At 40.3% G+C, this 72,089-nt stretch overlaps 2 protein-coding genes across 3 annotated transcripts; both read right to left on the bottom strand.

Annotated features, from left to right (window-relative positions):
- Positions 1-4,965: 4,965 nt before the first annotated feature.
- Positions 4,966-17,645, bottom strand: LOC126060621 (interleukin-36 alpha-like). 2 transcript variants are annotated; one of them, XM_049856849.1, is made up of 6 exons: positions 17,479-17,645; positions 17,266-17,353; positions 17,057-17,170; positions 16,435-16,574; positions 15,036-15,249; positions 4,966-5,095 (listed from the first exon to the last, which is right to left on the bottom strand). In XM_049856849.1, exons 2-5 carry the CDS (start codon positions 17,285-17,287, stop codon positions 15,037-15,039), a joined length of 489 nt encoding a protein of 162 aa, XP_049712806.1. In that variant the 5' UTR covers positions 17,288-17,353; positions 17,479-17,645; the 3' UTR covers positions 4,966-5,095; position 15,036. The 2 variants fall into 2 exon arrangements, with proteins under 2 accessions (XP_049712806.1, XP_049712805.1); XM_049856848.1 differs by lacking the exon at positions 4,966-5,095 and adding an exon at positions 14,216-14,300.
- Positions 17,646-36,955: 19,310 nt separating this feature from the next.
- On the bottom strand, positions 36,956-50,267 carry LOC126060847 (interleukin-36 gamma-like). Its single transcript, XM_049857199.1, has 4 exons — positions 50,237-50,267; positions 42,149-42,256; positions 41,043-41,182; positions 36,956-37,547 (listed from the first exon to the last, which is right to left on the bottom strand). The coding sequence occupies exons 1-4, from the start codon at positions 50,265-50,267 to the stop codon at positions 37,338-37,340; spliced, it is 489 nt and encodes a 162-aa protein (XP_049713156.1). The 3' UTR covers positions 36,956-37,337.
- Between the last annotated feature and the right edge of the window lie 21,822 nt (positions 50,268-72,089).

The following is a 72,089-nucleotide window of genomic DNA, read 5'->3' as shown; positions in this document are numbered from 1 at the left end:
GGTTCCCGTTCTCAAGGGAAATGCTTTCAGGTTATCTCCATTTAGAGTGATGTTGACTGTTGGCTTTGTATAGATGCCCTTTATTATGTTGAGGAATTTTCCTTCAATTCCTATTTTGCTGAGAGTTTTTATCATAAATGGGTGTTGGACTTTGTCAAATGCCTTTTCCGCATCAATTGATAAGATCATGTGGTTTTTGTCTTTTGTTTTATTTATATGGTGGATTACCTTAATGGTTTTTCTAATAGTAAACCAGCCTTGCGTACCTGGTATAAATCCTACTTGGTCGTGGTGAATTATTTTTTTGATATGTTGTTGAATTCTATTGGCTAGAATTTTGTTGAGGATTTTTGCATCTATGTTCATGAGGGATATAGGTCTGTAATTTTCTTTTTCTGTGATGTCTTTACCTGGTTTTGGTATCAGGGGTATGGTGCCTTCATAGAATCAGTTAGGCAGTATTCCGTCATTTTCTATGCTTTGAAATACCTTTAGTAGTAGTGGTGTTAACTCTTCCCTGAAAGTTTGGTAGAACTCTGCAGTATTGCCATCCGGGCCAGGTCTTTTATTTGTTTGGAGTTTTTCAATTACTGTTTCAATCTCTTTTTTTGTTATGGGTCTATTTAGTTGTTCTACTTCTGATTGTGTTAGTTTAGGTAGGTAGGGTTTTTCTAGGAGTTCATCCATTTCTTCTAGGTTTGCAAATTTGTTAGAGTACAATTTTTTGTAATAATCTGGTATGATTCTTTTAATTTCAGTTGGGTCTGTTGTGATGTGGCCCATCTCGTTTCTTATTCAGGTTTTTTGTTTCCTTTCCTGTATTTCTTTAGTCAGTCTGGCCAATGGTTTATCAATTTTGTTAATTTTTTCAAAGAACCAGCTTTTGGCTTTGATAATTCTTTCAATTGTTTTTCTGTTCTCCTATTCATTTAGTTCAGCTCTAATTTTTATTATTTGTTTTCTTCTGGTGCCTGATGGATTCTTTTGTTGCTCACTTTCTATTTGTTCAAGCTGTAGGGACAGTTCTCTGATTTTGGCTCTTTCTTCTTTATGTATGTGTGCATTTATTGATATAAATTGACCTCTGAGCACGGCTTTTCCTGTGTCCCAGAGGTTTTGATAGGAAGTGCTTTCATTCTCGTTGCATTCTATGAATTTCTTTATTCGCTCCTTAATGTCTTCTATAACCCAGTCTTTTTCTCAGTTTCGAAGTATTTGATTTCTTTTTGCTAATTTTTCTGTTATTGATTTCCACTTTTATGGCCTTGTGGTCTGAGAAGATGCTTTGTAATATTTCAATGTTTTGGATTCTGCAAGTTTTTGTTTTATGACCTAATATGTGGGTTATTCTGGAGAATGTTCCATGTGCCCTAGAAAAAAAAGTATACTTTGCAACAGTTGGGTGGTGTGTTCTGTATAAGTCTATGAGGTCAAGTTGGTTGTTTGTAGCAATTAGGTCTTCTGTGTCTCTATTGAACTTCTTACTGGAAGTCCTGTCCTTCTCCAAAAGTGGTGTGTTGAAGTCTCCTACTATAATTGTGGAGGTGTCTATCTCACTTTTCAGTTCTGTTAAAGTTTGTTTTATGTATCTTGCAGCCCTGTCATTGGGTGCATAAATATTTAATATGGTTATATCTTCCTGGTCTATTGTCCCTTTAATCATTATGTAGTGTCCTTCTTTATCCTTTGTGGTGATTTAACTTTAAAGTCTATTTTGTTAGATATTAATATTGCTACGCCTGCTCTTTTTTGCTTGTTGTTTGCTTGATATATTTTTTTCCATCCTTTGAGTTTTAGTTTGTTTGTGTCTCTAAGTCTAAGGTGTGTCTCTTGTAGTCAGCATATAGACGGATCATGTTTCTTTATCCAGTCTGAGACTCTCTGTCTCTTTATTGGTGCATTTAGTCCATTTACTTTCAGCATAATTATAGATAAGTACGTGTTTAGTGCTGTCATTTTGATGCCTTTTTGTGTGTGTGGTTGACAATTTCATTTTTCCACTTCCTTTTTTGTGCTGAGACGTTTTTCTTTGTAAATTGTGTGTTCCTCATTTTCATAGTAGTTTACTTTATCTTTGGTGAGTCGTTATGTTTTTCTTGGTTTTTATTTTGAGTTATGGAGTTGTTATACCTCTTTGTGGTAACCTTAATATTTACCCCTATTTTTCTAAGTAAAAACCTAACTTGTATTGTCCTATATCGCCTTGTATCCCTCTCCATATGGCAGTTCTATGCCACCTGTATTTAGTCCCTCTTTTTGATGATTGTGATCTTTTACATAATGACTTCAATGATTCCCTGTTTTGAGCGTTTTTTCTTTTTAAAATTAATCTTAATTTGTTTTTGTGATTTCCCTATTTGAGTTGATATCAGGATGCTTTGTTCTGTGACCTTGTGTTGTGCTGGTATCTGATATTATTGGTTTTCTAACCAATTTCCTTTAGTATTTCTTGTAGCTTTGGTTTGGTTTTTGCAAATTCTCTAAGCTTGTGTTTATCTGTAAATGTCTTAATTTCACCTTCATATTTGAGAGAGAGTTTTGCTGGATATATGATCCTTGGCTGGCAGTTTTTCTCCTTCAGTGCTCTATATATGTCAGCCCATTGCCTTCTTGACTGCATGGCTTCTGCTGAGTAGTCTGAACTTATTCTTATTGATTCTCTTTTGTAGGAAAACTTTCTTTCATCCCTGGCTGCTTTTAAAATTTTCTCTTTATCTTTGGTTTTGGCAAGTTTGATGATAATATGTCTTGGTGATTTTCTTTTTGGATCAATCTTATATGGGGCTCAATGAACATCTTGGATACATATCCTTTCATCTTTCATGATGTCAAGGAAGTTTTCTGCCAACAGATCTTCAACTATTTTCTCTGTATTTTCTGTCATCCCTCCCTGTTCTGGGACTCCAATCACATGCAGGTTATTCTTCTTAATAGAGTCCCACATGATTCTTAGGGTTTCTTCATTGTTTTTTAATTCTTTTATCTGATTTTTTTTCAGCTATATTGGTGTCAATTCCCTTGTCCTCCAGATCCCCCATGCTGCATTCCAATTACTTCGAGTCTGCTCCTCTGACTTCCTATTGAGTTGTCTAATTCTGTAATTTTACCATTAATCTTTTGGATTTCTGCATGCTGTCTCTCTATGGATTCTTGCAACTTATTAATTTTTCCACTATGTTCTTGAATAATCTTTTTTATTTCTTCAACTGCTTTAACAGTGTGTTCCTTGGCTTTTTCTGTAGATTGCCTTATTTCATTTCTGAGGTCATCCCTGATGTCTTGAAGCATTCTGTAAATTAGTTTTTTATATTCTGCATCTGGCAATTCCAGGATCCTATCTTCATTTGGAAAAGATTTTGATTCTTTAATTTGGGGAGTTGTAGAAGCAATCATGGTCTGCTTCTTTATGTGGTTTGATATCGACTGCTGTCTCTGAGCCATCTCTAAGATATTGTTGTGATTTATTCTATATTTGCTCACTGAGTCTTATCTTGTTTTGTTTTCTTTCAATATATGTAGATGGGCTACTAGATTGTGCTGTCTTGATTGTTGTAGCCCTTGAATCATTTATGTCCTATTACCAGCTGTTTTGGGCTGTTACCAGATATATAAGCATAAGAGTCCATTCACTATTCTTGAGTAGAATCTGATTTTGGGTCATCAAGTGTGTGGTGCAGACTGTCACCTATCCACCTAGAGAGGTAGTGGTGATATTTGTGAGCACCAGATTCTAGTAGCAGCAAGGGTTCACACACCAGGGCGAGCAGGATGCTGACAGGTTTCCCCCAAGTGCCAGTGAGGTAGGTGTGTCTCTATTCCTAACACACTTTGGTGGGTGGGCTCTGCAGCTGTACCTTAGGTCCCCAATGCAAGTACCTCTACAGATTGGTAAGTGTCACCCTCCTTAGACCCCTGAGGCAGGAGGCTAGGTGGTCTGGGGGAAGCTTCAGCCCTCAGTTCCCTGTTGTGGGTCAGTGAGGGCTCTGTTGAATATGCAGAGATAACAGACCTGGGAAACTTGTCTTTCCAGTAATCTGCTAAAACAATTACAGTCAAATCCCTATCAGAATTGCTTTTGCATTATAATAGCCACCTTGTTCCCTATAGGGATGAAAGTCCAAGACTGAGGATCACATGTTTGGCTGGAGCTGGTTCTGTGTTTTTAGTCCAATTAGGGAAGGATTTTTGGTCCCTGGGTTTTTTGTATCTGCTTCTCTCAGGCCAGGAGAATGGATTAGAAAAAGACCAAAAAAGAAAGAAAAACTGCAGAGCACTTCACTCTCTGGCCCAGGAAATTCTGATGTTAATGAAGCTGCCTGGGAAGGGGAGGGGAGGGTTCAGATAAATAGGAGAGAGTAGCACCCCAGAATATAGACAAAGTTACTTATCTTGCTTGGGATGACTGTTTTATCTGAGATTCCTGAGGGGCGCGTCGACTGTGTGCGCTGGCTGGGTAGAGATTGCCCCCGAGGATCAGGCCCGCGTCCCATGCTTGTGCTGTCTCAGAAGCAGTGGTTAGTTCCTCTGCTCCCAGTCCAAAGCCCAGTGCCAAGGTTCCCCGGCTGGGACGCTTCACTCCCGGCTCCAAAACCAGTCGCTGCCTCCCAGTGAGTTCTCCTCCTGTCAGCCGCATCGCTGCACTGCCTGCGTGCACTGGGTGGGCTTCCCCCGAGGTCACTTCTGGAGGTAGGGCTGCGTCCCGTGTTTGCGCCGTCACAGGATGCCATGCTCAGCTCCCCTGCGTCCAGTCCAAAGCCCGGCGCCAAGTTTCCCTGACTGGGACCCTGGCTCCAGGCTCCAAAAACAGTCACTGCTTCCCCGTGGTTGTTTGTTCTCAGTCTCTGTCACTCAGGTCAACTCTTTAGATCTGTGTTTGATGGTCAGGGTTCGTAGATTGTCATGTATGTGATCGATTCACTTGTTTTTCCGAGTCTTTGTTGCAAGAGGGATCCGAGGTAGCTTCTACCTAGTCAGCCATCTTAGCCCCACCTCCAAAATGTTCTTTTTGATGATAAATGAAAAGCCATTCCTTTTAAAGTTGTCTTTCCTGGCGTAGTAGAAATGATAACCACAATACAGATCAGAGTGCTTAGAGCTGCCAAAGGAAAAAAGGCAGGTGAAATCCCCAAATAGTTGAAAATAAATAAATAAATGAAATGAAAGCAGCATATTGTGGTACTGCCCTGTCAGGTGCCTGAACACCTTTCTATCTTCTCTAAGGATTCAAGCCTGAGTTGCTACTGCTTTCTTACTCATTAAGAAACTTTTAAAGGCAAGAAGTAAGACTGGGCATACAATTGAGTAAAGTCTATTGTTGTTTTTAACAAATGACTAAAAAAAAAAAAATCCAATCACACAAACCATAAGTCAAAAATCAATGATTGATTTGATGGTAGAATTTCTTGATCAAGGCAACATGGTGGTGTAAGCAGCTAAATGCTGCCATCCTCCCACTCTTCTTCCCCCTGTCTCCACAGCAGTGACTAGCTGGTGCCAGGGCAGCTAGCAGGAACCTTCTCCTCCAAGGTTTTGGGGTTTCACTCTTTGTATAGATGGGTTGACCTGGTGTCATTCTGAAAGGTTCAAACAAGTCTGGAGATATCAGCCTTTTCTAAGTGCCGTGTCATTGCCAACAAATTCAAAGATCCAGAGTGCCCTCTAGTGGAATCTGTCAGGCCACTGACTGGTTGCAGGGATAACAGAACTGTAATGCGCACTTTACAAAAAGTAGCTTGGAAATGGCAGTAAACAAAAGGTCAACTACAGCCTACATTAAGTAAAAGCAACAATCCCTGAATAGGAGGATCAGGTATCTTCTGTATTCTGCTGTTTGTTTTTCTTCCTGAAGTACAAGAAAAATCTCCTTCAGAACAGGAAGAGGAATATACACAGGTGAGAACAGATAGAATTTCTCACTATTTTATATCTATAAAATAACCTAAAACCAAACCCATTGCTGTCAAGTCGATTCCAACTCATAGCAACCCTATAGGACAGAGTAGAACTGCTGCATAAGGTTTCCAAGGAGCAGCTGGTGGATTCGAACTGCCAACCCTTTGGATAGCGGCCAATCTCTTAACCACTGTGCCAGCAGGGCTCCACGCAGAAGTATCTATAAAAATACATGTAAATACATATATTAATTGAAGACAAAAACATAGATACTCCTCAGACATAACCAAACATTTTTCATGATTGGTTTTCTGGGTTTGAAGGCTTAAGACCATAGTCTAATGGGACAACTCAGTCAATTGGCATAAACATAGTTCACAAAAATCACCATCTGTATCCTTGTGAAGTGAGTAGCATCTGGGGTCTTAAAAGCTTGTGAGCACCCATCTAAGGCACAATTACAGGTCTCTGCTTGCCTGGAGCAAACCAGTAAGAAGGTAACCTAAAGCTCAGAGAAGAAACAAGTCTACATAAACCGCAACATCATCTACCCTGAGACCGGAAGAATTAGATGGTGCCTGGCTACCCCCACTGACCATTCTGACCAGGGTCACAATAGTTAGTCTTGGATAGAATGGGAGAAAAATATGGAGCAGAGGATACAGGCTTTGCATCAGGGTCTTTGAGATGCACACTTTTTGGAGGGCAGTCATTTCAACAATAGTTAGAGAAGATTGCTGAGCATATGGATTATTATAATCTTTGATGATTAGGAAAGCACACACACACATAATTGTAATCCTTGGGGAAGAAGAATCAGATTTCCGTAGTTACCACAGTATACTATTCAGTTTGTGAGCAAATACAAATGGAACTGTGGGACACCATTCAGTGAATCAGCATATGTATCATAGAAATCCCAGAAGGAGAAGAAAGAAAAAAAAGGGCAAAATATGTATACATATTTGAAGAAATAATGGCAGAAAAGTTTCCAGATTTGGTGAAGGGGTTGAATCCACAAATCCAAGAAGCTCATCCTATGCCAAGTAAAATAAACCCAAAGAGATCCATACCTAGACAAATTATAATCAACCTTTTGAAAACCAAAGATAAAGAGAGAATCCTGAAAGCTGCAAGAGAGAAGCTAAGTGTAACATATAAGGGATACTGAACAAGATGAAGTACTTCCTTATTGGTAAATATTTTAAATGCAAATGGATTAAATGCTTCAAGCAAAAGGCAGAAAGTGGCAGAATGGATTAAAAAAAAAAAACCAAGAAGACCCATCCATATGCTATCTGCAAGAGACATACATTAGGCCCAAAGACACAAACAAGCTGAAAGTAAAAGGACAGAAAAGAATAATCCATGATAACCAAGTGCTGTCGCCATAGTAATATCAGACAAAATAAATTTTGAATACAAACCTGTTATAAGAGAAAAATAAGGACATTATATAATGATAAAAGAGTAAATTAGTCAATAAATTCTGACAATTATAATATTAGAACCGTCAAAATACATGAAGCAAACACTGAAAGAAAGAACAATACACCATTTTCAATATTTAATAGAATATCTAGAAAGAAGATTGGTAAGGAAATAGAGGACTTGAACAACGCTATAAACCAATTAGACCTAACACACATATGTAGAACACTCCACCAAACAACAGAAAAATACACATCTTCTCCAGTGCACATGATTCATTCTCTAGGATAGACCATATACTAGGTCACAAAACAAGTCTCAGTAAATTTAAAAACACTGAAATCATACAAACTATGGAACTAGAAAATAATAACAAAAGGAATGAAACCAAAAAATAATAACAAAAATAAAACATACACAAATATGTGGAAATTAAATAACATAGTACTAAAAAACCAAGAGTAAAGAAAGAAATCAGAAAATACTTGGAGTCAAATGAAAACATAACATACCAAAACCTATAGGATGCAGCAAAGGCAGTGCTGAAAGGAAAATTTACAGCAATAAATGTCCACATTACAAAAGAAGAAAGACCCCAAATCAATAGCCTAACGATACAACTTAAAGAGCTAAAAACAGGGACAAACTAATTCTAAAGCTAACAGAAGGAAGAAAATAACAAAGATCAGAGCAGAAATAAATGAAAAAAAAATTTAAAAAACAACAGAATGTCAACAAAACCAAAAGTTGCTTCTTTGAAAAGATCAATTAAATTGACAATCTTTTAATGAGACTGACAAAGAAAAAGAGAGAAGATGAAAATAAATAAAATAAGAAATGAAACTGGAGACATTACAACCTATTCCACATAAATAAAAAGGATCATTACAGAATACTAGAAACAATTATTTGCCAAAAAACTAGATAATTTAGGTGAAATGGACAAATTCCTAGTCTACCTAAATTGACTCAAGAAGAAAGAGAAAATCTCAACAGACCCAAAACAAGTGAAGAGATTGAATCAGTAACCAAAAACTTCCCAACAATAACAAAAAGCCCTAGACCAGAGGGTATCACTGGGGAATTCTACCAAACATTTAAGGAAGAGTTGAAAACAATCCTTCTTAAACTCTTCTAAAAATTAGAACAGCAAGAAACAATTCCTAACTCATTCTATGAGACCAGCATTACCCTGATACCAAAGGCAGTCAAAGGCTCAAGGGAAAAAAAAAAAAAAGACAAACCAATATTCCTTATGAATATAAGTGCAAATTCTGAGCAAAGTTCTTGCAAACTGAATCCAACTCCGTGTTAAAAGCATGATTCTAGGAATTCAAGAGTGATTCAAAATCAGAAATTCAGTCAATATAATATACCACATTAATAGAATAAAGGAAAAGAACTACATGATCATCTCAATTGATGTTTAAAAGTCATTTGAAAAAATCCAACACCCATTCATGATATAGCCACTCAACACTCTAGGAAAAGAGAGAAATTCCTCAATCTGATAAAGGACACTTATTTAAAAAAAAAAAAAAAAAAACTCACAGCTAACATCTTATTCAATAGAGAAAGATGACGAGCTTTCCCCTTAAGATCAGAAATAAGATAAGAATGCCCGCTATCACTACTGTTATTCAATATTGTACTGGAAATCCTAGACAGAACAGTAAGACAAGAAAAATAAATAAAAGACATCCAAATTGGAAAGGAAGAAGTAAAACTATCTCTATTTACAGATATCATGATCCAGTATATTTAGAAATCCAAAATAATCCACAAGAAAGCTACTAGAGTCAATAAATGGATTCAACAAAGTAGTAGGATTAAAAATCATTTGGGTTTCTATACATTACCAATGAGAAACCTGAAAAGGAAATTAAGAAAATAATTATATTTTCAATAGCATCTGAGAGTAAAATACTTAATAAATTTAACCAAAGTAAACTGAAAATGATAAAACATTACTGGAAGAAATTAAAGACCTAACTAAATGAAAGACATCCCATATTAATGTATTGGAAGACTAAATATTAAGATGGCAATGCTACCAAAGCAATCCATAGATTCAACACAGTCCCTCTCAAAGTTTCAATACCCTTCTTTACAGAAATGGAAAAGCCGATCTTCAAATTTATATGGAATTACAAGAGACCCCAAGTAGCCAAAGCTATCCTGAAAAAGAACAAAATAGGTAGGTAACTCATACTTCTTAATTTCAAAACATACTATAAAGCTACAGTAATCAAAACAGTACGGGACGGGGCTAAGGGTAGGCATATATACCAATGAATAGATTTGAGGGACTAGAAATAAACTCATACATCTAAGTTCAATTGATTTTTTTAAAAGATGCTAAGTTCATTTCATAAGGAAAGCATGGTCTCTTCAAAAAATAGTGCTGGGGCTATTGGGTTTCCACATACAAAAAATGAAATTAGACCCATACCTCACACCACATACAAAAATTAACTCAAAATGAATCCACACCTAAGTGTAAGAAGAAAGCATAGAAGTAATGCTTGGGACCTAGTTTTTGACAATGGATTTTTAGATATGACACCAAAAGCACTAGAAACAAAAGACAAAATAGATTAATTGGACTTTATCAAAATAAAAACTTCTGTGCTTCAAAGTACTTTATCAACAAAGTGAAGAAACAAACTACAGACTGGGAAAAAATTGAGGGAAAACGTATATTTGATAAGGGTTTAATATCCAGAATCATAAAGAACTTCTGCAACTCAACAACAAAAAAGCAAACAACTCAATTAGAAAAATGGGCAAAGTACTTGAATAGACATTTCACCAAAGCAGATGTACCAAAGACTGACTAGCACGTGAAAAGATGCTCAACATCATTAGTCATTAGGGAAATGCAAATCAAAGCCACAAAGAGATACCGCTTATACCTACTAAAAAAAAACTAGGATGGCTATTATAATGAAAAGTCAAAATAAAAAGTGTAGGTGAGGGTGTGGAGAAATTGGAGCCCTTATTCATTGCTGGTGAGATTGTAAAATGGTGCAGCTGCTGTGGAAAACAGTATTGGCGGTTCCTCAAAAAGTTGAACATAGAATTATAACCAAGACCAAAGCCATTGGCATAGAGTTGATTCCAACTCAGAGTGACCTTATAGGACAGACTAGGACCGCCACATAGGGTTTCCAAGGAGCTCCCGGTGGATTCCAACTGCTGATCTTTTGGTTAGCAGCTGTAGCTCTTAACCACTATGCCACCAGGGTTTCCAGAATTATTATAGGTCCCAGCAACTCCTAGCTATATACTCAAAGGACTTGAAAATAGGGACTCAAATGGATACTTGTACACAAATGTTCATAGCAGCATTGTTCACAATAACCAAGAAAAACAGAAACAACTCAAGTGTATATCAACAGACTAATGGATAAACAAAATATGGTATATTCATCTGATGGAATATCATTCAATTATAAAAAGAAATCAAGTTCTGATACATGTATGAGCACTGATACATACAGGAACACTGAAAACATGTGAGTGAAATAAGTGAGACACAAAAAGACAAATATGGTATGATCTCCCATGTAAAATATCTAGAACAGGCAAATACATAGAGACCAGTTTATTAGGTGTTACCAAAGGCAGGTAAGCGAAGGAAATGGAGAGTTACTGCCTAAGGGTATTGTGTTTCTGTTAAGGGTAATGAAAAAAATTGGAAATGAATAGTGATGATGGTTGCATAACGTGGTGACATAATTAATGTCATTGAATTATACAGATAAAAATGGTTGAAATGGCAAATGTTTTGTTATATATAGTCTACCACATTAAATTTTTTTTAATCATTTCTTATTGAAGACATCACAGAAAAAAGTTAACAGATGGCAGATCAAAAGAAGATATACACAACATCTAAAACCAATAATAAATTAAGACTTAAAATATAAGGGCCTTCTACAATTCAACAAGAAAAAAGATAAATACAAAGGTAACAGGAAAAGAAAATGGGCAAATGAGGTTAACGGGCAACTCAAAAAGCAGAAACTCGAATGGCTGCCCCATCCTGCAAACCACGTTGGACAGCAAAATTGCAGATCGCAGATCATATGTTCCATTACATTAAATGGAGAAAATAATAATGCATTGCTAGCCCATAAAAAACTCAACCAACAGCCCAGATATCACCAAAACAGTCCTAAATATGTAATATGCCGATATTTCTGTATTAAAACACCAGTTAATCAATTACTTAATAAGAAACTAACTCATTAGTGAGTACGTTTGTGTGTGGTATGTAATACTGTAGAGTATAGCATATTCACATATCAGGAAAATAAAAAATGTTTGTATATAAATATAATTATTAATGTTATAGTGTTTATATAGAATATAGGTTTATATATAAACTGAAATTTGTTAATTATTTACTTTATATATTTTAAACTCCTATTTTTTTTGTTACTTGATCTATTACCGAGAGAGGAGTATTAAATTATCTCACTATGATTGTGGTTTTTATCAAATTATTTTGTTTTTATATTATTTGCTTAAATTACTTTGATGTTAAGTTTTTGGTACCTAATAGTTCTTAACTGTCATAGCTTCTTGTCAGTCCATACCTTTTATCCAAATAAGAAACTCATCTTTGACCCATTATTGGTGTTTTTCTTGAGCTCTTCATTAGACATACATACCAATATTTTTTCATTTTTAAAACATGTATTTTCACCTTTTAAGGTCTCTGAAATTGGGATGCATCTTATTACATTCGATAGCATCTTACAATCACTGCCAGCTAGGTGAGAGCCATGACATGTTTGTCATTGCCTTTGCAGTGCAAAGATGGTTGCTCTTCCTGACAACCGATGGGACAAACATCATCCCTTTGATGTTTCATTCAACAAATTATCAAAAAACCATTTAGGGAGGAAATATGAATCCTGGATTTTATTGACAAACCTTCCATTGACACAACCTATGTGTCAAAACCAACACAAAAGAAAATAGGCAGCAGCATCAAAACTGTGAAACGAAGGTCAGCAGGTTGGAATAACTTCCAGAAAACTTGTCTAAAACAATTCTGCTCACTAGCACTCTCGTTGGCACAGAAAGGGTGTCATGTGGAAACAGAAGCATGGATGGTTCTGAGTCATCAAATGATTAAGCAGAATCATATTCAAAATGTGAGGATGTTCTAGGAATACTGTAACCAACTCATCTCACTTACACTTGCCTTACTATGAATGAAAAAGACCACTGCATTACAAAATAAACCAAAAACCCACTGCCATGGTGTTGATTCTGACTGCTAGCAACCCTGTAGGACTGAGTAGAACTGTCCCATAGGGTTTCCAAGGCTGTAAATCTTTAAGGAAGCATACTGCCACATCTTTCTCCTACGGTATCACTGGTGGGTTTGAACCCCTGACCTTTTGATTAGCAGCCAAGCACTTGAACCACTGCGCCACCAAGGCTCCAAATTATAAAATGTATGTGTTTAAATAATTATAAAAGAGCTCTTCCAATAAGTCTAAGAAAGTATTGAGTCAATTTTATTCACGGTTATTTTGTTTTGTTTTTCTTTCTTTCTTAGCAGTTATATATATAAATAAATTTGTGTCTTACAATCCATGGCATCCTACAGTCCATGAAACAAGATGTTTTCAACTATTTTTTTTAGGGGGTAACATATGCCTGGCATATCTTCATCAGTTCCTACGTTTTCAACCTTTTTGGATTATTTTCCTTTGCATGTATCTCAACAATAGCATATAGCTAGGCTTGCTTGTGTGTGTGTGTGTGTGTGTGTGTGTGTGTGTGTGTGTGTGTGTGTGTGTGTGTGTGTGTGTGTGAGTGTGTGTGTGGTTTGACAAGTCATCTGATTGTCTTTCTCTTTAAATTTTGAACTTTAACCCATTCACATTTATTGTTATCATTGGTATGCTGAACTTAACATGCCATCTTTTGTATATTTTTCAGTTGAATCAGTTTTGTTTTATTTAGCTTTTGCTTTTATATTTTCCTTTTTTTGTACCACTCAGCCCAGTAGTAAGGCCTGGCGAAAGCTGAGTTTAGGAAGATACCACATTCCCCAACAATCCTACTGGTTTATCCTTAGAAATGAGAGACTTCATGTGAATCTGCTTTTGTTGTTGTTGTTGTTAGGTGCCGTCGAGTCAGTTCTGACTCATGGTGACCCTATATACAACAGAATGAAACGCTGCCTGGTCCTGCTCCATCCTCACAATCTTTGGAATACTTAGGCCCATTGTTGCAGCCACTGACTGTATCAATCCATATTGTTGAGGGTCTTCTTCTTTTTCAGTGACCCTCTACTTTACCAGGCATGATGTCCTTCTCTGGAGATTGGTCCTTCCTGATAACATGGCCAAAGTATGTGAGATGAAATCTCACCATCCTTGCTTCTAAGGAGCATTCTGGATGTACTTCTTCCAAGACAGATTTTGTTCATTCTTTTGACAGTCCATGGTATATTCAATATTCTTTGCCAACACCATAATTCAAAGGTGTTGGTTCTTCTTCGGTCTTCCTTATTCATTGTCCAGCTTTCACTTGCATATTAGGAGACTGAAAACACTATGGCTTGGGTCAGGCGCATCTTGAATCTGGTCTACTAACTGTAAAGCTCTATAAATGCAGTGAGTCAATCTCATGACCTTGATATTCCACTAAAGTCATTCCATTCAGAACAGAGCAACTGAGAGGACAAATGTTTTTTATTTCAAAAATTTAACTATTCATGAGATCTACTGATAACAGTTTAGTTCAAAGATTCATAAACAGCAGCAGTTCTTCGATCAAACCAGTGCCAGAATATGTAACTTCACTGAGACATAAGTCAAACCCAAGACAGATATAGCTTTCTTTCTGGTCACTTCTTTTTTGATTGAACTTCTGGGTCTGCTTCTTCCTCTCAGGATCCAAGCGGTCTTGTTATAACAGGAAGGGTGCAATACCACAGACCAGCATATCTGAAATCCAGAGACCAGGACTTAAAATGAAAGAGCCATCATCCTCATTTCTTATTTGAAATATTACTAGCAAGTATTTTAAGTAGAGCTTTCTTTATGTTTTCTTTTTTTTTTTAATTAGAAACATGGTCATGGCAAGTCCCAAAATTTCTGTGGAGTATTTTTCTACATGCACCCTAGGAGAGGACACAGAGCCTGGCCCAGCACTTAGGTCACTAGTACGGATACACTAGAAGTTCCTGGTTGGTTCAAACAGTTAACGCTCTCAGCTGCTAACCAAAAAGTAGGAGATTTGAGCTCACTCAGAGGTACCTTGTAAGAAAGGTCTGACAATCTACTTTAAAAAAAATCAGCCATTGAAAACCCTGTGGAGCACAGTTCTACTTTGACATACATGGGGTCACCATGAGTCAGAACTGACTCAATGGCAAGTGATCAGCAATATGTGTGTGTATATATATATATATATTGTTTATGGACATAATGCAGGGACAGCAAGATACCTTTGGGTAAAAAGCCCAGCAACAGATTCTCCTTTCCTATTCTGGGCCAAGGTTTGACTCCTTAAAATTCATCTAACCTAGTTTCTATTTGGATAATTGGAGGTCATTCAGATAATTCATCCCTTAGTGAAAGGGTCAATACAATAGTGTTCATCTCAGAAGCATCAACAGAATGGAGGAAACAAGGACAAGATTCTCTGCATCTAGCAGTAGCCGCCAAATCCACACTGACCTTAATAGAGTACAGACCAAACAAAATCAGTGATGTATGTTTTCCCCACGTCTTGGGTAACGATGACAGGGCAACCTCCTTGGGAACAGACAGCGATGAACCAGCCAGGGAAGGCCACGGACTCAAAGGTGGAGGTTCTGCCACTCTGGCTGTGGTAGAAGAGGAAGGGCTTCACAGGCTCATTTTCATGGTACAAATCCATTATGTTCTGTTCCTGAAGGGTGGAAAGGAGGCCCAGGGAGAAACATGACTGTTGAATTGTTCTATCATCTTCATACACTGCCATTTCGTGTCCAAGATAGCCTTACCTGGTCATTACAGTAAGCTGCACTGTGGAATTTAAAATAACAAGCCCCAAATAGTTTTATGTATGTTGACATCATGGTCGAAACCTTAGGCCACAAATTCCAATGTTTCTTAATAAAATCAGAAGTTGTTGGCATAAAAGGTTTGACAATATAAAACTTTGAGTCAGCCATTAGCTGTTCCTTAGAAATGGAGTAGCCCAGAGAATATTTATATAACAGAATAAAATTTGAATTAAAACTATAGTTGTTTTGTCAGATTTCTCCATTCTCGGCATGATTGACATTTGGGCCACATAAGTCAGAACTTTTTAAGTCAGAACTGACTCAACAGCAATGGGTTTGGTTTGATTTTTGGTTTATTTCTTTGCTGTGGGGATCCCTCCTGTGCATTATATGATATTTAGCAGTATCCCTGACCTGTATCCACTAGATGCCAGTACCACTCCTCACTGCACCCCATGTTATGCCAACCAAGACTGTCTCCAGACATTGCCAGGTGCCTGGGATGCAAAATCATCCCAGGTTAAGATGCACTGTTTTATGTCTTGTCATCAAATTGAGTTTCTGCCTAGGCTTGTTTACTGAAAAGGGCCAACAGGGTTCCTATAATGTACAGATGCCTGGTTTAACAGTTATCTTCACATAACTTATAAAATTTTTTAATAATAGACTGCAATTATTAAAATCTTTCTTACAAAGAATTTTTACTTAAAATTGCAAACTACTTTTGTCCAAAAAGTATTTTAATATGCTCATCACCTTATAATAATTAACTGCTAAAAAATGTCCTCACTGGTCTTACTATAAAAAATATATATATATATGTATATATATATTCCTCCTTGCCAAATTATTTTTGTAAATAAAATAAAAAAGGGTTTGAGCAGGTTGGTTTCAGAATACTCTCTGTAATTTTCTCTTATTTTTTCACAATACGTGCAACCCAAAAATAAATACACATGAGATTAATAAGTAAAATGTCTTTTAATAGATTCTAAAGTCTAGATTTCTATCAGATGTGCTCTTTGTAAATTGAACGGGCTCCTCTCTCCTAGTCAGACCTTGACAACATTCTTGTTTTCCACACTCACCTTAAGCTGCAGCGTGGGCTGGTCCTTGACTTTCTCGCAGAACAGGCAGAGCTCTGGCTCTTTCAGTCCCAGGTAAATGGGATTTCCTTTGTCTTTCTCAAGAGTCTCTGGACATTTACATGAGATTAAGGTAACAGTGACTGAGAACAGGAAGTGGAGAAAGGAGAATGGTGTCAGCAGCATCTTTGAATGAGGTAACTGAGGTTGAAATCAACTAATGGACACCCATAGAGCAGCCACTCACCACCTTTCCCAGATACACATTCCACCTTTGGACAACTCTTTTCATTAGCAAAATCAGTGTTTGATGGAGTCAAAACTGGCCTGCCTTGAGATTCTACTTTTTTGTCTTAGTCCTACCTCTCAAAGATCCACAGGAAACGTATTCCCCCATTTTCAACAGGCTACCTTTTTTTTTTTTTAACCCAGTCATGCCCCCTTGAGTATTCTCTGACTTTATGACCATAGTCACGGAACAACCATTGTTGCCTGTGAGGTGCTTTCCTCTTCAGGTGCTTGTAGATGCACCAGTGCTCTGATCTAGCAGTAGAAAAAAGCTCAGCACAAAACACACAACAGCACTGGCCAAAGGGGCTGCCTCCTATAGACCTTGGCCACTCACCCGGAACCATGCAGTTCTTCCTTGGGACTGCTGTGAGGGTCTGGTCTTGAAAGAACCACACCTGATGACTAATGTCCTGAATGTTCCCCAAGAGAGGTTCTGCCTTGGATAATACTATAGAGAAAATCAAAATGCAAATATGTGAGGACTAGAGCATAGAATATTCCTCCTTTTCAGTTTTTGCCTTTCCATGAGGAGTTTATAATTACCTGATGGTAAGCGGGTATCCATTACGGTGGTTGTGTTTCAGATTGGCACAGGAGAGAATCTGAGTCAGCCCTAAGCCACAGTTTGGCCCTAAGTCAGAGGAAGGGCTAATGACCAATGCAACAGTGACACCAGTCAGAATCTACACTCCCCAGAACTTACCTTGCTTCCTCAACTTCTTGGGCCAACCCAACTCCCAGCAGAAGCAAAGGTACCTATGAATCCTGTCCAGCCTAGACCCAAAGCCTGAAGAGAACAGGGAGCACCAAGGCTAGAGACCCAGAAGCAAGAGAAGATCAGTGGTCAGCCAACTTCCCAGCTACAGGCTATGCCATCAGTGTCTTTATAGAGAACTCCATGTCCCTGCAGTCCTAAACTAGGACTTCTACTGATCTCTTATGCTCTGACAGGTTCTAACAGTGCCAGACCTTTTAACCACATGAACAAGGAAGGAGGTTCTGCCTTACTAGAATTGGGACTGCCCAAAACTATGAGTATTCACTAGTTCCTGGTACAGAGGATCCAGCAAGCCTTTACATAAATAAAGATCAACTACAGCATAGTTGTGACTTGTCTACACACCCAGAGGAAGAGCATGCTCAGGCTTTAAGAGAAACAACCAGGAAATGGTCACAGATACTTAGCTTGATGAAAGAAACATTATGGAACTGTCCCAGGGTCAATGACTGGGCTCTGGTTCCTCAAAATGATACCCTGGAATATTCTTAAGAGTGGGATTCTCCAACAGGGAAAAGGTAGACTGAGAAGGGGACGAATCCCCTAAGATCTGTGTAGCTTCTGACTGCCCCTGATTCCGCAGTCACCATATTCTCTGCCAGTCTCAAGCCAGGCAAAATTTGACCCCTGTAGACCCTGCCTCAGCTTCTCAGAGCCACTGTATGTTCTGTTTCACCACTCAAGGGAACCTCATTGAAGCAAGGCAGGATCCTGGGCACCCTGACCCTCAGTGGACTCTAGATCACTAAGCTGATTCAGTGGGGAAGGCAGCCTGGCTCCCAGACCCACCAGTGCTCTGATCTTGCAGTGCCTGACTCTCATTACTTCTTCCACAAAGGGTAGTCAAGACAACGCTGTTGATGCTCCACCCCATCCCCTCAGAGTTCTCAGTACCTGTCAGCTTCACAGCTCAATGACTTGAATCTCAGAGGCCAACCTCAACCAAGGAAGGAAGAGACTGATGGATAAATGTCCCAGCTTCCTATACTCCAGTGGGACAATGCCAGGGCATGTTCCACAGGGTTTCTCAAAGGGTCCCCAGTGGGATGGAGCCGCAGTTACCCACAACAGTAACTGGCTCATTAACATTCCATTTACTGGCTTTCCTCCTTTCCCTGTCTCACTTCCCCACTTCTTACATGTGCTCCCTAAGATCACCTCTTAAACAAGCTCCTTGCACCCAGGGTCTGCCTTTGGGAGAATTCAAACTAAGATAGTAGTTATTATTACCTTAGTGTACAAAAGCATGAGACTTGTATTCAATGATGTGTGTTCAAAATTAGGCTTTATAACTTTCAGACTATGTGCCTTTGGATTCTTCAGAGGACTCTTCCATGAACTGGAATTGTATCTTGCTGGACTGTTCCATGAGTTAAAGAAGAGTATGCAAAGCCTCCAGTATGTGATAGATTCCTGGTGCAACTGACATAGTAAGAGCCTTATGTATGCAATCGGACCCCAGGTCTCCCTCTGTCCTCTCTCTCTGATTTATTTCCTGAAGGGCTTTAACTGCCAAGTTCCTCCTACTTGGAACAAATCACTCTGTTTATTTATGCCAGCCCTTTTTCTATGACTACCAACAAATCTGCCACTTCATCAGGCAGCTACATCATCAGCCTACCCGGCCACATGAGGATACCCTCCTGTTTGCACTCTATGCCCTTTTCAGAGATTCTCACTGTAAGCAGGACACAAAAGGCCTTTATAATCTTGTCCTGGGTAGCCATTCCCTTCAGGAATGTGGAATCGAAGTGCCAATACTTAAATGTGTAGCAGGTGTCCCTGAGCCAAAACTTGGATTCAAAATCAAGCTATGTCCTTGAGGAGGAGCTGTCCCACGAACCCATTAGCATGGATTTGTTTCCATGATCCAAGAAGAAAGTCCAAAAGCTATGAATCACTCCACCACCCTCCCTACAGAGGTCTAGACCCTTTAGGATATCTTAGAGGGGTCCAAGGTCCGGCCATAAGGTACAAAGAAGGAAACAGCCAGGACACATTGGTATGGATATTGCACATACTAATGTAAATTCATTCATGACCACAAGCAAAGAAGATGTGGGTCCTTTCAGATTCCTCATTTTATCCCTTAGATACTTGGAGTTCCATGTGTCCTAGGCACTTATTTCATAATGCCATTAAAGGAGGTGAGGGGCACTTTAGTGGTATCAGATAGCCTGCATTTATCTCTCTGTAGAGTGTAGGTTATATCCTTTACAGCCAAGGGGTGGTTGGCTGCTCCTGAGAATGGACAGTGAGCCAATTACAAGGGAGGAAACTTCTTTCTCTGTAAGACTGTCCCACAAGAACTTCACAGAGATAAAGTCTAGATATACTGCCTCCCCCCACTGTTTTCAGCTAGCTAGACTGGACTTCCCTTGGTATTTCATCTCTTTGACCATCCAAATATATAATTTACTACTCAGGCCAAGGTCTAATACCCTCACTTCCACAACTCCTATAGCACAAGTCATGCCATTCCCTTTGGCTGTTGTTCGCATGTGTCCAAGTCATTAGGCGGAGTTGTTCCTGTTGTGTACATCCTTAATACTCAAAGTGTGGCCCATGACAAGCAGCATCAGCATCATCCACCACTTGTCAGGAATGCAAAACCTCAGACCCCACCTCAGTCTTACAAAATCAGAACCTGAAATAAAGGAATTAAAGCCATGACACATCCTTATGTCTTGTGCTAATACAACACACACCCATGATCTGTACTATAGTCATACCAAAACAAAAAGAAAGAGATCAGGGCTCAGAGACTGACTGACACAAGCAAACCAGATCTAGACTCATCCTCTTCTCTTCTCAGTTTCTGGGGACCATGTAGTGGGCTGTGTTGGTACTGAACAAAGTGAGAGAGGGAAATATTTAAAGAAAATAATTCATGACTAGAAAGCTGTGGCCATTGACAAGTACTCACAAGGATTTGCACCTGCGAATATAGCTTGAATGAACCACGAACTCTCAAACTGTATTTGGCTTAATGTAGGCCAAAATAGTACTACCCCTAATATGCCTGGTAAAAGCAAAGAAGAGGGCACCACTCAAATCATTTTTCAAAGACAACAAGCCACAAGGAATCAAAGATTACAGATATACATTAAAGTCACATGAAACAGAACAAAACACAAGATAACTGCACAGACTTCAGATTTTGTAATTGTTATACACAGAGCTTAAAACTATTCTAACCATGTTCAAGAAACAAAAAGCAAACATGAAAATATTATCCTAGAACAGCAAACTATGAAAAGTGGTAGACTTGAAAAAGAGACAAACAGAACTTCAAGAAATGTGAAATACAATAAATAAAATAAACGAATAGGTGTATTTGACAGAAGACTGGACAGACAGAAGGGAGAATTAATGAATTAGAAGGTAAGTCAGTCACAAAAGAACAAATATTATATGATTCCCCTTATATGAAATACCTAGAATGGGAAAGTATGTACAGACCTAAGTGTATTAGTGGTTCCAGGGCAGGTAACTTTTCCAGGTGACCCATTGGTTAGGGACACTGGTTTTCTGCTAAGGGCGATGGAAATTTCTGGAAGTGGCTAATGGTGATGGCTGCACAACATGATGAACACAATGTCACTGAATTGTACATGTCAAGAATATTGAAACGGCAAATGTTTTGTTACATATACACACCACAATAAAAAAAAAAAAAAAAAAAAACAGAATGCAGCCCAGTCCCAGAAAAGATGGGAAATACAAAAAAGAATGTGAAAGATATGGAGAATAAAATGAGAAGGTCTAACTGGAAGAGAGAGAAATGGGGAGAAGCATTATTTGAAGACAGAGTCTCTGGAAATTTCTTCTAAACTAATAAAGACTCCATTTCACAGATTTAAGAAACAGAATAAAGCCCAAATAAGGTGAATAAAAAGTAATGCACATCTATGAAACTGCATAGAACCAAAAACAAAGATAAAATGGCAACAAATAGTAAAAAGAGTACAAGTAGTCCCCAATTTATGACAGGGGTCTTGTTCCAACTACTCTGTCATAAATCAGATCTGACTTTTTTTTTTTTAGTTTTCATTATTATTGCCTTTTATTATCAGTATCTTCATAAACTCAATCTTTGTCTTTGAACATCTGTGAGTGAACATCTGAGAATGATAATATCAGCAAATGATGCACCGCAACATTGTATGCAGTACATATTACTAATGATAAGATGTTAAAAAAAAAAAAAAAAACCCACAGATGGTCTTAAGCGCAGTTCATTATAACTCAAATACAGGCAACTACCTATACCTTCAAGGGAGCAAAAGACCGAAAAATGACCTCTCGACAACAACAATGGAAGCTAGGACACAGTAGAATGATATCTCAAAGCGTTGAAAGAAAAAACTTCCAATGGAGTTCCACACTCTGAAAAATTTCTTTCCAGACAAAGACAAAGAACATTCTCAGACAAAAACTGAGAGTTCACCATGAGCAGAGGCTCACTAAAAGGGAATAATAAAAGACATGCTTCAAGCAGAAAATCCTCTACAGCGGAGAATTATATGTTCTTTAAGACACAGCTCATGTCCTGTTACTGGGTTCTGGCGTGGACAGAATGCTTGATGATGAGGCGCCAAATCACCACCCATCCAGAAGAGTTTATTATGATCTGAGTTCTGTCAGATGGTCAAGTTATAATGTCAGACATGCCCAAACATCAGTCATTGTAATGTAGAAATGATACATTTAGAATTGACCCCAAGCAGGACCAGAGGGAACATCCATCACAGTTGCACCAGTATGCTTCTGTACAGAGGGTCCCATAAGACTTGATGAATGATGAGAAAAGTTCCAAGCTTGGTTTATACATATTGTTGTTAGTTGCCATTAAGCTGATTGTGTTTCATGGCTACTTCATGTGTGCAGAGTAGAACTGCTCCACAGGACTTTCAAGACTGTGATCATTTGGAAGCAGATTGCCAGTCCTGTCTTCCAAGGCACCTCTGGATGGGTTCAAACTGCCACCATTTCTGCTAGTGGCCTAGCACTTAACCATTTGTGCCACCCGGGGACTCCTGGTTTATGTATGTATCAGCTCAATATTTCACTGTAAGCCAAAAATGGATGGCAGCTGCATTTCACCACATGGAGGTGTCCTTGAAAGACGATGAAGAAGAAAATGTTCAATGAGGGGAGCTGTGAGTGGTGTAACTTGTCATTCTCTTTCTGTAGAAAGAAAAATGACACGAGGGGAGAATATCTATAGATTCTTGGGCAGTGGCCAACGGCATGCTTGGCTGGTCCAGTGCCAGAAAGATAAGAACACACGGCATAGAGGCATGTGGATGGACATGTGGGAGTGGGCACAAAGTGTGAAGATATTTGTATTATATCTTAATGCCGAACAGAATGCAGAATCACTGAACAAGCAAGCAAACAAAATGAACTCTGCTAGTTGATGTTAGTCAAACTTTGCCATCAGTTAGCCCAGAACTGACATGATAAGGACATGACCAGAGTGGCTATGGTGGCAGAAATGGGGGTTACATATGGGTCCAGTGGAATACATTCACAACTACCAAGGATGACATCACAACCAACTAGTTGAGCCCCTGATATGGACTATTCCTTAAGAAGACCAAATGGCCTCATGATAGCAAATTGATCATTTTGGAAGCGCAGCAGTTTACCCTCACAGGGGTAGATACATATTCTGGGTTTGGATTTTTCTTTCCTGACTACAGAGCCTCCAGTGGCTTTTGGAATGCCTAATCTACAGGCACAGAATTCCACATAACGTAGTGTCCAACCAGGGACCTAGCTTCACCGTGAAGGTGAGGCCAGATTCAATCCATGACCACTGAACCCACATTCCAGTGGTGTACTGGTGAATGTTTGACAGCTGGATCTCTAGAAAACAACCAAAACAAAAGCCTTGATTTGTAGCACTTGTGGATTTTCATGGTGTTTCTACCAATAAATCTCTTGCATGCCTAAAGAAATTTTAAGCTACCAGCTGGCTCACAAAATTCTTGAAAATATAACAATGGACTCTTGCAAACCAATATAAGCCAACTGCACTGCACCACTGGATCCACTGGTAGTATCACATACCATACCATCCAGAAGTAGCTGTCCTGAAGGTACAATTGAAATGTATCTAAGTGGCAATACTCTGGAGAGATGAAATGCCATCCTTTAGAATGCAGCATATGCAGGAAAAAGCAGAACTGTTTTTACACATAAAGGCAGATGGTACACTGGGAATCCTTTGATAATCCCTTGCCTAATTGTAACTGTGAAGGAAAGTATGCAGCAATTTCCATCTAAGAAAGATGTGATTACCAAGTGGTCAGACCCCTAAGGGATGAGGGGGTTGTACACATCACCAGAAAAGTCATTAAGATGAGCCAAGGTGATGCTGACAATAAGATGAATTTAGAATGAATGGTGGTAAGGTTGTAGTGTTGACATGGTTAGGCCATGGTTCTCAGTGGTTAGGCAGTTACGATGTAGTTTGGCATTTGTGTAATGATATGATCACCTCCATGATGAGATTTGATATAATGTGATCACCTCCATGATGGGATAGCCAATCACTTGAAGGGGAGTTTCCTTGAGGGTGTAGCCTCATCCAATATAGATGGACTTTCTGGCAAGGCTTGTGGGCTCTTGTTCACTCTGGGTCTTATAGCTACTTCCTGTTCATCTGACCTCCAGTTCTTGGGACAGGAGCTAACAGTTGCCTCCTGTCTTGTCTGCAGATCTTCAGTTTACCAGCCCCTGTGGCTACGTGAATTGGGACAAATTGCTAGCCTGACGGACGGACTTGGGATGTTCCAGCTTCTACAACTGCAAGAGCCATTTCCTTGATATAAATCTCTCTCTCTCTATATATATATATATATTTATATGATTTACTGGTTTTCTTCTCTAGAGATCTCAGCCTAAGACATTTGGTACCAAGAGCGGTTCTAGGGAAACAAAGTTGTAAAGATGAGTTTTCTAAATTTGTTGATAAGTCTGATTAGTCATAAAGACATTGATGACTCTGCTTTCAGTAGTAAAGAGGGCACTGCTAATCCATGGTGTGAGGTGGCAATAAAAATATGCAAAATATCACCACCAATAGGTCAGGTATTGGTGAAACGCAGGGTGATTGCATGTTTGATACCTTTCTACAATTTTGTCATAATGAGAAGTATAAGAAATCCGGTTGGTTGGTCTAGACAAAGTTGTGAAAGAAAGAGATGAGCTCAGGGCTTCAGAGTCAAAGGTCAAGCGCTGCATAAATGACATCAAAATTTCCACTTGTGCCTTGAAAGAAAGCATTATTTCTGGTAGTAACAGAGCTGATATTGCCAAAAACCAAACCCAGAATCTTATCATAACAGTGACTGAATTACAACACCAACTGAATTCCCAACCTCGAATGGTGTCTGGGTTAAAGTGAGGGCATTGATTGGGAAAAAATGGGATCCTGAAACTTGGGATGGGGACATATAGGCAGATAATCAGGAAGCTGGGGACACTGAGCTCCTAAATTTCCCTGACTCACTCCTGCTAACAGAACCAACCTTCTCACTCCCAACTGAAGAGATTACTCCATCTTTGTCTGCTAAGCCTCACTCTCCAGAAAAAACATTGGCCCATCCACACCAATCTGATGAGATTAACCCAGCTGTGTCTAAACAGCCTTTGTCTGAGTCATTTCCTGGGGCATCACCCGAGGTAGATGCCTTACAATGCTGAACATTGTCAGAGAACATCCCCACCACCCATTTTGGCTTCTAGACCTATAACCAAACTTAAGTTCCAGCGAGCCCCAAAAGATGAAGTACAAAGTATGACCCAGGAAGAGGGATGCTACACTCCAAAAGAACTACTTGACTTTTCTAATATGTACAAACAGAAACCTGGGGGAACATGTGTGGGAATGGCTCTTAAGGGAGTGGGATGATGGTGCAAGGAATATAAAGATGGGTCAGCCTGGGTTTATTGATATGGGCCCACTGAACAGATTCTTATTTCAATGTTTCAACTCAAGAGATTAGTAAAGGATCTAATAGTTCATTTGGTTGTGTTCCTGAACCATGTTACAGTGGCCTCCACTAAATCAAGTTGAAGTACAAGATCTGCCTTGGCATAGTGTAGAAAAAAATATCCAAAGGCTTAGGGAAATTGGCATGTTAGAGTGGATTTATCAGGTTAGACCCGCAGACCCACACTTGGAGTGATCAGAGGACACAGCCTTTACCACAACAGTGAGAAACAAATTTGTGATGGGAGCGCCAGCATCCTTGAAGGCTACCGTGATTGCTATTTTATGTAAGTCAGATTTGAAGTGGAAGCTGCCCTGACTGAATTAAAACACCTAACTACAATGGGGCTGATTAGACTCCATGGTGGCAGAAGCCAAGTGGCAGCCCTCAGTTGAAAAAGACAAAGTGGGCATGGTTACCATAATGAACAGCCGTAATCAGCATAATTTGACCTATGGTGTTGGCTACTTAGTCATGATGTTCATAGGAGTGAAAAAGACAGGAAATTTACTAAATATTTACCTGATCTGAATTTTAAATTGCCTAACAGTAAAAGCTTGGATTGCCTTGGAGAGATTTTTGGTGGAATTATGGACATCAAAGACAATTCTGGTGAGGACTCAAGCGGAAATTAGAACAGCTGTTACACTGGAGGACGGTGCAGACGGTGAGAAGCAGCAGCAGAGAAATGGCAGCAGCAGAGCCAGGAGACCAGAGCTAGACAGCACTGGAACCGACCCATGGAGAGACAGCTGAGTTCCTGCATGCAGGAGGCTTTCTGGCGCAGTGGGGTAAGCTTAATGGAGGAGTGAGGCTTACCGACCCATGGAGCAAGAGAGCTGAGTGCCTCCTTGCCAAAGTTTACTAGCAGAGTAGGTTGCCTCCAGGCACTTATTGGTGGAGCTACAGAGCTTTGCAACACTTGCCCCAGCAGGGCAGACACAGGAAGAGAGGCCATAAGGGCCAAGATGCTAAGAAACCAGGAAGCAGAATCTGAAGAAACAAGAAACACAGGAATTTGAGCTGCTTCAGTCTTAAAGTGTGGAGCCATGTCCTCTGGAGTTTTTAAGGGTGGAGTCGTCACTCAGATGGACTAGGAGAACAGTGTGCCTAAAGCTGAGGGAGAAGAGTTGCTGTTTCAGTGGGCCTGGAAGGCAGAGTCCAGGGCCAAGGGGCCTCCTCTAAGAATCCAGAGAGTATGACCAATACCTAGAGTCTGGAAGGCAGAACCACTGTGTAAATGATCTCAGAGAACAGAGGATTATTTTCAGAGCCTTGAGGGCTAATGTAATGTGTTCTGCTGACTTGCTTGGTGCCTATTATCCCTTCTTTCCCTCCAATCCCTTCCATTTGTAATGGAAATATCTAGCTTGTGCCTATTCAACCATTGTACTCTGGAAGCAGGTAACTTCTATTCCAAATTTCACAGATGAGGTAGAATTTTTGGATTTTGGACTTGGACTTGATTTAATGCTTTTGCTATAATATGATGGGCTGAATGAGTTTTACATGTGGCAAGGACATGAATTTTGGGGTGTCAAAGAGTAGAATTTCATGGATTGAATTGTGTCTCCCCAAAATATCTGTCAATGTGGCTGGGTCATTATTCCCAGTATTGTGTGATTGTCCACGATTTTGTTATCTGATGTGATTCTCCTATGTGTTGTAAATCCTATCTCTATGATGTTAACGGGAAACCCTGGTGGTGTAGTAGTTAAGTGCTACTGCTGCTAACCAAAGGGCAGCAGTTTGAATCCGCCAGGTGCTCCTTGGAAACTGTATGGGGCAGTTATACTCTGTCCTGTAGGGTCGCTATGAGTCCGAATCGACTCAACGACGACGATGACAGCATTGGGTTTGGTTTTTGGTTTTATGATGTTAACGAGTTTGGATTAGCAGCAGTTATGTTAACAGGGCAGGACTCAATCTATAAGATTGGATTGTGTTTTAAAATCAATCTCTTTTGAGATATAAAAGAGAGAAGTGAACAGAGAGACATGAGGACCTCAACCACCAAGAAACCAGCACTGGGAGCAGAGCACGTCCTTTGGACCTGAGGTTCCTGCACTGAGAAGCTTCTAGTCCAGAGGAAGGTTGATGACAGAGGACTCACTCCAGAGACAACAGAGAAAGAAAGTTTTCAGCTGGAGCCAATGCCCCAAATCTGAACTTCTAGCCTACTAGACTGTGAGAGAAAAACCTCTTTGTTAAAGCCATCCACTTGTGGTATTTCTGTTGTAACAGCACTAGATGACTAAGGCAATTATCAAAAACTTAACCAGGTGATGACTCCAATTGCAGCTGCTGTTCCAGATATGATTTAATTGCTTGAGCAAATTAATACTCTCCTAGTACTGGTATGCAACCCCTGATCTGGCTAATATCTTTTTCTCCATTCCTGCTTTGAAGAACTACCAGAAGCAGTTTGCCTTCAGTCTCCAACCTCAGAGCTACATCAACTCTCCAGCAGTATGTCATAATTTAGTCCACAGGGACCTTTTTCACCTTTTCCTTCCACAAGCCATTACACTGGTCCATTACTTTAATTACATTATGCATATTGGGCCTAGTAAGTAAGAAGTGTTAGTGACTCTGGACTTATTGGTAAAACATTTGTGTGCCAGAGGGTGGGAAATTAATCTGACAAAAATTCAGGTGCCTTCCACCTCGGTGAAATTTCTAGGGGTCCATGAGTCATGTCGAGATATTCCTCCCAAAGTGAAGGTTAATATTACATCTGGCCCCTCCCTCATCTAAAAAGAGGCACAATTGCTAGTGGGTCTCTTTGGATTTTGGATGCAACATATTCCTTAGTTGGGTGTGCTATTGTGGCCTATTCATTAAGTGACTCAAAAGGCTGCTAGTTTTGAGTGAGGCACAGAAAAAGAGAAGGCTCTGCAACAGGTTCAAGCTGCCATGCAAGTGGTTCTGCCACTTGGGTCATATGATCCAACTGATCCAATGATACCGAAGTGTCAGTGGCAGATAAAGAAGCTCTTCAGAGTCTTTGGCAGGCCTCTATTGGTGAATCACAGTGCAGACCCTTAGGATTTTGGAGAAAAGCCCTGCCATCCTCTGCAGATAATTGCTCTCCTTTTGAAACACAGCCTTTGGCTTGTTACTGGGTGGGCCTTAGTAGAGACTGAACACTTAATCATGTGCCAACAAGTCATCATGCAGCCTGAGCTGCCCATCATGAACTGAGTCTTGTCTGACCCACAAAGCCATAAAGTTGGGTGCTCACAGCAGCACTCCATCGCTAAATGGAAGTGGTGTATACAAAACCAGGCCCAATTAGGACCTGAAGGCACAAGTAAGTTGCATGAGAGAGTGGCCCAAATGTCCATGGTCTCCACTCCTGTCACGTTACCTTCCATCTCCCAGTCTGCATCTATGGCCTCATGGGGAGTTCCTTATGAGCAGTTGATGAGAAAGAGAAAACTCATGCCTGGTTTACAGATTCTTCTGTGTAATACGCAGGAACCACTCAAAAATGGACAGCAGCTTCAATTCAACCCCTTTCTGGGACCTCCCTGAAGGACAGTGGTGAAGGGAAATCCTACCAGTGGGCACAACTTCGAGCAGTGCACCTGGTTGTTCACTTTGCTTGGAAGGAGAAATGGCCAGATGTGTAATTGTATACTGACTCATGGGCTGTGGCCAATGGTTTGGCTTGATGGTCAGGGACTTGTAAGGAACGTGATTGGAAAATTGGAGACAAGGATGTGTGGGGAATAGGTATGTGACTAGACCTCTCTGAATGGACCAAAGAAGTGAAGATACTTGTGTCTCAAGTGACTAATCACCAACGGGTGACCCAGCAGAGGAGGATTTTAACAATCAAGAGGATAGGATGAATCTTTCTGTGGAAACTAGAAATCCTCTTTCCCTAGCCACTCCTATCATTACCCAATGGGCTCATGAACAAAGTGGACATGATAGCAGGAATGGAGACTATGCTTGGACCTAGCAACATGGACTTCCACTGACCAAAGCCCATTTGGCTACAGCCACTGCTGAGTGCCCAATCTGTAAGCAGCAGAGACCAACACTGAGTCACCGATATGGCACGAGTCCTTGAGGTTATCATCCAGCTACCTGGTGGCAGGCCGATTACACTGCACTACTTCCATCATGGAAAAAGTAGCATTTTGTTCTTAATGGAATAGACGTTTACTCTGGATATAGATTGGCCTTCCCTGCATGCAATGCTTCTGCCAAAACTATCATCTGTGGACTTCCAGAATGCCTTATCCACGAGACCATCATGTTATTCCACACAGCATTGCCTCAGATCAAGAGACTCACTTCACAGCAAATTAAGTGCAGCAATGGGCCCATGCTCGTGGAATTCAGTGGTCTCATCATGTTCCTCACCATCCTGAAGCATCTGGCTTGATAGAACTATGGAATGGCCTTCTAAAGACACAATTATAGTACCAGCCAGGTGGCAATACCTTGCAGGGCTGAGGCAACGACCTCCAAGAAACGATATATGCTCTAAAGCAGAGTTTAGTATATGGTGCTGTTTCTCCCATAGCCAAGATTCATGAGTCCAGGAACCAAGGAGTGAAAATAGGAGTGGCACCATTCACTATTACCCTTAGTGACCCACATAACCTAACCCTGTCTCATTAGCATAACAGATACCTTCCATTCACAAACGGGATTATGACCACAAGCAGAATTTAGGATTTACAGCATAATTTAAAAAGAAACAGTGTATTTTAGGGGGACACAATTCAATCCATTAACAACAGCATATTACAAAAAGAATGTCAGATAGCCTGCAGCTCCCACACCTTTGGATACACTGCGTTCTTCCTGCCTAGGCTGCTCTCTCCCTGGACTGCTGCCTGCCAATGAGACTGAACGTAGTAGGGTACTAGAGCCAGGCCTTTCTTCGTGATGTGAAACTCCTCTTTGTGCAAGCTTTGCTCTCGAGCTCCCCACTGGCCTGGAGGAGACTTTCTCAGAGATTCTCAGCTGTAGTGCAGTCCAAGACCCTTCCTACTCAGCCCTCCTTTCTTCCCTTCTTTCTATCATTAATGTCAGTCCTGATTTACAGTCCAAAGACTCTCCCTGCATTCTCTTGATCTGAGTCCTTCATAGGTGTTTCTCCCAATAAATCTCTTGCACGTCTAATTTCACCTTGGCATCTTCTCCTCAGAGCACCTGACCTTATATATCACAGTGAATGAATTCCAAGAACATAAAACAAGCTGTAAAAGCATACATACAGTGTGATTTAATTAACATAAAGATTAAAAATAGGCAAAACTAAACAATGTATATTTTAGGGATATATACATATGTGGTAAAACTATAACAAAATGCAAGGGAATAATAACTGTCAAATGTAGGGTGGCAGTTAGGTCTGAGGGAAGGGATAAACTGGAAGATGAGCATATGGGGGTCAAAAGGTCCTGGTTCTATTTCTTCAGCTTGACGATGAGTTCATGTGGGTCTCTTTTATTCTTTATGCTTCATACATTTCTAAATAAATATTTCTAAACAAATATTTCTTTATACCTACTCAATATTTATTTTGACTATAAAGAGAAAGTAGGTCCTGAAGAGATTCCCTGAATTTCACAGAAGTAAGAAAAACAACATAACAACAATGTCTATCATTTATTAGGGTTTACCATAATTTAATCCTGTTGTTAAATTCTGTAATTTAGAATAATTCTGTGACAACTTTTAAAAAAGTTGTAAACAAGATACAATAAACTAAAATATTAATTATTTAAAAGGTTGAAAAAATCAAACACATCAGTAATAAAGATGAAAAAAATAATTTCAGTCATATCTAAAAGCCAGAAAATCTTTTATCCAAATTTTACAGAGAGAAAAAAAAAATCCTTTAGGAATGTATTAAGTGTAAATACCCAGATATTAAAATCCATAGACATGGATGTGTAAAGAATGAAAACACTCCCTCTCCACAGCCTTGGGTCCGAACCCGAGGCAACCTCAAGGTGAAGTCCTGTACTCAGAGTGATGGCACATCCTTCCCAAGCAGAAAACGAAGGGCTGTTTCCTCAATTTATGGCCTCCAACCCACCGGATAAATAAATGGAAAAGGTACTACTGATAAAGAAAAATTATTTTAAATTCAAATGTTAAACATTAGACAACTGTTGGTGTATTTGAAACCACCATCTCTGCAGAAACCATGAACAGAGCCTGAGCTTTCTATATAAAATACTCCCCAATCCTCTTGGTTCTGATCTTTCCATTTCCAAGAGAAAATATTTCACCTAGTTGTGGCCCATGTTGGCCCAGACCTCACCAGCTCCTAGTGGTCCACTTCTGTAATAAGCTGGTTCATACCATGGTATGGAGGCAGAAGGATCGCCATTGTAACGCTCGCAAGACCTGGCCTCTTCTGTTTGCCCGCTGTGGATGGAATGTATCCACTCCCTTGAAGCCTGGGAACTGGATTTGGTTTCCAACTCAAAAGAAAGAGGAGGCTTTCAGTGTAGAAAGGAAAACAGCTATACATGGAATCTTTCTTCCTGGAAGCCGGTGTACTCAGCTAAATGCCATCTTGCCACTTAAAGTCACAGACTAACCAATATGGAACCATACACTTTTTTTGAAGTTTCATCAAAATTACTTCCACGTAATTTTAAAATCCAATGAGGAATACAAAGCTTGCTGTGAAACAGAATAGTCATTATTTCCTGCTACTTGAAGACAACCACTTTTAACTCTTTTAACTGCTTATTTTTGATATTTGCCTTCATATCTCTAAATACCATGAATATGTTGCTACATCTTGATTTTTTCACTTTTAGAATTATGAATGGACATCCTTCTACGAAAGACAAGTTTTGGATCTTTCATTCACACCCACCTGGCCCCTACCGCATGTGTGTGCATGCGCACATGTACACCCCCCAACACACACACACATCCATCCATCCACAAATCCTCATAAAATATTTACATCATAATTTCAGATAGGTCCCTATACAGAGTTTATATTATTATAACTATGCAAGCACTATTGACAGCTAGGGCATATAGTAAACTGAATAACTTCCTGAACAGCTTCGCTCTGCCTGACCTCTTGGAATCTGCATTTGCCACCATCTTGCAGGCTCACTTTGCCTCCCTTTGGGGTAATGTCCCCTGTTTCCAAGAGTCCACGTTTTCATCTTTCTTAGAGTAAGCCCTTGTTTTGGCAAAGCACACCTTTTAGTAGCTTCTTAAGTAAAAGTACATAAGAAATCATCAGTCTTGCTTTTACGAAAATGCATTTATTCTGTTCTTCACTTAACTGATTGGCTGTGGAATTCTAGGTTGGAAACCACTTTCCTTCAGAATTTGGAAACCACTTCTTCATTGATTTCTAACTCCTGTATTGCTACAGAGAAGTGCAAAGTCATTGTGGTTTTTTGATCCGTTGAGTGTGACAGTTTTAGTTCTCCACAGCTTTTAGGATCTTCTGTTCGTCCTCATTGCTGCCAAATAAACCTCTGTCCTAGTTTCTACCGCCACAGATTACTTGAATGTCAATCAATGAACACATACAATATGTACTCCTTTTCTGTTTGACTTCCTCTGATAATATTTTTGACATTCATCTAGTTGAATCTCTATTAGTAATTCATGTCTTTTTATTGATGATATTATTATTTTTATGAATATAACACAATTTGTTTATCCATTCTCTTGTCAGAGAAAATCTGGGTTCTTTCCAGCTTTGGGCTATTGTGAAATTATACTTGAGGGTTTAAACACTTTTATCTAAGGCATTTTGTTCAATTCACTGCTAAATCACCCAAGAGAGAACAATCCTAGAGAAGGAAACATCAACAAAATCAGTAAAAAGTATGTTATGTACCTATTTCTGTAGAAACACACAGGTCATCTCAAGCATGATTAGTCTGAGTCTTTTCACACACGAAACTCCATTGGGATGGTCCAGAAGAGTATTTCCCAAGCTTGAGTAATCATCAGCATTCCCTAAAGTCCTTGGTAAAAAATTGATTCAATCCCAACATTAAAGCTGATAATTTAGAATTTCAAGGGGGTGGGTTTTAATTTGTTAGATCAGGGTGGGCTCAATCACCTGCATTTTTAGCACACACCCCAGGTCATTCTGATGTTGCTTCCAGTTTGGGAAATATGGGTAACAATACATTTCAGCACTTGCATCGTTACAGAACAATGCTTGGGTGGCTTGGGGTGCCCCACCTTGGGTAAGTCACCCTGCCAGATAAGGACAGCCCTAATTTTAGGAGTGAGGTAGCTCATCTTTTGCTCTGTCATCTTGCTCTGGGTAATCGTTGCTGATCTCTTACACCGTGTTTCATCACATCCCAACTCCAGGAGTCAGGACTGAAAGACCAAAAAGCAAGAGTGCCATTATTTCTAGTCCTATTACAAAATGTTGGTGTCACCTTCAGCAAGTCACATCCACTTCAGGTACCTCCCTTTCCTCACCAATAAAATGAAAAAGCTGAAGGAGATCATGTCATTAAGAAAAATTACCCAAATACTGAAAAAGGCAAAAACATGATTGTATACCTTTTCAATGACAGCATTGTCTAACAGACCCACATTCTCTATGGAAATACAATTTCGTTTGACTTACTATTTGCTATTGACTGTTATTAGGAGTCTCTGCTTGGCACAAATGGTTAAGTTCTCAGCTGCTAACTGAAAGGTTGACAATTCAAACCCACCCAGAGGCACCTAGGTAAAAAAGCCTGGCAATCTGCCTTCTAAAGGTCACAGCCTTGAAAAACCATCTGGAACAGTTCTGCTCTGCAACATATGGGGTCACCATGAGTTGGAATTGGCACAATGGCAATTGGTTTGGTCTGGTGTATTTATCATTGACTTGCAGAAAACGAATGAAGAGCCTATAATTGTTGTCCAGTAGAGATGCAAATGACATCTGTCTGGTAGAAAAGATACTACATAAAATTGTAATTCAGGAAATAGAAGTAAAACATATACCTAGATATATGCAGAGAAAAAGCAGAAATAATAGCTAAAAAGAAGTTAGAAGTGATTGACTTGTAGAAATAGGACTGGGGCAAGAGAATGTTGTTTTTACCATAAGTATATATTACTTTGATAGGAATTAAAAAAAAAATTCAACAAGTCTAAGGAATAAAAAGTAACGTTTCATTGATATGAAGAATTACTAATTGTAACTGCTGTTAACGGGCCCTGGGGGCAAACATCCATTTGTCCGTGAGACACAGGGCAGCATCTTCAGGTCCACACTTCAGGAAGCTGTTGCTGTCCTTCAGTAGTCCCAGTGCCAGAAGAGATCAGCTCCAGAGCAGGTCCACAGAGCAACATCCCTCTCAGCATCTTAATCCTCAATTGGTGGTAGCTGGGGGAGGTGGGGTTCTAGGACTATTCTTCCCTCCAGAATCCAAAAAGCCCCACTGCTGGTGCATCTGGCCCTCTACAGCACCCAGGTGCTAAAGATCAAAAGGAACCAAATTCTCCAATGGCCTGGAGATCATGCTAGTCAAACTCAACAGCATTTGGTACAGCAAAAGTGTAGAAACTAGGTGTGGACCAGGCCAAAAAGCAAACAAACCTGTTGCCTTCGAGTTGATTCCAACTCACAGTGACCTTATAGGACAGAGTATTAACTGCCCCACAGGGTTCTCAAGGCTGTAAATCTTTATGGAAGCAGACTGCCACATCTTTCTTCCGCAGGGCAGCTGGTGGATTTGAACAGCCAAACTTTTGGTTAGTAGCTGAGCTTTTAAACCACTGCACCACCAGGCCTCCTTGTGGACCAGGACAACCAACTGAAAACAAGGGTAACACCACCCACAGAGGCCTTCTGTGGTTTCACAAGCCAGGGCATAGTGCACTATTTGTCAAATGTGATGTGTAAACCAGGGTCCGTGGAAGTCTGTGTCTCGGTTCCACAAGCTGCCTATGAGATTATTGTAACTTGGTGTTTTCATTTTGATTATACTCTAACCATGTAATAAGAGCCTACCCTGGATCATCAGAGCGACCACCTTATCCCCAAGGCCAGCCACATGAGCTCGTATTTGAGATTCTGTTTGAACTCACATCTGTGCCAAGTCACAGTCCAAGGTGTCCTAGTGTCCTGCATGAAAAAGGTTTTCAAAGCAGGCAAGGAGGAGGGAGAACTGAATCATCACAGCCAGTGGTGGGAGGCGGACGCTCTACAGCACTCAGGGCCACAATCCTGTCATAATAAATGTGTCACCAGATCCCAACTGTCTATGTAACTGCCTACTGCCATTTATTAGCAGTGAGTATAACAGTAAATATTCAATGACTAATTCTTCTATTTGATATTCCAGAACTAATTAGCTTAGATGCCCATTTTAATGTTGATCTTAATAAAACTGTAGTGCTAGAAGTACATTCAGCTGCAGAAGAAAACGTTAAAGAATCAAGAGACGCTGCATTAAATTGATGCTTGCAGACTGCTTACTGGTATTCCTAACAGTATGCAGTCTGATTTTCCTAAAGTAGGAAAAAAAAAAAACTTTTTTTTTAATAATGAGGGCTATTTTGTAGAACCTGTTGCAGTGGAGCCGATTAGGAAACCCTGGTAGCGTAGTAGTTAAGAGCTAGGGCTGCTAAGCAGGAGGTCGGCAATTTGAATCCACCAGGCACTCTTTGGAAGCCCTCTGGGGCAGTTCTACTCTGTCCTTTAGGGTCACTGTGAGTTGGAATCGACTTGATGGCACCAGGTTTGGTTTTTGGTTTTCTGGCTATTTTGTAGAATGTATTTAAGCAAACAAGCATTTTCTACATTAGTAGTTTTGAAGTCAACTGTAGAAAAACTTATTGTATACAGAATCAGATCCGAGCTACCTCTCTCTACAATTACACCCAAAATCACTTTCAAAATTTCATCAGAATACATCATCTGAAGCATAACTGGTGGGAAAGCAAGGCTCTCTGTTCCCTAAAAGGCAATTTACAGTGGTTTCTAAAAGGAATATGTGGATGGCAGGCATGCCTAAAATGAAAAGACTAGAGGCAGTGGGAGAAAACAAGGCTGCGAGACCATAAAGAGAGTTGTCGAACAGCAGTGTCATTTCAGGTGCTTAATTCCCTGCCTCCATCCTATCACCACTGACAAATCCCTTTACTCTCTAGCAAAGCCCCAGTCCCAGGCTTAACCACTGTGATGGCCTCATTCAATTACTGCTGCTAATTTTAGTTTATGTTTTGTTTTATTTTATTTCATTTTACATCGGTTTTGTCTTTGTTTTTATATAAACATATGAATATTTGGCTTTGTGTATACATTAAAATTGGGACAAAAATAATTTAATTTAACACAAGAATTATTTTCCTTTAAAAGGTCTTGATATATAACACACATTGAGAAACACTGGCAACTATATAAAGTATAAAGACTATAGAAGATATAATCTAAAAAGGAAAGAAAACAAAACAAAAACAAAGATCACCTTCATGCTAGTCTGCTAGTTACACAATCTTGGGTAAGATTCTTTTGAGCTTTGAAGTTTCTTCATATACACCTCAGGAGAAGGCCCCGTGGTCTTTCGGTCCTAAAGTCACTAGTATAGATGACTATGATCCAGACAACTTCAGCTTGAGAGGAGAACCAAATATCGTTCCATCCCTCCTGGTTCTGAGCCCACATTCTTTTCCTCAGTTACCACGAAGTCATTATTTCTTCTTCACCCACAAAAGGAGATGATAATGGCAGCCCTGTTCACCTCTTGGTATGGGTGTGAAAACAACCCTGAAATAATAAAGATGAAAACACACTGGCAATTAGAAGATTGAAGATAAAGATCTCTGGCGAAGCTGCCACCTCCAGGCTGAGTTCAAGCCTTTATAGATAAATCAAACTCAGTGTTGTATGCTTTCCCTAGTTCTGAAGTGAGGAAGATGGGTTGGCCTATTTCTGAGGAGGCGATGAACCAGCCAGGGAAGGCCACAGACTCGAAGGTGGAGGTCCTGCCTTTCTTGTCATGGTAGAAGAGGAAGGGCTTCACAGGTGCAGCTTGGTCGTACAAATCCAGTATCTTCTCCACCTGAAATGTGAGAGGGAATACACAAGAAGAGAATCAGAAGCTGTTGGAGTTGTTCCAACTTACTTGCACACAACCAGTAAATGTTCCAAAGCTGGAGAAAGCCTTCTCCATCTAGTAGTGCAAGCCTAGGAAAACATATTTCAAAAGAGCAGCAGAGAGAGCACATACAAAATCTCACCTTCCCAGCACACACTCTCAAATCCAGAGCCAACATAGGAGAAGATACGAGGGATAGGTGAATAAACAAGTGACACATTTGAACAACGAACTCTCCTTGCACAAGAGGCTAAAGGGATCTTTTAGAAAAGGAAGAAGATACAAGTTTGAAGAGGTACGCCAAGGTCCTTCCTTACCAAAACTTCAAGAACATGCATCCCCCTACAAGACCACTGCCATGGCAAAAGACAGCCAGGTGGACTCTCTGACCGAACATGGAAAGGTCAATGCCATGAAAAAGACACAACAGGGCTTAACAAATCAAGGGACTTGCACCAAAAGGAATATAGTAAATAAAGGATTCAAGAGATGACTTCTATATTGCATATACAAGAATATTTTTATAGTATATATTATATATTTAGGTAAAATAAGTGTAAATTATGTGTAAGCAAAATCTTCAGAGAGACACAGGGATGGTCCATAAATTGGCTCTCTTTCTCACTGGGTGAGAGGAGTTCTCCCATAGAATTCCTTTACTCAATTAATGACTTCCAGTTAATCCACTCAATTTTTGGGGGGCAGTCAAAAACCAAGACTCACCCTTGGCATCTCTTTCTTTGACCCCCCTCCTAACATCCAAGTCAGCAGCAAGTCCTGAGGACCATTTCCAAAATATTTGGGAATTTCTTGATGAATTGAGCCACTTCTTGCAACCCCCATTGCCAAACCCTAATCCAGGCCACTGCCTGGATGATTGTGATAGTGTTCTAATTGTTCTGCTTGACTCTACTCTATTTACCCACCATCTATTCTCCACAAAGCAGGTGAGCAACCTTTAAGTTGATAAAAAATAAGATCGTGTTACCTCCTGGTTTAAAACTCTTCCATGATTTTCTATTATAATTACAATAAAATCTAAACTTCTTAACAAAGTCTGCAGGGTCTAGAACATCCAGCTCTTGCCTACCTTGCTACCCTTACCTCCACCACTGTCCTGCATGCTCACTGTGCTACGGCCACACCTATCTTCTTTCTTTCCCTCCAAGAGATCAACGTGTTCCTGCCCCGAGGGTCCTGGTTTTTGCCCTCACTCCATCTGGACGTTGCCTCCACTTTTTCCCATGACAGCCTTTTTTCCCATTACTCAGGTCTGGCTCAAATGTCCCTTCCTCCAATAGAACATCACTGAACACCCTAGCCAAAGTAGACCTCTAAATACCACCACCAACAACCATCACTCTCTCCTTGCCAGGTTACTTTCTACAGTAGTACCAATCACCATCTGAACTTAGCATGTTTATCTACTGATTGTATAATTATTGTCAGAATGTTTATCACTATATTCCTCAACACATAGAAAAGTTCCTGGTTTTCTACACAATAGACATTTGTTTACTGTTTAATAAATGAAAGAACACTTTTCTTATTTCAAACACCAGTATCTCCTCTCTCATCCTCATTTTCAACTTTTTACTCACTGAGAATATTGAAACAATTAAAAGAGAACTTCTACAAACAGCACCATTACATGTGCCCCCAGCAGCATCTTCACCCTCACCCATGTCTCACTGCCCCACACAGAATTGCCATGCTCAGTCTCCACTGAAGCCAGTCCATCCACCTGGGTAACAAAACCCATCTGCACTCCCCTACCTAAGGGCATTCCTTCAGCCATTCTTTCTTTCCCGTACACCATTAATTTTGCTTCTTCTAGTCAATCATTCCCATCAGCATAACATTTGTTCTTATTTCTACCATCTTAAAAAAAAAATAACCATTTTGATTACTCACCACCAGTTCCTCTTTGCAGAAAACTCCTTGAAATAGCTGCCCGTATTTGCTAACTTCTCTAATTCCTCTCTTAAGCTAACTCTATCCAAGCTTTTGACCCCACCACTGCGCCAATGCTGCTTTCATCAAAATCACCAATGTCCTCTACACTGCCAAATGCAACGGTGAATTCTCACTCCTTGTCTAAGGACTAGAACACAACAGAAGGTTGACTTGGCAAACTGGACAGACCTGAAAATGTAATTCTCAGTCCTCATCTTATTGACCAGTCAGTCAGCAGCACTTGACACCTCATACACTTTCCTCCCTTGGCTTCCAGGATACCACACTCAACTACTTTTCCTCTTACCTTCCTTGCTGCTTCTTCTCATAGCACTTTGCTGGCCCCTCCTCTTCTCCCCAACCCCTAATGTTGAAATGCCAAGGCTCCGTCCTAAGATCTACGTTTACTACTACTTACTTTTTCTATCTACTCACTTTTACTGGCTTGGTGATTTTATCCAGCCTTGTGACTTTAAATACCATCTAAATAACTCGGAAATTCATATCTCAAACCTCAGACCACTTTTCTATCTGAGCTCCACATTTGTATATTTTAAAGCCTGACATTTCCCCACTTAGATATCTAACAGATCTCTCAGACTGAACATGTCCCAGCTGAACTCCTGATCTTCCCTAAAAAAGCTTGTTCCAACCTGTTGGAGATGATGGAGACTCCATCTTTAGAGCCATCCTTGACCCCTCTCTTACTTTCACATTCCACCTTCACTCTGTAAGCAAATCCTGTGGCATTAACTTCAAAGTATATCCAGGATCTGTTCCACATCTCCCCACCTCCACTGCTGCCCTCTAGTCCATGAAATCACACCTAGATATCCTCAAAAGCCTCCTTCACAACTTTTAACCTTGTCCCCCACAATCTATTCTCATCTAGTAGCCAGAGTGATAATTTTTAACCTCCTAATCTGTGAGAAAATAAATTTCTGTTCTTTAAAGCCACAGGCAGTTATATAACGAATCAACTAGAGAACTTGGAAATTAAAATAGTAAAAACTGAAATTTAAGAAAGTGCAGTAGAAAGATGATTTAGCAGACAGGACAAGGCTGAAAATGTTAATCATGAACTGAAAGATTGAACCAAGAAATTCTCCTAAAACATATCAAAAATAATAATATAAGGATGGAAAGTAGGAAAAAATAGTTGAATATTGGAGTGAGATCTAGCAGTGAGATTCAATGACTGATGAATAGGAATTCCAAAAGGAGAGATAAAGCAGAACGAAGAAAGTGAATATACTTGAGGAAACAATGCTTGGGAATGTTCCCGAAGTGAAGACAGGCAAGCAAGAGTTCTCAACTAGTGAGGGGCAGGATAAATAAAAGAAAAGCTATTGCAAACACATAACTTGAAAGGAGCTGGAAATAAAGATGCTGAGGAAAATGAGAGTACTTTTTTTTCTTAATTCTAAAATTAGGTTTTCTACAAAAGAAATTTCTTGTAAAAGGAATAGGCATTTTTTGCTTTTTTTTTTTTTAGTTACTTACCTTCAGTTTCAATGTGGGCTGCCCTCCAGCATCCTCACAAGACAGACACATCTCTGGATTCTTTATTCCCATATAAATTGGAGTCCCTTTGTCTTGCTCAAAAGACTCTGGATACTTGCACGGGATAAGAGTGACAGTGACTATAGGTTTAAAAGGAGAAGACATTATCAGTTTCCTTTTGAAGTCAAGGAAAGATCTTTTGATTTACCAGGGTAATATCTTCCAACCAAGGCTAGAAGACACCTTAAGAGTATAACCCCTGCTACCCTGGTCCTACCAAATGTCTAACCACCGTATTCAATCATTCTTCCATTTGCACCATGTGCTAATCACTGCACTAGGAAATGGAACAAACATAAAAAGTCCAACCATTGGCAGTCCATGCCCTAGAAATCATCACAGTTCTACTTGAGCATCTGAAGAGGGGAGCTCCCCAACCCAGGCAGGCTTTTTCGTCTTTGGAGAGTCCTGTCCATTAATTAACAAGTTTTGCCTAACATGGTGTTGAAAGTTGCCTACCTGTAGTATCCACCCATTTACAGGTAGTCCTTGACTTACGACAGGGTTCTGTTCCATCAGCTCTGTTGTAAGTCAATTCTGACGTAAGCTGAACACCTTTATTATTATTGTTGTTGTTTTTTACTATCAGTATCGTTATAAATTCAATCTTTATTTATCTTGGGGGGTTGGTATGAGAATGATAACATCAGCAAATTATGAGTTGTAACATTGTATGCAGTACATATTATTAATGATAAAATGTACAAAAAAAAAAATTGTAAGTGCAGTTTGTCCTAACTCAAATATGTTGTAAGCTGGGGACTACCTGTACACCTTTTAAGAGACCTTGAAGTCACATAGAACAAGCTGCTCCTCTTCCACAGGATAGACTTTCCAAACACTGAAAGCAGCTCTCTTATTCCCCAGGAGGCTCTTCTACCATCTCCAATTTCTTTAGTCTAAGACAAACCTCTCGTTCACTTCCATTTCCAGCTATAAAACCCTCCCTCCTCCAGGTGGGCCCCATTGTAAAGCCCCACTTTAACTAGAGGCTGGATACCAGCATTGCAGCTAGTTCTACGAGATGACATAGGATGACCACTTACCTGGAACCACACTGTCACTCCGTGGAACTGCCACAAGGGTCTGACTCTGAAGAACCCACACCTGGTGATTCAAATCTAAGATAGTCCCATTCTGAGGGTTAACCATCACTGTTTTAATGGAAAGGCATAATAAAGAGACATGGTCATTAAAGTTGCTTTACTGGATGCCAGGAAAAAGAAAATCTAATACAGGCCCTTCTTCAGTAAGGAAGGCCTGGGGTTTACACACCAAGACTGGTAGTGCTCACATGGCCCACCAGCCCAGCCTTTCTTTCCAGTAAAGCTGTGAGCTCTAGTGAGAAAGGCAAGGGCTATGAAGGGCAGTAACTGGTCTAACAAAAGGAACCTGTCAAGACAGAGGGTAATAAGCATCCCCACAGCACACTCGTGTTAAGGCCCAGCCACTTTTTTGATGAATACTCTGTGTCTGGCCCTGTGCTATAGACTGATACTAGAGCAGTGAATAAAGAATTGTCCCCACTCCCCAGAAGCCCAGTGGGAAATGGAGAGCACCAAGTTGTAAGGGTCATATACAGAGAAAAAAAAAAAAAAAAACCAAACCCATTGCCATCGAGTTGATTCCAACTCATAGCAACCCTATATGACAGAGTAGAACTGCCCCATAGGGTTTCCAAGGAGCGCCTGGTAGATTCGAACTGCTGACCTTTTGGTTAGCAGCTGTAGCTTTTAACCACTATGCTGCCAGGGTTTCCCATATACAGGGAGGGGTAGAAAATTCTGGGGTATCCAGAGAAGGCAGCTGTGAGTACATTACCCTGTTGACGGGGTTGTCCATGATCAGGGTTTTTTTGAATGTCTGTCATGGTGGGGTTGTCTCAGCACCTGTGAAGACAGAGATAGTAAGATGGGCCTCAGGAGACATTTCCAAGACCTTCCCAGAACACTTGTTCCTAAGGCCCTCATTCTAGACAGGGTAATGGAAAGCCTGGCCTGACGCAAATCTCTTGTCAGAAGATCTGAGTCACCCTCCTGGGACAAAACCTCAAGCAGCCTTAAGGAGAGGAGACCAGGTAGAATTTTTCTTCACCCAGGAATCCAACCAATAAGCTTATCTCCTTAGCACTTCCAAGGCTGCACCTGATTTTGACCTGAAATACCCCACAACCACCTGATGCCAGCGTCTCCTCTTCCCAGAGACCCTCCCTTTGTCAGCAGCTGCTTCCACCTGTGAGCAGGGAAGGGCCCCATGCCAGCGCAGCTCTGCCAGGATCCCACCAACTCCTCAAAAGAAGCAGCTAGTCCCTCACAGGACAAGGCACTGAGCCAGCCTGGTGTGGTTGAGTCCTGAAGCATAGCTAGAGAAAAAGGTCCAGATTCAGGGCACTTTCCAGCTATCTGTTGCACCTGACAAGGAAGGATCCGTATCAAAAGTCCAGGGGACTGAATTGCAGCTCCAGCAGCTTCCAAGAGCTCTGACAGGCTCTGACAGTGTGTGGGTCATTTATCTGGAGAGCACGGGGAGGCTCCAGTTTCTTTGGTGAGGTGTGACAACCATACAACGTGAAAGAAGGCCAGTTCCTCTTGCCAGAAGATCCTGTAAAGCTCAGGGGAAGAAATCACACCATTAGCACTAGTATGACCTGTCTGGGCTGCATGAGAAATAAGGGCGGGGTCAAACTGCACAAGATCAGCCACAAGGAAACAGAGATGATGACAGGTCCCAGTTTGTCAGAAAGGGGAGACTGAGGGACTTTCCCAGAGCTCAGTTCTCTTGCCACAACACTCTAGGATTATAACTGAGAATGCCAGGCCCCTTATGACAGACACTGTTATCTCCTGGGACTGGAAGCCTTACTTCTACAGTCTCGCTAAGGAGGTCCCGTGAAAACAAAATTAGTTGTGTGCTCCAGGTAAGAGCCACGTGATATATCCAGCCACTCAACTACTCCAAGTGGGGCCACTCCTGGATGGAGAGTTAGGCTGAAAAATACCCCTCCATAACACTCTTTCAGCCCCTCAAAGATGCATTTCCATCCCCTTGGAGAGCTACCTCTTGTGACTAAGCAACATATCCTTAACTGAGACAAGTCTGACCCCTGGTACCCCCCCAATTCAGTGGGCTCCAGAATTGCCTAAGTATTAACAAAGTGGGCAGTGAGTTCTCTAAAAACTAAGTCCCAGATTCCAGTATATCCCCACCCTCTGCTCTAGTAATGCAGGACACATGGTGGGCACTCCATAAATGGTAGAAGTTTTGTTTTGTTTTGTTTATTTGTATTGATTCTGTTATACCCCTATACTGTCTGCTTAACACTGTATAAAAATTTGCTAGAGGCACAAGTTAACTTTACTCAGGCGAGAGAAGGGAATTTCAAGAGGTAGACTAGAAGATCTTATAGCTTCATATTTACCTCTCTATCTAGAAAATAAAGTGCAAAGAACAAGACACATCTTCTAGGCACACCCATCCATGAGCTCGTCTTCCCAGTCCTGAAGAGTCTCCTTGTTCAACCTCTCATACTGTTCACCTCCATCTCCTGTTTGGCCTCTGAAGGAGTGTGGTTCTTTCCTGTTAGGGACCAAATCTAATCACTTTTGGCTTCTGGTTTTTCTGTTACCCTAGAGAGAGTGTGACAATGAATTCAGACACACTCTTATTCAAAACTAGGCTCAGCCAACGTCACCTCACTTGAGTCCCCTTTGCCCAGCTGTAGAGACCCTTCACTGTGTTTTAGTCAACATATCCCCTTTCTTGGGATGCTCACCACACAATTAAAAAAATAATAATAAAATTTTCAATAGCATCTAAAATTTCCCATCACCTGGCTCCCAAATCCCTTAGGTCTCTGCTTCAGTCAGGATCTGGTCTAGAAAGAAAAACCCACACTAGGAAGTGCAAACAGAGGTACCTGAATAGAGGTGATTGGTTACAAGTGAAACAGAATTGCTGAGGTACCCCAGATAGTAACAACTGCAAGAAGGGAACAAAAGAACCAAGGAGCTTGAAGCAGTATCTTATAGGACTGGTGTCCAGACCTAAAGAGGGGTCCTTTACATAACAGATGCTCAGATCTCTGAGAGGAGAGTGTAGTCTGGCAGGTGCTAGGACTGCTAAGGTTGATTAAGGGGAGGGTTCACTTCAGAGATGCTCAGAGGACCCAAAAGACATAACCCAGCTGTATTTTCATTAATTCAAAAACCATTGGCTATATCTTGAATTTTCTCTGCCCAAATGAAGATTGCAGAAACCTATGTATTATGGTGGCATTTGTCCTCCTTAGCCTCAGCCTATTATTTCACTTGGTCCTGACCATTCCTATTTAAAGAATCCAGTACTTCCCAGCACTTCCAGCACTCAGCATCCATTCTGATAACCCCACTTTTAAACTTTAGCGCAAATGAGCTTCAGAGAAATTGGAGGGAATAAGACTGATGGTGATAAAATGGGAGAACTGAACCATTGAGGCTGATAATCGATGGGCAGAGAGAGCCCATTTACTGAAGAAATGGACCCAGAACTTTTGTCTGGAGAGTGGAAGGGATGGATATTAGGATCACATGACACCCTAGGTGTACTTGAGAAAACTATCAATATCAATGCTGGTTATAAAAACTAAAGAATGTGGTTTTACTATGTAAACATAACCCAGATTATATTTAGTTTTGCCAGATTCTATTAATGTCTAACTGCCATGTAGAACAATAACAATATGCACACCTTAGGTGTGGCTTGAATTGAATTCAGGCAAGTACTCATAAGTCTAAAGATCTTAGATACGAAAGTAATTTTAAGAAATCATTTAGTCCAGATTCCAATTTTCAAGCTCTAAGATATTACCATCCACACTTGTTTGGTAACAAGTCCTCCTAGTTTTCTCACTTAACATGACCATGGCCTTAATAAGTCAGACAACACCAAATGGAAACCAGGGAGGAGGGGAGAGCTTAATCGCTTATCAACACTAGAACTCCAGAATCAGCTCATAGATGCATAATCTTCATAACATCATATTAATGTAATCAGGCTGACAATAACAACTAATAAAGCAGAGGGGGCCATAAAGCAGGAAAGATTTTCTGGCTGCATAATTGCCAAATACACAGAAACAAGTTAGTAGCAGAAGTAGGCCTAGAACCAGCAACTCCCAGCTCTCAATATAGGATTCTCTTCCAGGGTTCTCATTAGCTTCTCTGGAGTTCCAAAGAGGACCAAAGCCACTGTGTAGTGTAGATTAGTCTGCACCAAGGGCTACCTACAAACAGAACGGATAGTCTGGCCTGGGATTGCCAAAAGAAAAGAACTGGCACTCACCTGAGGGGAACTGATGGAACAACATGGTGTGTACCATGAACCACCAAGACCAGAATGTGTCCATTTGTACTCTAGTAGACTTGGACAAATGCCAAGGAAATTCCTGGGGCAGCTTCTGTGGTACAGCCTTTACCCAATGTGGGTGGCACGGTGTGGCTGGATTATGTCCAAAGGCCTCTGTTCCTCCAAAATTCCCAAGCTCATTATCCAAGGCCACTTTCCTTTGGATTGATCCATCACATCTTAAAGCTGGTCTCCACTAAACCCCAGACTTTTAGAATATGGAGCAACATGCTATTTAACAACGCCCTTTCCCCCATGTGAAATTAAGGACAAAAATGAACAAAATCACCACCAAATTACTCGCCAACATTCCAGAAATAAAACAAAGCATTAAAAAAAGTTAAGGTACAAGAACCTAACCATACAGGACGATCATAAAGTCCTATGTCTCTAAGTTTGAAGCAGCTATTGATCAATTGTAAACATACATGCAACACAAACAACAACAAAAGAGCTAAAGTAAAAAAAAAAAAAATCTTAATTGGGCTGTCCATGGTGCAATGCTTAAAGCAGTGTTATAGATTAAAATGTCCAAAGTTTAAAATTCCTGGACATGGAAGCAATGACAGAGAGCCTGTAGCCCAATGAGTCACATCATACAAAATGCAAAAGCCGTGGAAAGAAAAGATAGTAAATTGAATGCCATCAGAATTTTAGTTTGGGGCAAAATCAGAAAATACTAACCAAGAAAGAAAGCTAAAAGACAAGCTACCCGGGAGAAAACATTTGCAAAACATCTGACAAGTAAAAAATTGATAATACAAAATTTTTTAACTAGTTCTGATCAATAAAAAAAAAAAACACAAAATCCTACAGAAAGATGAGCAATGGATATAAAAAGCAGTACATACATAGGAAAATATAAATATCCAATAAATATAAGTAATTATAGTTAACCACACTAGTAATTAGCAAAATGTAAATCAATGCAATAGGAGATTCAGTTTCCACCCATAGATTAAAAGGAAGATAGGCAATGGTATGGGGAAACAGATTCACTCATTCTGTGGATGGATATGTGAATCTGTATAGCACTTTTGGAAAGCAATCTTGCAGGAACTATTATTAAAAATTTAAATGTGTATACGCTTTGATCCAGCAATTCTGCTTATAAGAATCTATCAGTTACTTTCAGCTTTAAAAATTGGAAAAACCTAATTCAAAGTGGCTGAAATAATACAAATATTTCCTGGATCAAGTAATTGGAAATCTAAAAGTAGTTATTACTCTGGTTCCTTCCCTGTGTAGTGTCAGATCAAGATTGCTGATTTGATAATTCTGTGATGTCAGAAAGGATTAGAATTCTTTTTATTCTTGACATTCACTACATAAGGCCAGGTTCCTTCAAGGCTATAAGACGATCAGAACTACATGCTCAGTCATTTCTGTCTTGTAGAAGAAAGAGAAAGTCTCTTCTACAGTTATTAAAGCCTTTCCCTTATGTCTGTTTGGGCGAACTCAGGAGTCATGCTGGGTCAGTTAGCATCCTAACAAGAAGCAGATGGCACATTTAAATTTGGCAGTGTGAGGTAAATGCAATAAAGGAATTATTTACAGAGATGTGGGCAAAGGATAGGGAAATCTCAAAGTATAGTGTAGAATCCCATGGCTAGTAATAGTGGGGTACAACCCTTGCCATCCATAAGCCTGAAGTGACAAGAGGAAGGAATGGGTACCAGAATCCAGGGTGAGAGAATTGTGTAGAGAGGGTCACTAGATTGGAGATGTGATCTTCCTCAAAAAAGAAAAAACAAAACAAAAATTCATCCGGTGGTGATCCCACAGGGAAGGAACCAGGGTAATAACTGCCCTTACCTCACTCTCTTCCCATTCAATTTTCTTCCAATTCTCCCCTTTGGCCCAACCCAGAAGCGAGATGGCAACCAGGACCCAAAAGCCCATGAATGCAAGTCAGCCTCCTATAGAAGGAAATTTGGTAGAAACGGGTAGAGAGTGGATCTTGAGGGGTAACTGGAATCTATTCAGTATACTCCACACCTTTTGCTCCTCAGGTGATGTTCATCCTCAAAGGGTGAGAAATTTGTGCTCTCCATCACAAGCAAAATATACACAGACATTAGCTTCTGATCATCACAAGTTACATCAATATGGTCACACTCCCATGCAAAATTTATTGTTTTATCCACTCCCAGTGTTATTCATATAAGGTGGATAGAGGAAAAGGCAGGGCTGAGGAGGAAACAGTTAACTGACACACTTCTTGATTTTATAGCTACCAACAAGTTCTAATTTGGTAATCATAGCTACCGTCTTCCACCACCCACTTCACGTCCATCCTCTGTGCCTGTCCCTCAGCTGGATGGTATTCTTTACCCTGAGGGCTAATGAAGCCTTTGTTTCAGTGGAATCTGAGTCCTTGATACTCTTCTTTATTGGATGTTGCAGTTTTTCATCAACCAGAACTACTAGGCAAGTAGTAGACGTGCTCCAGGGAACCTCCAATGAGTAGATTCCATGTATTCTAATCATCCCTCCTTAGCCACCGAGTACACCAACCCTATTTCTGCCTGAGTAATCAGGATCAATCACCTCAGGCAGTAACAATCCCTCTCTGCCTGTTTATTCAGTGGCAAGAGGGGACAAAATGGCCAGGGGTAATCTCATCTTCCAGTTCCTCAGATCCATGACTGTGTTTGCTGATTGGAGCATTTCTCCTTTGAGTATTAGAATCTCCAAATTCACTGAGCCTAAGGTCACAGACGAAGAAGAAAAAAAAAAATCCTACAGAAAGTGCAAGAGTAAGAGGGGCTGCTCTCATCCCACCTCTTGGTTCTTGAACCTGTACATTCCAGTCCTAGGGGAGAGACCACTATATATTGGCTAGTGGTTTAAGGAATATACTACATCCAGTAAGACAGCACCCTCTCAGATTGTTGTGCTCCACCTGCAACCATACACGAGCCTTTAGTAATTCATTCCAATGTTCTACCAAGTTTTCAAGTCGGCAGCTTCAGAATGATGGGGCAAGTGGAGAAACCAATGAATTTCAAGGATGTGAAACTGCTGCCACTCTTCCTTTTCTGAAAGCATGCATCCCCTAGTTAGGAGTGACGTCATGTGGGACACTTTAGATAAAGATATTCGGTAAGTCCACAAATGGTGTTGCTGGCAGAAGTACCATGGGTAAATAAATATGCAAAATGCATACGTATCCTTTCGAGAACAAAGCACTGGCCCGTCCATGATAGAATGGTCTGAGGTAATCAAATTGCCACCAGGTAACTGGCTGGTTTCACTAAGGAACGGGCCCTTATAGGGGGGTTTATGCTGGTCTTGCCAACGGTGGCTTGGGCACTCATTGGTGGCAATAACCAGATCAGCCTTAATGAGGGGAAGTCAAGCAACTAAGCCCATATATAGCCACCATGCCTGCCACCATGGCCACTTTGTACATGGAGCCACCAAACAAACAAATGACTAGGGAAGACTGACATCCAGTTACTTATGAAGATCTTCCCCAGCAGTGGCTCCCTGGGTAGCGCAAATGGTTTTTGCTCAACTACTAACCTAAAGGTTGGCAATCCAAATCCATCCAGTGTTACCACAAAAGGTAGGCCTGGTGATCTGCTTCCATAAAGATTACAGCCAAGAAAGCTTTATGGAACAATTCTACTCTGTAACACATGGGGTCACCATGAGTCGGAACTGACTCAATGGCAACAGGTTTGTTTGTTTTTCCTCAGCAGTACATACCTGTGGTAGGCAACTACTTGGGATACAAATATCTTCACCCTCTGTGTCCATTCTGAGAGCTTTATCCATATAATGGAGCTCCTTATACCTAGTTTTCCAACCCTTTTCTTTCCAAATCCCTGCCTAGCTAACGGATTCATTAGCCACTGCCCATAAACTAGTAGTGCATAGCTGTATCCCAGACCAACTATCCTGCAACATGAAATGAACAACCAAATTTACTACTTCAAGTTCTTCTATCCTGTGGAAGGATTTCCCTTCACCATTGTTTTTCAGGGTCATTTGAGTGGGACTATAGTGCATTAGCCATCTAATTACTACTGGAGCAAGGATACCATGTAGACCCATACATAAACAGGACCTGTACTTTTTTCTCCTCTGTTAATAGGGATCTCCCCATGAGACTATAACTTTGGGTTGAGGAATAGGAGGCAAAGTTATAGAAGCAGATACTGTGGAAATCTGGGCCACCTGGTTTACGCAATTTCCTTGTGCCTTTTGTATCTGCTTAGATATGGTCTCTTATATACCATTCTTTTTATAACAAAATATTCTGTGCATGCCCAATTTCATGGCTTAGAAGATCATGTACTTCCAAGTTCATGTGGGCAGTTTAAATTGAGTAGTCATTTGGCGTCTCATGGTCAGGAGTTCAGTTTCTATTATGGACCAGTAGCAACCTAGGAGCTGCTTTTCAGTAAGACAGAAGAGGGCATGGCCTCCCTCCAATACTCCGTTAATATTCCCTTGGGCTTGCAAGAGCTCCATGCAGCACCTCTATTTTCCACAAGCACTTCAGAAGCCATTGAATCTGTTAGATCATAAGGCCTAAGGGGCAAATAAATTTATATTCTAGCCTGGACCTTCTCCAGAATATTTTCTGGCTCTAGGACTCATCGAAACTTACCCAGTATATGGACCAAAAGAGTATGCCCAAATGTAGCATGAGTTGACTTCAAAATCTAAAAAGGTCCACCAAGCATTGTGCTTTTTTTTTTTTTTTCATGGTGTGCAATACAAGGTATGACAATTTTTCTATTACTTTTTAGGGGATATTCTGAAGTGTCTAAGACTATTACCTGTTACCTGTTGCCATCGAGTAGACTCCAACTCATAGTGACACTACAGGATAGAGTAGAACTGTCCCATAGGGTTTTCAAGGAGCACCAGGTGGATTCAAGCTGCCAACCTTTTGGTTAGCAGCCATAGCTCTTAACCACTATACCACCAGGGTTTCCCTTAGACTATTGGACCTATGGAAATTTTACCAAAAACAAATTTTGGGGGGTTTCTCTTTCTAAGGTATCTAAAATGTTTACTATTTCTTGCCCACCAGATTAATTAGCATAATGTCATTAATGTAATAGATTAATACCAGGTCTCCAAGACTGTATTATGACAGAGAATTGAAGAGTTTATATAGACATGAGGCAATATAGTATTGTAGGGTTTGCATGTGAAGATATGCTGCTTCTGGCTACCTTTGCTGATCAGTATGGGCTTAAAAGTATTTTCTAGATTAATAGAACCTCAGGGGCTGTGCTGATATGCTCCAGCAAAGACACCACAAGCAGAACTGCAGCTGTAATTCACTTCACATGATGATTGAATTCGTAACAATCTACTGGCACTCACCATAATCCATGTGGCATTTGTACCAGTCAAAAGGGTAAATGAAGTGGGGATGTGGTAGGAAGCAATACTCTTGCATCTTTTAAGTTACTGATGATGGCACTAATTCAAGTAATTCCCTCAGGGATGTAGTATTGTTTTGTTTATTATCTTGGCAGAGGGTAAGGAAGAATTCTAGGGGCTTCCACTTTGCCTTTCTTTCTATAGCAGTGCTCATTTTATAAGAAAGAATCCAATGTGGGAATGCTGCCAGGCCCTAAGTTTATCTATCCCAACTGTATATTCTGAGACTGAGGAAATCATCTCAAACTGGGTCTTCTGGCAGATTCAGACCCACAGCCCATCTGTCTCTAGACTTTAATAATTCTCTACACTGAATGATAGACCATCACAGCATTTTGGGTCTCTGGGGATTAGCAGTAGTTCAGAGCCAGACTATGAAACCCCTATAAGGCCTAGACTTTTTCTCTCTTCCAGGGCACAATCCCTCTGGTAAATGGCCACAAGTCTCTCTGGGACGATTCCTAATATACACCTGTGGTCACTGTGCTTAGTTGTTCCTCAAAGGGACCTGGCCTTCACCTCAATCAAGGGGCTTCAAGTCTGTAATTCTACTTAGATCTAGAAACTGGGTTAAAAGACAAGAATCCCCACTATAGCAATTCAAGTTAGGTTTTCTGCCTGCAAGACCTAGAAATTTTCCTCCCATGTATGTTAAGCAGTACCTTAGATCCTCGTCCATCTATTTTATTTCTAGAGCTCCTACAATGAATTAGTCATTGCCACAGATTCCTGAAGTTCAAAATACTCTGGTAACCATTCTGTCCCTGTGAATTATTGTGGTAATTGCACCCAACTTGTCTCTGATGATAAGTTCTACTACCTGGCTTCTTTTAGTCTCCAATCGCATTACCATTCAAAGCTGGAAGCCCAATTCCATTGCTGTATCCCCTACCACTATCTCCAGCCTAGAGATGACAGCCTTTTCAAGATGCAGCTGTGCCCCTCACCAAAGCATTCTGGAGGCTATGAATAATGCACAGCTGAGCAGGTTGCACATAATAGATGTATTCCAACATTCTCATCATCTCCTGAGCCTCCAGCCCAGCAATGGTTCTCGACCTTGGCTGCATATGAAAATCACCTGAGGAGATTTTAGAATCCCTATCTCTAGGCTGCAACACAAACCACTTAAATTAGAATTTCTATGGGATGAGGCCTAGGCATCAGTCAGTATCTTTTAAAGCTCCAAGTTTGAAAACCATTACTCTACATTATGCCAGGGACATTCCAGTGTTTCACACTAAGGACTGTTGGCCACCACTGAATCTAGGCTTCAACTGAGCACTTCCAGATGCTCAAGCCAATTTATTATAACCTGAATCCTAGATAAATCTACTCCTGTCAACAGATTTAGCCCCATCGACTCTTATATTCCATCTTCCTTGGTCTCTTTTGGCGTTTAGTTCGTGCTCTTTCAGAGAAGGCCTTGTATGTCTCTGTCAATGTTTTGAGTCCTTCAGTTGCTCCTGACACAACTGGCCTAGGTGCAATCATTGAAATCTATGCAGGCTCCCTCACAGGCAGTGGGAAGGGAAAGGGGATTGATTGTCTACCCCAGCTGTTATTGGAGGCTCAGAAGCAGATACAAGTTCAAAGTTCTCAATCTCGTATGTGTCTGCTCTTGTGTCTCAGAGTTCCACTCCTTCACCATCAGTGCCCTTACCTTAGCATAAGAGATCTGGCAGGTTAAGTAATGTGTTGGTGCTGCAAGACTGTAACACTTAGGAGCAGGCACCGGACTTCATTTTCAGTTATTTCCCCCTGTAGCTTTAGGAAGTGAGGGACTCCTTCTGCCACTAAGTCTTCCTGTTGTCCATTTTGTTCTCAGTGGGACTTTTCCGGTTTTTGATTTCTTCTTTTCCTCGTGCATACTCTCTAAAACTATTAGGAGAAGCCAGCTGACTCCATCATCTATAAAATCACTGTGGACACACCAGGGCACTTGATTTTCTGATGCCTTGCCATCTACCTGTGCCTCATCCTACCAATGATAATTTAAGTCATTGTAATGCCTCTGCATTTTACATTCAGGCATAAGAAATGTCACATTCATTTATTTATCAAAATAAGATTAAATCGGTTCACTGAGTCCCCCACACCCACCAGCCTGTGGCAAGGAAAGTAACTCTCAGCTGTCACTAGGGCTGTCTCCACCACCCCATAGGATCATATGAGACTCCTGGGTTTACTTGTTGGTAGAAAATTGGGGACGAGGCTTGAGTCTTCGGTAGTTAACATCACCGCATCTGCTCCTTCTGCTCAATGCTGCTGTCCAGGGAATTTACCAATTCACACAAAGAGGTCCTTACCACTGCTCTCAAGGCCATAGGACCGAGTTTCCAGATTTGAAGTTCAGTGCTCCCCATCTTTTCTCTCTTGTCTCAACATGAAAAGACAATAGTATTTATGCAGTGCGTGCAGGTAAACTGGAGAGGATTCAGAGAGATCAGTATAAGCTTCGTGGAAAATACGTTACTCTACATATTATAGTATTTACAATTTTTAATGCTTCCTATAATTATATTTAATTTATTTAAAATAAATGAATCTGTTATATTTAATAAATATAATATTTATAATTATATTTTATTTATTTAAATGTTTATTTTATTGTTTAATATAATATTTATTATATTGATAAATATAACATTTAAAATATTATAAAACAAAAAACAAAGTATTATGGAAATCATTAAATATTGAGCTAATATGCATTTTTCCAAATAAAATTTTTCAAAACTTTTAGTGAGAGACTTGAGCTTGCTTCTGTTAGCATAATTATTTCAAAATAGATTTTACGCCTGAAATGGCTACAGCCTTCTGATCAAGCCTATTTTGACAATGACCTCTGTCTTCAAATTTCTTTCTTTTATTATGGTAAATACATATGTAACAAATTTCAGCATTCTTCATGTGTACAATTCAGTGACATTAATTAAGTTCACCATGTTGTTCAAATATCACTATTATCCCATTTTCAAGTTCTTCCGTCACCCTTAACAGAAGTTAGTGACCCCCTAAGCGATGGCTCACTTTATCTTCCTCCTTCCTGCCCACCCCTGGTAACCTCTAAGTTTACCACCTGGTAAACGTTGTTCTCTATACACTTGCCTAATCTAGGTATTTCATACAAGCTGGATCACTCAATATTTGCCCTTTTGTGACTGACTTATTTCACTCAGTACAGTATTTTCAAGGTTCATCAATGTTGTGGTATGTATTAGGACTTCATTTCTCTCTATGGCAGAGTGATATTCCAGTGTATGTATGTACCGCATTTCGTTCATCCGTTCATCTGTTGATGGATATTTATGTTGTTTCCATATTTTGGCTATTGTGAATAGTGCTGCAATAAACATTGATGTCCAAGTATCTGTTTGTGTTCCTGCTTTGCTGAGTCATATAATTTTAAAATTTTTGAGAAACCATGGAAATCTTTTTCACAGTGGCTGTACCATTTTACAATCCCACCAGCAATATATGAGCCTTCCAGTTTCTCCACACCCTCACCAACACCTGTTATTTTCCATTATTTTAATTATAGCCATCTTAATGGGCATAAAATAATATTTCCTTGTGGTTTTGATTTGCATTTCCCTAATAACTAGTGAAATTGAGCATCTTTTCATGTGCTTATTTGTAGTTCCTCTTTGGTGAAATGTCTATTCAAGCCCTTTGCCCATTTTTTAATTGGGTTATTTGTCTTTTTGTTGTTAAGGGCTATGAGTTCTTTATATATTCTGGATATATAAAAAAAAAAAAATTTTTTTTATATAGTTCCCAAAAATTTTCTCCCAATGTTGACTGTCACCTCAATGAGAAGCTTTGTTCACACAAGTACATGGTAGTAAGTGGTAAAAAAGTATTTGTCACTTTTTTCCTGATTGACAGAAACTTTCTTACAACTACTGTAGATGATTTGATTTCTTTAAACTGTCCTTCAAGGGCACAATCATTCCTTAAATTTATAGCTCTTTCTTTTTCTATTATTAACAAATAGAATGCTATACTTCTCTGTCATTGCAACCTCACCAAATTAGGTAATTGCATTTTGATAGGATTTGGTGTTTAAAAAAACTCCCTGGGCCCGTGTTTTCTGAGGGAAACTCATCAACTTCTTTCTCTGTTACTTTTTGGGAAATTGGGCATATGAGCTTTTTATCTTTTGGGGGATATTTTGATAAGTTATATTTTCACAGAAATTTATTCATTTAATTCAAGCTTTGCAGAGACGATCAAAGTAGTCTTTAATGATTCTTTTAATTTCCTATTTTGTTCTTCCCATTTCGTTCTTTTCCCCTTTGGTTCATTTTGTCTTTTCTCTAATGTTTTAAGCCAGGTCTTCAATATCTTACTAGTTTCAAAGTACTAACTTACCACTACCAATATTTTGTGTCCAGGAGTTTCATTTGGTACTTCTTTGCAAAGTAAAAAATGTGTTTCCATACATTTCTTTTCATTAATTCTAATCAGTGTTAACTGAGTACGATACTAACATCTACTGAGTCACAAATTTACGATGAACACTTTTTTTATTTAATACTCTTTGGGAATCTATTGTTTCTGTAGCATCTGGAATGATGGCATCATGTCTACTAATAGCCCAGTTGCAAAACAGCACCTTGTCTCTTTCCTTGGAAAATGACAAATACATGGTCATTTCAATGACAACTAAGAAAAAGTAACCAGCCCAGTATCAATACATGATACTAGAGGGAAAATGTAAGGAAAAGGCTGAAAAACCCTACTATCACACATAGAACATTCATTCCTTCTCCCCCAAAAATTGTTGCCATTGACCAGATAAAATATTGACCAAATATTTTGCCTTGAATTAAAAAAAAAAAAAAAAAAAACCTTAATGAGATGATGGCATCTAAGAAGGTAGATGAGAAAATAGAAATGCAGTAACTCAGTGAAGAGATGCTGAGACAACAAAAAGGGATGAATGGAGAAATGAGGAGACTCGGGGGGGAAACAAATATGAAGCATTAAAAATGAGGAGGAGCTCAAGAGGGTTTAGTTACTGTGAAAATTACAGTAAATAACAATAAAGTGGTTAGAAAAGACTAAAGTGTATAAAATGAGGTGGAAATTAAAAGAGCTTAAAAGCATTGGATTGGATTGATACAGTGGCTACAAAAATGGGCTCAAACATAGTGAAGATTGTGAGGATGGTGCAGGACCAGGCAGTGTTTTGTTCTGTTGTACGTAGGGTTGCTATGAGTCAGAAGCAACTCCATGGCACTTAACAACAACAATAGACAGAAAATAATAAATACAGGAGATAGGTAAAAGAATCTGTTATTCACATAATTGAAGTCTCCAAAGAAAAAAATCCAAACAAATGTTCAAAAAGAAAATTCAAGTAAACTTCCTAAATTTTTAAATCTATATGTTGAAAGGACACGTCATGCACCAGGGAAAATGAATCCAGGAGGATCTACAATGAGACACAGCCTACTAAAGACTTTAAAGATAAAGATCTTTCTTTGGGTAGCCAGACAAAAAGATCAAGCTGTATCAAAAAGGGCCTGAGTTCAGATTTTTCCAAGCAACATTCAACGCCAGGAGACGTGGAACAACACCTACAATGTACTCAAGGAAAAAAGAACTGTTAGCCAAAAATTTTATAGCCAGCCAGACTACATACAAGTGGGTTTGAAAATATGTAACCTCGGAGAACATTGTTCTCAGTAACTTTCTTGAGGAAATGACTAAAGGACAAATTTCAGACAACCCAATGATGACAATAAATCATATTAAAGGGAACCAAAAAAAACAAATCCATTGCCGTTGAGTTGGTTCCGACTCATAGCAACCCTATAAGACAGAGCAGAATTGCCCTACAGGGTTTCCAGCGAGCAGGATGAGGGTCTATTTAATATATTCAAATGTAGAACAAAGAGCCAAAAAAATGTTCTAGGGTGCTGGACTAGAACGTGGATATTATGCACACTGACAAAGGAGAACTGACGCAATCAGTAACAACTGGAAAGAGGCAGAGGAAAGAATGTGAATGTAAATTCACTGGTTGCCTCATACACAATAGCTGGAAGTCAAAGGGTAGCATTTAAACCTGACAAATCAAGTAATTAAAGTATAGGAATATTTAACTGTATAAACATAGCCCCTATGAAAAATAATAATTTTCAATACAATTGAGTTATGGAGAAAATAAAGAACAGTTGTAAAGTAGAGAAATGCTAATTTTTGTTGTAAGTAAGGTACTAATAGATACCGTCTAAAAAAATAGAGGAATAAGTCTATTACACAAAGATTGATTGACTGATTGATAGCTATAGAAATAAAATTATAAATACTAGAACAAAAACACAAACTTTCCTAAAAGGGAAGAACTACATATAAAGAAGTAAAATGCTTTAAGACTATTAAAAACAAATATATAAATAAATATGTAGATCCCTGGATAGTGCAAACTGTTAATACGCTCACTGCTAACTGAAAGGTGGAAGGCTCGAGTCCACCCAGAGGATCCTCAGAAGAAAAGCCTGGCAATCTACATGCAAACAATAAAAATCAGACACTGAAAACCCTATGGGCACAGTTCTTCTCTGACATACGTGGGGTTGCCATGAGTCAGAGTTGACTTAATGGCAGCTGGCATGGGTGTGTCCGAACAAAGTCTAATAGAGCTATCTACTGAATGTAAATGAGCTTATCTGTATCAAAAGAAAAAGATTTTCAGACTGGATCACAAAGCAAAACTCTGTGTTATAAACAAGAAACACAATTGAAAAAAAGTGATTTCGAAAGGGTGAAATGATTGTCAAAGGAAAAGTGTAAGCAAATAAAAGCTGAGAGCTTGACAAAATTAGAGAAAACCAAACTCAGACCCCAAAGCATTGAACAAAACAAAGATGGGGCATTTTACATTACTATAAAACCAAAATCCAAGCCCTTTGCCATCAATTCCAGCTCATGGCAACCTCATGTTACTGAGTAGAACTGCTCCATACGATTTTGTTGGCTATAACTTTTATGGAAGCAGATCACCAGGCCTTTCTTCCATGGCACTGCTGGGTGGGTTCGAACTGCCCACCTCTAAGTCAGTAGTTGAGCGTAAACTGTTTGTCCCACCTAGGAACCTTCATATTACTATAGGGTCTGATTAGAAATAAAAATTTAATACCCCCGGACACCCTTTTAGCTCAGTAATGAAATCACTTCTGAGGTTCACCCTTCATCAAAAGATTAGACAGGCCCACAAAACAAAATGAGACTAAAGGGGCATACCAGCCCAAGGGCAAGGACTAGAAGGCAGGAATCAGACCCTCAGGCAGGAGGGGTCAGGAAAGCTGGTAATAGGGAACCCAAGGTCAAGAAGGGAGAGTGTTGACATGTCGTGGGGTTGTTAACCAATGCCATAAAACAATATGTGTACTAACTGTTTAATAAGAAGCTAGTTTGTTCTGTAAACCTTCAAAAGTACAATAAAATATATACACAGAAAAACGGACAGAATGTTTCAGTAGTAAAGGACTTTAAGTAACTTCTCTTCATCCATGTCGGATCAAGTGAACAATATAGTAGATCAAGCAAGGACATAGAAGACAATAAACAACAAAGTGAGTTAGATTACTGATAACACTCACTGATCACAATGTAATTAAAATCGGAAATTAATAAGAAAATCAGAAAATGTAAAGGTTCTTCAAATAGGAATTTAAAACATTTTCCCTTAGACAACTTTTAGGTTAAAGAGGTTGTATATAAGCTAAAACTACAGAAGCAGACTGCCATATCTTTCTCCTACTGAGCGGCTGGTGGGTCCAAACCATCAAACTTTCAGTTAGCAGCCAAGCGCTTTAACCACTGTGCCACCAGGGCTCCTTTCTAGAAAATAAGTATAATGAAAAGACTACATATTAGAAGCCACAGGATATAGCTAAAGCTGTGTCTCAGAGGAATATTCAAGGTCTTCAAGACTTACCTTGATGAAAAGAAAACAAACATCAAGCCTCTGACTTAAAACATTAAAGACAAAATGAACCAAAGGGGAAAAGAATGAAATGGAAAGAACAAAATAGGAAATTAAAAGAATCATAAAAGACAACTTTGATCATCTCTGTGCAAAACTTGAATTAAATGAATAAATCCCTATGAAAATAGAATTTATCAAAATAGCCCAGAAGAGATAAAAAGCCCATATGCCCAAGTTCCCAAGGAGCAACAGAGAAAGAAGTTGATGAGCTTCTCCCCAGAAAACACAGGCCCAGGGAGTTTTTTAACACAAAGTCCTATCAAAATGCAATTACCTCATTTCAGTGCTACTTAACTATTCCAGAGCATAGGAAAACTCCCAAACTCTTTTTATGAACCTAATACAAAATTTGATACCAAAAGCCGACAAAGATTGCACAGCAGCAAAACAAACAAAAAAACAAGTTTCACTTTAAAAAATGTATCATGTTCCCAGTGAGATTTACTTCAAGAATACATAAATGGTTATGTATTAGGATATCTTGAAATAAAATCTGTCATATTAACATAAGGGCTTCTCACTACCAGGCCGGACAGTTTATTATTTTCAATCCCTGATTCCCTCCCTCACTCAAAAAAAATATGCTAAGCAGATAATCCATGGGACGTCTAAAGGACAAGTTTCTGGAAAGTCACTTCATGTCTAAAGAATTGAAGGGAACAGAAAGCTGGATCAGGGCTCCTAATCACACAACAACCTCCAGATTCACTCCTGGATGACTCAATTCACTTCCAAACCATTCGAAAGGGAACAATCTTAGGGCAGTAAAAGTAAATGTAAAATCATTATTTCATACCTTCCAGAGATGTGAATTTCACTTCAACTTAATATTCATATTTTAGCACCTCAGTTAACCTGGCCTTAATTAATTCATGCCAGTTCATTCACTCATTCACACAGGCTCCCCGGGAATGATCTAACACATGGACTCAAAGTGTGGTCCATGGACTAGCAGCCCCGGCATCACCTGAGAGCTTGTTAGGCATGCAGAATCTCAACCCTTCCACCGGACTTACTGATCCAGGATCCATTTTAACAAGACCTCTAGGTCAAACACACGAAGGTTTGAGCAGCACTGCTCTAGAGCACATTTCAGTCAGTTTTACCATCTTTATAGTGGTGCTGGAGAAGAATATTGACTATACCATGGACTGCCAAAAGAATGAAATCTGTCTTTGAAGAAACACGGCCAGAACGCTCCTTAGAAGCAGGATGGTGAGACTACATCACACATACTTTGGACATGTTATCAGGAGGGATCAGTCCCTGGAGAAGGACATACTGCTTGGTAAAGTAGTTGTTGTTAAGTTGTTAGGTGCTGTGGAGCTGATTCTGACTCATAGCGACCCTATGCACCACAGAACAAAACACTGCTGGGTCCTGCGCAGTGCTCACAATCATTGTTATGCTTGAGCCCGTTGTTGCAGCCACTGTGTCAGTCCATCTAATTGAGGGCCTTCCGCTTTTTCTAGGATCCTGTACTTCACCAAGCATGATGTCCTCCAGGGACTGATCCCTTCTGACAACGTGTCCAAATATGTAAAACGCAGTCTTGCCATCCTGGCTTCTAAGGTGCATTCTGGTTGTACTTCTTCCAACACAGATTTGTTCGTTTTTTTGGCGGTCCGTGGTATATTCAACATTCTTCACCAACACCACAACTCAAAGGCGTCAATTCTTCTTAGGTCCTCCTTATTCACTGTCCAGCTTTCACATGCTTATGATACGATGCAAAATACCATGGCTTGGGTCAGGCACACCTTAGTCTTAAAGGTGATATCTTTGCTTTTCAACACTTTAAAGAGGTCCTTCGCAGCAGATGTGCCCAATGGAATTCGTCTTTTCATTCCTTGACTGTTGCTTCTGCGGGCATTGATTGTGGATCCAAGTAAGATGAAATCCTTGACAACTTCAGTAAGTGCTTCAAGTCCTCTTCACTTTCTGCAAGCAAGGTTGTGTCATCTGCATAACGCAGGTTATTAATCAGTCTTCCTCCAATCCTGATGCCTCGTTCTTCTTCATATAGTCCAGCTTCTCAGATTATTTGCTCAGCATACAGACTGAATAAGTATGGTGAAAGGATACAAAGCCAACGCACACCCTTCCTGACTTTAAATGATGCAGTATCCCCTCATTCTGTCCTAAACAACTGCCTCTTGATCTATGTACAGGTTCCTCATGAGCACAATTAAGTGTTCTGGAATTTCCATTCTTCACAACATTATCCATAATTTGTTATGATCCACACAGTCAAATGCCTTTGTATAGTCAATAAAACACAGGTAAGCATCCTTCTGGTATTCTCTGCTTTCAGCCAGGATTCATCTGACATCAGCAATGATATCCCTGGTTCCATGTCCTCTCCTGAATCTGGCCTGAATTTCTGGCAGTTCACTGTCAATATACTGCTACAGCCACTTTTGAATGATCTTCAGCAAAATTTTGTTTGTATATGATATTAATGATATTGCTCGATAATTGCCACATTCAGTTGGATCACCTTTCTTGGGAATAGGCATAAATATGAATCTGTTCCAGTCGGTTGGTCAGGTAGCTATCTTCCAAATTTCTTGGCACAGACAAGTGAGCACTATCGGCGCTGCATCCGTTTGTTGAAACGTATCAACTGATAATCTGTCAACTCCCAGAGCTTTGTTTTTCACCAATGCCTTCAGTGCATCTTGGATTTCTTCCTTCAGCATCATTGGTTCCTGATCATATGCTGCCTCTTGAAATGGTTGAATGTCAACTAATTCTTTTTGGTGTAGTGACTCCGTATGTTCCTTCCATCTTCTTTTGATGCTTCTTTTGTCGTTTAATATTTTACCCATAGAATCCTTCACTATTGCAACTCGAGACTCCACCCCTCTGAGATTCTGGTCACCTTGGTTTGGGACATGCAGTTTTCAGAAGTTGCATTTCTAGCACTAGCATTGAGTTTTTTTTACCTCTTAAGTATTCCTTAATCTTTTCCCTCCTTTGATTTTTGTTTCCCTCCTATCACACCCTGATTTAGGCCTTCATCACCTCACACTAAGGCTAATGCAGTGACCTCTGAGCTGGTGTCTTGCTCATTACACCAAACCTTTTATGGATTGAATTGTGTCCCCCAAAATATGTGTTGTAAGTCCTAACCGCTATATCTCTAGTTACAATCTCATTTGGGAATGGGTTTTCTTTGTTATGTTAAAAGGCCATATCAGTGTAGGGTGTGTTTAAGCTGATCACCTTCAAGACATAAAAAGGGCTGATTAGGACAGAGAAAGAGGCAGAAATGGGGAAGATAGACGTCATGCCACATGAAGATCACCAAGGAACCAAGGAACAAGGGTGTTCCCCTAGAGCCGGCACCCTGAATTCAGACTTCTAGTCCCTTAAACTGTGAGAAAGTAATTTTCTGTTTTTTAAAGACACCCACTTGTGGTATTTCTGTTATAGCAGCACTAAATAACTAAGACAGACCCCAAATCTTTCCTTCAACCTTCCATATCAAGCCCATAGTAGATGTGAAAGTGATTTAAGATACTGGCAATTATTTTTTCTGGGATAGTGGTTCTCAAACTTTCCTGTGTATTACAATAACCTGAAAGGCTTGTAAAACGGAGACCCCTGGGCCCCAATCCCCAGAGTTTCTGATGCAAGAGGTCAGCTGTGGGCCCTGGGAATTTGCGTGTCCTACAAATTTGCAGATATTGCTGCTGCTGGTCTGAGGACCCCACTTTGAGGACCACTGCTCCCATATTTGAGGAAAGTCACAGCCCTGACAAGGAGAAATCAGAAAACACCCAAACAATCTATGTTGTTCATTCCACCCACAGAAGGCTCAGTGCAGATCAGGTGTCAGCAATCTTCTAACAACAGGATCAAAAACAATAAAAGCACCAACAGCAGCAACAGTAGCAATGGCAACAGCACCAACAATAAATGCAGGAACACCACCAACAATAGACACAACAACAGTAACACCAGAGTTTGCAATGCACGCTTATGCACGTTATCTGTTTTGGTCCTCACTTCCATTGTACCAGTGAGGAAAGGGAAGCCCGTATTGACACATTAGCCTGTGGTAGAGCAGGGACTCCAGCTGAGGTCTCCTGACTGTTACATGCAAAGACTGGTGATAGGGAGACAAACCTAGATTGGGCAGGCAGGCATTTTCCAGCATCTGTCAATTACTACCTGTGTCACTTGGGGTAGGCAACCTCCTCTCCATGCCTCAGTTTCCACACTTGAAAAGTGGTAATACTAATAAAATCCTTGTGAGGTTCACCTGGTAGCCTTGAGAAAGAAAGGTTCTGACTCACTGAGTCACTACTCAGTGACTGGGTTTCCCTGAGTGCCCCCTACTGGCCAAGGTTCTGTTTTTCATGAGTTAAGCTCCAAGCATCATGAGGAGGTCAGGGTGGCCAGCCTCTTGGCAATGGTCAGAAGAAGCATCCAGAAGATTCCCAGATTCAGAACCTTTCTTGCCCTGTGCCACTCACCAGATATGCGTTACCTGCCCGTCTCTGGAAAGGCAGAGGCCCATTCTGGGCTCCTATTTCTTATAGGCTCTCCCTGATGGAACTTGCTTCTACCAAAGGAAAAGCCTCAGCCCTGCCCCGCACCCTTCTATGTCCACAGTATATGATTCTCCTGCTCCCCTCAGAGGGCCCAGCAGCAGGCACCATCCTCCACCCCCTCGCCCACCCCCATCAGTTCACACAGGGGCCTTACATGAGTGGGCAGAATTCACGGAGGTGATGCTCAGGCCTGGCTCCAGGGGACTTCTGGCCAGGTCTGTAGTGACAGATAGTCATTTAGGGGCATCAGGTCCATTTAATTCTCTAATTCTTCTTTTGTGTGTGTTGAGAAACACTGGGGCAGAGAAAGAACAATGGCATTAAAAACAACTTCTCTAGTCAAAAATGTTGGGAAATGGCGACAAAATAGAGCTAACTCTGTGTCTTAATGCATAACTTCCTACAGTCTTTACTTACTAGAAATACGTGCGTTGCTTTAATTCAGGGACATAGTATCCATTGCCCACGTTTACTTTGGACATAATCTGGAGGATTCTGCCTGACGAAACATCAAGTTTCAGAAGTGCCTGAATGAAACCCCGGCCATAACCCAAACAATTTTTCCACATTTACAGCACATAAAACATAGAGAAGAAGAAAACCCAAGCCTTGTTCTCTGGTATGAAGCGTCTATCCCATCCCAGCTTTGCTACCAGCTAGCTGTGTGAGACAACACTGCATCTTACCACTCTGAGCCACATGTTTCCCACCTTTTCCTCCAGCTGTGGCAGTCTATGTCCCTAAGAAGCAGGAGGGCTGGACCTTGTGGGGAAGGGTTGGATTGGGGCAGGGTAGGGGAGAGCTTCCCCAGGCCTGGCTCAAACAGAAGACTCTCCAGCACTGTGCTGGGAAGCAGGGGAAAGCCCTGCCCCTCCCATGAATTCCACCAAGAAGCAGAAGCAGAATTCAGGACGTAGTCTCGAAGTCACCAGAAGAAAGCAAATAATAAAAATTACAGCAGAATTACATGAAATAGAGAACAGAAAAAAAAAAAAAAAAAAAACTCAAAGAATTAACAAGACCAAAAGCTGGTTCTTTGAAAAAATTAACTAAAATGATAAACCATTGGCCAAACTGACAAAAGAAAAACAGGAGCGGAAGCAAGTAACCCGAATATGAAATGAGTTGGGCAATATTACAACAGACCCAACTGAAATTAAAAGAATCATATCATATTACTACAAAAAACTGTACTCTAACAAATCTGAATACCTAGAAGAAATGGATAAATTTCTAGAAACACGCTACCTACCGAAACTAACACAAGCAGAGGTAGAACAACTAAATAAACCAATAACAAAAGAAGAGATTGAAAAGGTAATCAAAAAACTCCCAACAAAAAAAAAGCCCTGGCCCAGATGGCTTCACCACAGACTTCTACCAAACTTTCAGAGAAGAGTTAACACCACTACTACTAAAAGTGTTTCATAAAATAGAAAAGAATGGAATACTCCCAAACTCATTCTATGAAGCCAGCATATCCCTGATACCAAAACCAGGTAAAGACAACACAAAAAAAAGAAAATTACAGACCTATATCCCTCATAAACATAGATGCAAAAATTCTCAACAAAATTCTAGCCAATAGAATTTAACAACATATCAAAAAGATAATTCACCGTGACCAAGTGGGATTCATACCAGGTATGCAGGGATGGCTCAATATTAGAAAAACAATTAATGTAATCCATCATGTAAATAAAACAAAAGACAAAAACCACATGATCTTATCAATTGATGCAGAAAAGGCATTTGACAAAGTTCAACACCCATTCATGATAAAAACTCTCAGCAGAATAGGAATAGAAGGAAAATTCCTCAACATGGTAAAGGGCATTTATACAAAGCCAACAGCCAACATCATCCTAAATGGAGAGAGTCTAAAAGCATTTCCCTTGAGACGGGGAACCAGACAAGGATGCCCTTTATCACCACTCTTATTCGACATTGTGCTGGAGGACCTAGCCAGAGCAATTAGGCTAGATAAAGAAATAAAGTGCATCCAGATTGGTAAGGAGGAAGTAAAAGTATCTCTGTTTGCAGATGACATGATCTTATACACAGAAAACCCTAAAGAATCCTCAAGAAAACTACTGAAACTAATAAAAGAGTTCAGCAGAGTATCAGGATATGAGATAAACATACAAAATTCAGATTGATTCCTCTACACCAACAAAAAGAACATTGAAGAGGAAATCACCAAATTAATACCATTTTAAGTAGCCCCCAAGAAGATAAAAAACTTAGGAATAAATCTTACCAGAGATGTAAAAGACCTATACAAACAAAACTACAAGACACCACTGAAGGAACCAAAAGAGACCTACAGAAGTGGAAAAACATACCTTGCTCATGGATAGGAAGAATTAACATTGTAAATATATCTATTCTACCAAAAGCCATCTACAGATACAATGCAATTACTATCCAAATTCCAATGACATTTTTTAATGAGATGGAGAAACAAATCACCAACTTTATACGGAAGGAAAGAGGCCCGGATAAATAAAGCATTACTGAAAAGGAAGAACAAAGTGGGAGGCCTCACTCTACCAGAGTTTAGAACAGATTATACTGCCACAGTAGTCAAAATAGCCTGGTACCAGTACAACAACAGATACATAGACCAATGGAATAGAATCGAGAATCCAGACATAAATTCATCCACTTATGAGCAGCTGATATTTGCCAAAGACCCAAAGTGAGTTAAATGGGGAAAAGACAGTCTCTTTAACACATGGTGCTGGCATAACTGGATATCCATCTGCAAAAAAATGAAACAAGACCCATACCTCACACCATATACAAAAACAAACTCAAAATGGATCAAAGACCTAGATATAAAATCTAAAATGATAAAGATCATGGAAGAAAAAATAGGGACAACACTAGGAGCTCTAATACATGGCATAAACAGTATACAAAACATTACTAACAAAGCTGAAGAGAAACTAGATAACTGGGAGCTCCTAAAAATCAAACACCTATGTTCATCCAAAGACTTCACCAAAAGAGTAAAAATATTACCTACAGATTGGGAAGAAGTTTTTAGCTATGACATTTCTGATCAGTGTCTGATCTCTAAAATCTACATGATACTGCATAAACTCAACTACGAAAAGACAAATAACCCTATTAAAAAATGGGCAAAAGATATGAACAGGCACTTCACTAAAGAAGACATTCAGGTAGCTAACAGACACATGAAATGCTCACGATCATTAGCCACTAGAAAAATGCAGATCAAAACTACAGTGAGATTCCATCCCACCCCAACAAGTCTGGCATTAATCCAAAAAACACAAAATAATAAATGTTGGAGAGGTTGTAGAGAGACTGGAACACTTATACACTGCTGGTGGGAATGTAAAATGGTACAACCACTTTGAAAATCAATTTCGTGCTTCCTTAAAAAGCTAGAAATAGAACTACCATAAGATCCAGCAATCCCACTCCTTGGAATATATCCTAGAGAAATAAGAGCCTTTACACGAGCAGATATATGCACACACATGTTCACTGCAGCGTTGTTTACAATAGAAAAAAGATGGAAGCAACCAAGGTGTCCATCAATGGAAGAATGGATAAATAAATTATGGTATATTCACATGATGGAATACTACACATCAATAAAGAACAATGATGAATCCATGAAACATTTCATAACATGGAGGAATCTGGAAGGCATTATGCTGAGTGAAATTAGTTGCAAAAGGACAAATATTGTATGAGACCACTATTATAAGAACTCCAAAAACAGTTTAAACAGAGAAGAAAATATTCTTTGATGGTTATGAGAGCGGGGAGGGAGGGAGGGAGAGGGCTTTTCACTAATTAGATAGTAGATAAGAACTATTTTAGGTGAAGGGAAAGACAACGCACGATACAGGAGAGGTCAGCACAACTGGACTAAACCAAAAGCAAAGAAGTTTCCAGAATAAGCCGAATGCTTCGAAGGCCAATGTAGCAGGGGCAGGAGTTTGGGGACCATGGTTTCAGGGGACATCTAAGTCAATTGGCATAATAAAATCTATTAAGAAAACATTCTGCATCCCACTTTGGAAAGTGGCATCTGGGGTCTTAAATGCTAGCAAGCGGCCATCTAAGATGCATCAATTGGTCTCAACCCACCTAGAGCAAAGGAGAATGAAGAACACCAAAGACACAAGGTAATTATGAGCCCAAGAGACAGAAAGGGCCACATGAACCAGAGACTACATCAGCCTGAGACCAGACGAACTAGATGGTGCCCGGCTACAATCCATGACTGCCCTGACAGGGAACACAACAGAGAACCCCTGAGGGAGCAGAAGAGCAGTGGGATGCAGACCTCAGATTCTCGTAAAAAGACCAGACTTAATGGTGTGAGTGAGACTGGTCCCCAGACCTTCTGTCAGCCCAAGACAAGAGCCATTCCCAAAGCCAACTCTTCAGACAGGGATTGCCTGGACTATAGGATAGAAAATGATACTGGTGAAGAGCAAGCTCCTTGGATCAAGTAGACACATGAAATTATGTGGGCAGCTCCCGTCTGGAGAAGACATGAGAGGGCAGAGGGAGGCAGAAGCTGGCAGAATGGGCACGAAAATAGAGAGTGGAAGGAAGGAGTGTGCTGTCTCATTAGAGGCAGAGCAACTAGGAGTATATAGCAAGGTGTATATAAGTTTTTGTAAGAGAGACTGACTTGGTTTTTAAACTTTCACTTAAAGCACAATAAAAAAAAATTTTTTTTAAATGAAATCAAATGGAAAAGTTCAAAGCACATTGCTCGAGTTCTGGAGGTGGCAAACTACAGCCCAAGGGCTGAATCTGGCTCACTGTTTTTGAGAGTAAAGTTTTTTTGAACACAGACCACGCCCTAGTTTTCACACTGTGGCTGCTCTCAGGCCACAACAGAGTCAAGTGTTTACTAGAGAGATTGTCTGGCTAGCAAAATCTAAAACACTTGGTATCTGGTTCTTTACAGAAAAGTTTGCCAGCCCCCTATTGTAGTCTAATCTTACCCTAACAAAGGCAGTTTCTCTGCAGTTTCCTGTTGTGAAAATGGGGCCCCCTCAAAGGTCCCAGGAGGCCCGACTCCTCATGTCCTGGGGCAGGGCTGACACGTACCATCCCCTTCACTGACGGGGTTGGAGGAGAGATGTCCATAAGCACCCTCTGATTCTGCACACCACGTCATGGCTTACAAATCACTACATGAGTTCAGGACAACACAGTGAGGAAGTGGAGCAAGAATCGTTATTCCCATTTCACAGAAGAAAAACCTGAAGTTAAGTGATTTTTCAAGGGCCACATCACTGTTAAAGTTGCTGCAGAGCTGGGCATTTTATACGGATGGCTTGAGAGTAAAACAGAGGGACTAAATTGTTTCATAAAAGATAAAATGACAAGGAAGGGCTTCAGGGCTTGACAGCAAGGATGCTAACAGAGAGGAGTGTGACCATCAGGAAGTTCTGGGAGGTGGGTAGAGTTGAAGGGTCTTCAAAGCAAGGATACCTAATATTTAAGTTGTTTGTTGTTCAGCTGTATCCCCTGAATCCATGAAATAACAATGCCTTTGTAGTTTGGGGGCAAACCAAGGGACACAGGGAACTGGTAGCCATTGAGAAGACGGAGAATTCGGTAGCCACATCAGAACAAGAGATATGAGAAGACACTGGTGGGGTTGCTAGAGAACAGAATGACACCCACAGGCCAGAGGACCTGGAGATATCCCTGTGAGCTGCTTATGGAATTTGCCACCTAGATTAAGATAAATGGGGGCAGTAGTGGTTTAGTGGTAGAATTCTTGCCCTCCATGCAGGAGACCTGGGTTCAATTCCCAGTCAGTACACCCCATATGCCTCAAGAGCAGCCACCACCCACCTGTCAGTGAAAGCTTACGTGTTGTTATGATGCTGAACAGATTTCAGCAGAGCTTCCAGACTAAGACAGAGTAGGAAGAAAGGCCTGGCAATCTATTTGTGAAAATCATATGGATCACAATAGGCCAGTCCTGTTGAGCATAGGGGTCTCCATGAGTCAAAGGCTGACTCAATGGCAACTAACAACAACAAATCAAATAAATGCAGGTGGCTTCCACAGAGCTCCCTAAAAGAAACAAAAAAGGTGCATTCAGACACGTGAGATCCATCTGTTTCCACCTAAGAATGCCCAAAATATTAGGTTCCAAAATTTATTTTTAAAAAACAGTACTTTCTAGACTCCATAATCAGTCTTGCAAGCCTTCGGGAATGGTGCTGGCATTATTAGGGTCTGCAAGTGTCCTCAGCCCTCCAGCAATGCACTGTTTATTGGGAGCAGCCCTCCTGGGAGGCATCAGGCTGCTGTTGGGAAAGAGAGCAAGGTGGTCTGGGCAGGTCTCAGGGATGACACTTAGAAATTCAGGAAATCCATAAGGACATGCCTCTAAAAATAATTGCAGAAAAAGTAAGGCAGGTGGCCAGAGGCTACGCTACATCCGCATCCACGTCAGTTGGCCTCTCAAGCTGGAAATAAGGACCGCCTACCTGGGCCAGAGGTCCCGTGATTTGTGCCTCTGTCTTGGAACCCTGGAGCTCTGTTTGCCTTCTGTCCTTATGCTCCCTGATCTGGAGGGGCCAGGCCTGTTCCTCATTTGGAATACTCAGTTTGAAAGTATATATGCAAACATAATGGCAGCATTCATTCCTTGAGCCACTGGTAGCATTTTAGGTTATCAGTCACCGCTCACTGCCTGCCATCTTTCACACCAAGGGTATGAACAAGTTCCTGCAGGGTACTGTCACTCTGCTAAGGACTGTGCCCCTCCGTTCAGCACATTTTAGGGTGCCTGAGGTAGAGTGTGGCTGGCAGTTCAGCCTGACAGCGAAGGTGTAGGAAACAGGCATGAATGAAAGGAAAACAAGGACACAGGGTCCGAGCTATGCTGCCACTGGGAGGTTCAGGGTAGTCCTCTGTTCTCGTGATGGCTCTTCACCCCAATCCTAGTTGAGGCAGGGGAGGTCTCTGTGTCCCAGAGAAGCATATTCTCCTCTCATGTCTTCTTCCAGGAGCACTCCCAGGTATCGCTAACACCTCCCACCCCCTTCTTCTATCTCCCTCTTCTTCAAAGTTGTCCTGCAAAGAACTTCCGAAAGCCTTCCATGATCAAGCCCACCAAATACCAGCTTCTCTCTACAATTCGTGGGCTATTGACTTGCATTTTCTTGCATTTTGCATTACATTTGTTCTTGTCACTTCATATGTATGTCAGGGTTTCACAATGCCAGAAACAGCTGGTCAATTCAGAAGGAAACCCACGTAACCAATTAAGATAATAGCTCCTCGACCACACCACCAGTCCAACAACAGCACAGGAGCAACCACCACCAGAAAAATCAACCAAGGCACTCTCATCATGCTAGGTCTGAGCTAAGCACTTTTTGTTATCTCACCTAATCCTTTAATAATCCAGTGGGTAGGTACTGTTCTCTCTACTTTTCAGACAAAAGACAGAGCAGTTCAGAGAGGTTAAGCAATTTACCCAAGATCACATACCAAGTTATAGGCAAGACAGGACTATAACTTAGGTCTTCCTGAAGGTGTAACAGCTCCATCTCTTAAACGTGGTTAAGGAATGAGGTCTCATCTTCTACTCTGTTCCCATGC

Source organism: Elephas maximus, chromosome 17, assembly GCF_024166365.1.
Source record: "Elephas maximus indicus isolate mEleMax1 chromosome 17, mEleMax1 primary haplotype, whole genome shotgun sequence".
Classification (NCBI taxonomy): Eukaryota; Metazoa; Chordata; class Mammalia; order Proboscidea; family Elephantidae; genus Elephas; species Elephas maximus.
Note: the sequence above shows the minus strand (reverse complement) of the source record. Positions and strands in the feature narration are given on the sequence as shown.

Excerpts from the sequence above, each read along its gene's own strand:
- LOC126060621 (XM_049856849.1), bottom strand. The coding sequence starts at position 17,287 with ATGGATACCCGCTTACCATCAG. Across the intron at positions 17,171-17,265 it reads GGATACCCGCTTACCATCAG|TATTATCCAAGGCAGAACCT; the intron begins GTAATTATAAAC and ends TTTTCTCTATAG. Across the intron at positions 16,575-17,056 it reads GAAGAACTGCATGGTTCCGG|TCACTGTTACCTTAATCTCA; the intron begins GTGAGTGGCCAA and ends TCCTGTTCTCAG.
- LOC126060847 (XM_049857199.1), bottom strand. The coding sequence starts at position 50,267 with ATGGATAAAGCTCTCAGAATGGACACAGAGG. Across the intron at positions 41,183-42,148 it reads GAGTGACAGTGTGGTTCCAG|TCACTGTCACTCTTATCCCG; the intron begins GTAAGTGGTCAT and ends TTAAACCTATAG. Across the intron at positions 37,548-41,042 it reads AGCCCACATTGAAACTGAAG|GTGGAGAAGATACTGGATTT; the intron begins GTAAGTAACTAA and ends CTCACATTTCAG.